The sequence below is a fragment of the Epinephelus fuscoguttatus genome, linkage group LG6 (genome assembly GCF_011397635.1).
Source record: "Epinephelus fuscoguttatus linkage group LG6, E.fuscoguttatus.final_Chr_v1".
Classification (NCBI taxonomy): Eukaryota; Metazoa; Chordata; class Actinopteri; order Perciformes; family Serranidae; genus Epinephelus; species Epinephelus fuscoguttatus.
In genome coordinates this window covers 4,990,906-5,051,853 of record NC_064757.1, presented here as the reverse complement: position 1 = coordinate 5,051,853, position 60,948 = coordinate 4,990,906, and the positions used below count along the sequence as shown (strand labels likewise).

The window sequence follows — 60,948 nt, the reverse complement described above, 5'->3', positions numbered from 1 at the left end:
AGCCAACTTTTCATTATTTTACATGGTAACAGTCTAGTTCCCCCGCTTGTCTTGTGCTGTTTGTTTTCATGTCAGAAATGTTACTTATCAGTTGATTAGTTGTATTGCACTATTTGTTGGTCACTTGTTCTGTGCTATGTGTTTCAATCTCACTCACTAAAAAAGCACTCAAAAAGTAGGCCTATGCCTACACCGTCCCGTCTGAACTGTTATTACTTGTGGTGCCTGTAGGCGGCGCATGTCGCCGGCTCCACTCCGACACCTCTCAGTTCTTATGACCAATGAACAGTGGCCCTGCCGTGACGTCTACAGTCATCTGTGTTGGGGTGATTACGTGTAGCTCTCCAACTAGCAGCAGCTAGCCTGTCAGAGACAGCATTAGGAAGTCCATATCGACAGCAACAGCAATATTACTATTCTTTGAGGATATACGGAAAAAGGCGAACCTACAGCCACTGAGCATTTGGAGACGCCATGGACCGATACTTAATCGAAGTTAATATGGTAAGAGAAAGACGACTTCAGTGAACGAGCAAGCTAATGGCAGCTAACATCGCCCGGTGGTGGTAACGTTAACTCTCATTGTTATGGCTAGAAGAGCTAGCTGACTAGCTATCTGTCAAAACATAGTCTCACAGTGTAATTGCAGATTTCCTGATGGGATTTACACTGATAAGACACAACAGACAGAGCATTACTTTGTAGCAATTTGTGAAAGTATTTATCCACACATTAGTAACAAGGTTGAGCTAGTTAGAATACATTTGTAGCTTAGCCACGGAAACAAATTTAGTTACAAAGTCAAAATCTGGTTACTCTACATTGCAGTCATTTATGATGAGTTGCATACTTAGAATTAGATTTCTTGTCTTGGCAGTAACTAATATTTATTTATTTTATATTTAGAGGTTTGGTGCAGTTTGCATTGCAAAAAAAAGTACTCAGAAGGTTGTCATCTGCTTTGAGTAACACAATTATCAACAAAATATAAGACAGCTGTGAGAGACATTTTGTCTAAAATCACGTAGGAAAGAAGCAAGCACTCTCAAAATAAATCCCCTCGAAAGGTGCACGGCCAAAAACAGCGAAAAAGAGAAAAATGCCAGCACTCACAAATGTTCTTTTGATAAATTTAATAAACCAACTTGGGTGGCAGTACCAGAAACACAGACGTTTCGACAGAAAGTCTTCTTCAGTGTGACAGTTGGTCTCCCAAGTAAGTCACATATCAGTTTAACATTATTGTTAGATTCTCTGCTCTCTTAGTGACCTGCTAAGAAGACAGACTAAACAGCCACAACCAAAATGTTGCAGCATTTGTCAGTTATTAACATAACAAAATAGCCCATATGTTATATGACGTTAATAATAAATACTACCATGTCAAAAAGACCTTGATCTTGTCGTTGGGCTCATTACAGAAATGTGACATGTTGCAAACAAGTAGCCCGTGCTTTCACTTTTGCTATTGTCATAATGGTCTGTTTTCTCTTTCCAGCTGTAGCAGAATGGAGTTACCAGACCAAACTTGTTTTGAGGGGAACTGCATAAGGACACGGCTCTGTTTCAGCCCTCACAACAAGGAGCCATAAACTTCATGCATCGTGTGAAGTCACTTACTCTCCAGAAAGTGCAAATTGCCCTCAGAAAGAGACACTTAAAGGACAGGCATGTTTGCCAAGTTGAAGAAGAAGATCGCAGAGGAGGCTGCCACAGCACCTCGCAGTGGTGTTCGAATACCGCGAACCATCAGCAAGGAATCCATCACCTCAGTGGGGGCAGACTCGGGGGATGACTTTGTAAGTACTTTGTGAAATCATCACCAGTCACTAGCCTAATGCTTTGAATTTTTGGTGGTTTGTGGTTTTCCAGATGGTTTGCTACACCTCTGGGGCAAAATTTACCATTGTTTGGAGGTTTTCTTGCATTTGGTTTTGTTTTACGTACTATGTAGTGCAAAACTGTGTCACACCTTTGTGGTCCAGTCCACAGTGGGGAATAGGGACAACTTTAAAAAATAATAAAACAGGACAAGCCTTATTGATGAAAATCAGTACAAGTTGGTCAGTTAAATTTAAAATAGTTATTAACTGTTAATCTAAAAATAAAGAGGTAATGTTCAGACTCATTCTTGCCCATCAAAGAGACAAATCTAACTTATTATTGTTCTTTCAGGACAATATCTGTGTATTACACTGCTTCTCTTAGTGTAGTGTTAAATTGGTTACTGGAATGTGTTCATTCATAACTGAAAAAAAGACAAGTCATTTTATTTATTGATTTTACAGCATAATTGATAGTTGTGCATAAAAAATCTGAGTGGAAAAGTTGACTTTTGAGAAGAAAGATGGATTGTGGTCTGTGTTCTTCTTCTGCAGGGTTCAGATCACTAATGAACACACTGCTCGCTATCATCTGTCTCTGTCCTATCTTCTTGGGGCAGTTTTCTTTAGTTGATCAGGATTATATTGCCTTGAATTAGCATTAAGAACTAATTCTATGGGTTTTAAAGGGGCACCCCAGTGGAGACTTGCAAGAAACACATTTTTCAAAAAATCAATATTGTCAAAATCAGTGCAGAAGTGGGTGAGATATCCTGACTCTTAGTTCCCAGCGTAGGTCAAGCTAATGTGAATCGGTTGCATCTTTGTTATGTCCACATCTTTTAAACTCCATTCCCCTGTTTGTAATGTGGTTTTTCTGTCATAAATGTGCAGTCTCCCTGATGGCATCATCAGGATTATTTTTTCAGACTTTAACAAGCTTCTGCAGAGGTGCACCGATCTTTGAACCCATCTGCTGTTACTCTGTGAGCGATAAGATGTTTGGAGACCACGGCAAATATTGTTGGGGGTTCCGGTGTAGCCAGTGGATATTTGGGCCACTTCTGTGCTCCGCTCATTTTGGCTAATATCTATAAACAAAACACTCAAAAGTGGCTACACATGATGACCCCGCATATACAGCATGGCTGTCATACTATTCAAATGATGGGTATTGAATGAAGTATAAAAAAAAAAAAGGTACTCTATTGGTAATGGTGTCACTCTAAGGGGCTGTACACATAACGCATTTTTTGTGTCCTCAAATTCATTGTTTTTGATGTAGACGTGTGGCAGGCCCACTCAAACGCCAGACTTTTGGAATGCATCAGTGTGCATCGCATGTCATGTGACAAGGACCAAACAATCACAGCCAACAGACATCTTTCTCCTTCATCTGTAAATATCTGTCTGTGAAAAATATGGGGAAAAAGTTGATCATGTTAGTGCAGAGTTGCCAGAGCTTTACATCTGTCCCATGGACAATAGGCCTACAGACAAACAGTGCCTGGAAGAAGATCAACTCTGCACTCAGGATTTCAGGTAAATAGGTTATGATATGGTGCTTATTCAGGTTGCTTAGCAACCTCAGATGCAACCTGCTGCCACACTGGCAGAAACAAGGCAAAAGAGTAGCACCCGGTGTCTGACCTTGTGTATTCCAGGCGGCTAAAGATACGGCATGTGTACTGCCCCTAATGGTACTAGTATTGGTACTCATATTGTAATTTTTTTAAACGATACCTGGCCCTTTCATCGCCAGAAGATACCTGATGGGTTTCGAGATTGTGTTTTGGCCAATGTGTTGTGCCTTATTTGCTCTGCACACGGACTGTTTACCTCGTGCAAATGTAGTTGGCCAATACTGTTAGGACTACATACCGACTACAAACGGAGTTTTTAAAATCTCCTGTTGCCTATAGATTCCGCATACATAAGCATACATTTGTTCAGAGAGATCCGAGCTACACAAAAAAATATACAAATCCTTCCACCAGTTGGGTTGTACGAACCATGAAGAGTAAACTAAACTTAATGTGTAAAATTGGTGGAATGACTTTAAAAGTTTTCAGGACATTTCCTCCTTGCTCTCTAAGATAGTTAGTATGCAGCTATAATCATCACACCTGTCAGTGTAACCAATGATCAACTTTGATTGGTGTTGTCTTCAGTCCCAGAGCTTTGTAAAGTGAAACAAACATCTCCATATTCCATACATACTGCACAGTGAGGGGATGTTTTTCGCTCTGTCTGGGTTCTCACAGGTGGAACAGGAGTTTCGGTCATCTGCAGAGGCTGAAGCCAGTTAATGCAACCTGCCTCTATTTCAGCAGTTAAACTGTTGAATGAGGCAGTGAACACAGCAGCCTCTATGACAAATCAACCCCATGTTATGTTGAATAACCTAGCTCACTCTCAACTCAAGGAATGTGTTCATTATATATAATAAATACCAGTTTTTACTAGTTCTAATCTGTTATATGCCAACAGGTTCTTTCGTGAATTTCACTACATTGAGTTCTTTTTTGGGAAGATAACAGAGCACGCTCATTGTGAAAATAGCACCTTGAATGTTTGTAGATGCTTTGTTTGTCCACACCACACACAGCTGGTATTTAGGGCGGGTGTCTAAATGTTAGAGATACTCTGGCAGCTCCTGTCGATGCTGATGGCTTTGAACCAGCTACATTAGTAATCCCCTTTGTGGCACGTCCCAATGTGCAATATCACTGCCAAATGTATAGATATCAACAGAATCACATCTCTCCTTTCAGTGATGTTCTCAGAAGAATAAACAGCTCTGTGATAGAATAAATGATTTAAACTGCAGTTCTTAAAATGCAGTAAGACATCAGGAGTTTAAAAACACAAGATAAATGTCCCCAGTTATTTTATTTGTAAGTACTCATGGTGAAAATAGAAAGGAAATTTCATTCATTCATTCATTCATCTTCTAACCACTTCATCCTCTTGAGGGTCGCGGGGGGGCTGGAGCCTATCCCAGCTACATCGGGCGAGAGGCAAGGTACACCCTGGACAGGTCGCCAGACTATCGCAGGGCTGACACATAGAGATAGACAACCACTCACGCTCACATTCACACCTACGGACAATTTAGAGTCACCAATTAACCTAGTCCCCAATCTGCATGTTTTTGGACTGTGGGAGGAAGCAGTGCTGTGAGAATAAACCCACGCTGACAGGAGAACATTCTTAAAATGCACAGAAGACTCAGGAGTTTGACACAACCCTCTTGCTGTGAGGCAAGTTATTTTAGTACCACACCATGGTGAAAATAGAACGGAAATTTGATACCTTTTTTTTTTTTTTTTTTGAGGATGTCATTGAATGGGTCAGGGAACGGGAGATAGTAGGTTTTATTTTTTAACATTGTTCACACTGATTGCATTCCACTGTTTCCAACCCAGCCATAATGGAAAATAGATTGAAATAGATCGAGGATCGACTGATGTCATTTCTCACATGTCATTTGTCACTCTGAATTAGTTGTGGAAAGTCTAAATAAAATTTAAGGTATTTGGGTTCAGTTCTATGACAGGAGTCCTGGCTGGCTTTTCGAATAGTCACCAGTCAGGGCAGTTCTACGTAACAGGGCTTGGGTGTGACTAACATTGTGTTGTATTGATTACTCAGTCTTAAGACCAGCCAGTCTAACATGAAACCCTGTTGATTCATTTCCCGTGTCACAGCAGAACACACTCACAGCTGACTTTATCAGTTTTATTCCTGAGTGTTTCTTCTTTTTGGTTGTGGCTGCTAATTTCACCTGTTCCTTTGGGTTCTGCAGAGCACACTGTGATTTTTTTTTTATATATTGTTTTCAAGAGAAATGTTTTTGTCATCGCTTTGTAAAGGAAATCCATGTCTGTGGTATAGCTTTGTTCATTGGAGCTAACAGGGAATGAAATCCCTCACAGGGAAGCTAGACTCCTGAGGCTGTTGTGCTGTCTCAGTTGCACTTGGCTGAATTATTTAGTGCAGTCGCTGAGTAGCAATACTGCCAGCTAACATGTGGCATTGTGTTTCTGGAACAAAGTGGGTGCCACAGTTTAGCCAACTTCAGGGTTCCTACGCAAGTATGGAAAGTATGGAAAAGTATGGAAATTAATTTGATCAATTTCCAGGTATTAAAAAGTATGGAAAATGAAAAATAAAGTATGGAAAAGTATGGAAATAAATTTGATCAATTTCAAGGTATTAAAAAGTATGGAAAATGAAAAATAAAGTGTGGAAAAATATTTATGTTTCCAGATTATTACCACTGTTGTAAAATACTGTTTTCTAAAATAGAAAATTACATATTTCCAAAAATAATTTAATCAATCTGGATGGTGTTTTATGCCGGGCCAAGCACAGTTTATGTGAGAGCAAATGAGAAAACATCCTGCCCCTTTTACCTGATTGACAAGTGATATTGTCAGTCGCTGCCCCATGACCCTCCTCCAGCCCCCCAGGTATCAAGTTTCACTCCAACACTGCACCTTCGACAAGAAGACGAGTTTCACGTGGTTCACAATGGGTAGATGCAAGTTTTTGGATGGATGGCTTGACAATACCGTATATAAATACTGGTTGGCCAAGGATTCCCAATTCACACACAGAGCTAGATGCAAGCTTTGTGTGAAATCGTTTGACATCGCCAACATGGAGGAGAAGGCGATTCTGAGCCACATGAAAGGAAAAAACACAGATGTCTCATTACTGCATCGCCTGCACCCAGAGTCCCAACCTTTTTGCCTCAGCCCAGACAGTTTTTATTTCCATGCCATTATGGTACTTGGCTACAGTCACCTATTAAGAATAATTAAATATGATGTGAAATATGATACACTGATGTATTTACTCAGATGGTAAATATTCTCTGAAAAAAAACAACAAAAAAAATAGGGTATGGAAAAGTATGGAATTTTGAAATTCCAAATGTGTAGGAACCCTGCAACTTGTTTGCATGACAGGGACAGGTGCCATCTTTCCTTTCTGCATTCATTTCATATATTTTTATTATTCCTGTAGTACAACAGCAATGGAGTTTGAAAATAAAATGACATTCTGTGATGTCAAACATCAGTTTTTATGTCCAGGAATTCCTGAAAATTTTGGACTAGTCACCAGATTATAGAGAGTAGCCAGTAGAGCAGTGCTACCTGCAGAGAAAATAACAAGTTATCACTGAAATGCATTGGACATGCTTGATGATTTCTTACTGTGAAAGAGCAACTGAAGATGGATATTTGCTTGTGTGTGTGTGTGTGTGTGTCTTCAGGCATCAGATGGCAGCAGCTCCAGGGATGACCTTCCCGCACAGCTTCTCAGAAGGAATGATCAGATCCGGAAGCTGGAGGCCAAGCTATCAGGTAAGACATGTCAGACTGGAGTGATTCAGCCCGTAGCTCACAGTAGCCAGGATCAGAGAAATTGAAACCCAGGTGTACCTTGTGATGCACAGGACTGTAAATAATAGATCCTATCATAACTGTGTGATGATGAAATAACATCAAAATCATGTGGCCAACTCCTAATGACAAAGGCTGAAGCATTAACTAAAAATGTCATTGCAGTGTTGATCCATATTTTACCAGCAAATGATGATCAACGTACTATGTATCCATGTAGGGCGGCTTATTCCATGTGTGATATATAAAATGACTGTGTCACAAACGTAGAGTATAAATTGTCACAGCACTTTTTGTACACCACTGGTATGATACTCGCTTTGGTGTTTTGATTCTCTTGCTCTCTCCTATGGCTCTCTCCCTCTTACAGACACACATACATAAACACAGATTTACAAACATGATACCTTAAGACACTCCTCCCATTCAGATCAGTCTCCTCTGTGTGGGCAGGCAAAGCGAGGCATGTTTTTGTATCACAGCTCCAGACCATGACTACTTTGCGACATATATTAATATATGAACTGGAGAACTGTTGGTTTGTTTCTAGTTTCCAGTGAATAAATCATCCACGTTTAACTGTGCCGCTGTAACATTTTAACTAAATGGGTTTACTATAGTGTGAGAAGGTGTGGTGTGTGTTTTTGTACCTGTGGAGCTCCGTGACCCGCAGTCGCATTTTGCAGCCACGGAGCACCAGTGCAATATGCAAATACTATTGATATATGAGAGCTGTTAGTTTCTTATCAGTTTACAGTGAATAAATCCTCATGTTTAAATGCCCTGTGGCAACGGTTTAACTTTCTGGCAACGGTTTAACTTTCTGCCAACTGCTCACAACAACTGTTGACTGGAAGCTCTAAGTTCACAGCAAAGACACCAACTCTTCCAGGCCAGGGCGAGCCGGGTGCTTCAGAATAAAAGCACCAGTTGTTCTGCTTTGGGTTTTTTTTTTTTTTTTTTTAAATAACAATACTATTTATCTTTATTATAACAGTACTTTATTTAACTTTATTATATGGCAGTAGCCATTTAATTAACTTTTTGTAATTGTAGTTCATTTAATAATTTGATATTTTAGTTGTCTACAGTGGAGGAGATTTCAAACTATCACAATATTTTTTTAAAGCCATATTGCCCAGCTCTAATCTGAGGCAACCATCTAAACAAACACAACCATCTAGAAAAAACATTGCACTCATAACTGAAACTTCAATGCCTCTGGTCTGTGAGACTGGCACCAGCAGCTCAAACAAATTGTCTTTGTCAAAGGAATGTGACTAGATCCTGTCAGGAACTGGTTTGAAAAAACTGTAATTTGTAAATGCTGGATTAAGTCTTGTGGTTCAAAGCAAATTAAATTTAATTAGTTCCACTTGTGTTATTACCTTGTTAATTTTCAGTGCTTTAATCTTTACATAGCATGACTACAAACACTTCATGAGCGAATCACTTTTAGTTCAGTTTAGTTAAGTTCACCCATGAAATGACCATTTTTACATTAATTACTCACTGCGCATTACCTTGAATTTGTGAAGAAAACTTTGTTTTTCTTGCATGCCTCCATGGTGAACAGCAAATCCAAAACAGGGCCTGTGTTTAACAACAGCAAAACTGTATCAAACCATCCTTTGTAAAACTCTCACACAACTCATGCAGTATAATCCAAGTCTCATTTATCCAGTCAGATGCTCAGCACTTCCCAAACACATGCATTTTCACTAAAACATTACAATTTAAAACATGTTAGTATGATCAGTCTCATGCACAGCTGAGTAGCGTACCCTATGCGCATGTGTTTGAACTCTGTTCATGCAGAGCTCATACACGTGCCTTACAAGTGTTCATGGCGCGCTACCAGGACCCCAGGTAGTAAAACGAGTAAAGAGATGTTTGTATATCACTCGCTACTTTTTTTTTAAGCATCACAAAAACTGAAAAATGACTTGTTTCACTATCAGGATTTGATCCATTTGCTCGTGAGTTGCGTGATTAAAGCAGCTGTGCGGAGCTTTGGTTTTTGTTGATTATAGCGCCCCCTTTGGTCGAATTGGTATGACACCCACAGCCTGTTGCTGTAAAATTTCAACTGCAGCTGGCATTCGGCTTCATTGGTAAAATCTCGACTGCAACTGGCAATTACCACATGCATTTGTTTTGGAGAGCGAGAGGAAAATCATAAATGTTCTGGTGTAGCTCTGAATTTCTTATAAACTGAAGACAACTGCCTGCTGTATATTTGTGTTCATGGTCATAGTCACACATAATTTTGTGGCGTTTGTTGTACTAGACAAAAGCGGTTCACATCAGCTAACATTACATTTAGCTTGCTTATAGCTTCCATGTCGTCATATATTGAAGTGAAACAACGTCTAACAAGTTGCAGTATATTCTCTAAATAAAAACAAAAATTACATACCTGTCGATTAGGAAAAGGGCCAACTTGTGATCAGTTTTAAAACCTTTCAAATCTCTCAGCTCTCTCCACTTGGTGAATGCCCGACCAAGGTTTACACGTGTTTGGGCTCGAGCCCTATCACTGTCCCGTTTAGCCTTCTTCTGTTCTTTTTCCTTTAGATGGTGCTCCGTCTTTATCTGCCATGACATCGAAAGTAGAACCAAGTCCTTATAGATGCATCTGGTAAAACTCAGGCTCCTTCTTCTTCTGTGGTTTAATGGCTGTGGGCCGCTGCAGGCGTGCAGACTTACTTCCGCATCCGGGTGCCGTATTCTGGTTTGCTGACTTCCGCTGTGTCCGACCCAACCGAGGCTACGCTAAATAGCCATATAGAGAAAGGCTTTTTTGTCGCAGTTGGGTTCAGATAAATATGCGGATCTTCAAGGGGGGCGGGTGATACAAACTAGGGACAGTTTGATAAATGGTAAAAAGTTCCGCACAGCTGCTTTAAATCATTTTATCCCCATTTAAGTTAGCGGAGCACTAAACCAGAAGTTAGCCATTTAGGTGGTGGAGATAAGACGCTCAGCCACACTTGGTCGTGCTCTGCTGCTGTTAGTCTCTAGTGCGTCTGCTGTATGGGCTTCATGGTGCAGAAGTAGTGCTGATAATCCCCAGATCATTCGGGCAATGTTATGCGTGGCAGCTGAACCATTTTGGCTTCATGTGCCACTGACCAACTTTCATAGGAATGAACAGGGCCCCGCTTTCATTGCTGTATCCAGTCCTCCTAATACATCAATGCGCGCTACTAACGGGTGGAAGTGTTTTATATAGTAACATTTTAGTGAAAATGCATGCGTTTGGAAGGTCCTGAGCATACGACTGGATACACTGCAAGAGTTGTGTGAGAGTTTGTAAATGGATGTTATGATGTATTTTTTCTGTTCTGAAACGTGGTCCCCAGTGACTTCAATTCATGAAGAATGTTCCCCTTTTTTGCATTCTCCATTTACCATGTAGATGTGTGAGAAAATCAAGAGTTTTAATTAAAAAAGCAACGTAACACGCAGTGAGTAAGTGATATACAAATGGTCATTTTGAGAGTAAAGTATTCTTTTAACTTAGTGTGTTTTTTCCAGAAATCCAGATTCAAATCTTGAGTGAGTAAATTTGGCAGTAAGATGGTGGCAGCTAGTTAATAGTGATAGTGTCAAAAATTATTTTTGCCCTTCACTTCCTCAGCAATCTAAATGTACCACAAAGTTTGACAGAAGTTGTGTTTGCCTTGGAACAACAGTCCCCTCCCTGTTTCTTATTTAAACTGGATTTCTCAAACCCTACCCATGCTGCACAGAAGGTGTTAGCTGTGCTTGCAATATCCGCCTTGTTAATAGTGATTCAGTTGTCTCAGAATGAATACTTTTACTTGCTGTTTAAATGTTTGCTTGGTGTATATTCAGTGGAACACAGTCCTGTCATTAATGAAGTTTTAGGCTGTTTTTTTCTCCTCCTCTTAGTAAAATAGCTCATCTGTCCTTTGAGTGGTTTATGTGACTTTGCACCCTTAAGTTAAGGGTCGCACATTTTCATGTAGCCTTTTAACCAGTATGGTTTTCTCAGATAAGAAAATCATTAATAGTTTTACCTTCCATTATTTCTCAGTCATGTTTTCCCTTTTGCTTTCTCCCTCTTATGTTCACTTTCTCTCCTTCCTCTCTCTTTATCGTCATCTGCCTGTTCCTCTTCCTTGTTTGTGTTTTGTGTGTGTGGTTGTGTGTTGGTGTACATGTGTGTGTGCGTGTATGTGCTGTTGATACCCCATCCCACTACCCTACTTCCCAACACTAGATTACGCTGAGCAGCTACGAATTATGCAGAAGACGAAGGAGAAGCTTGAAATTGCATTAGAAAAGCATCAGGATTGTACGTACCTCTACTCTCCTCCCAATTAGCTTCTTTTCTCTCATCTGTCTGTCGGCCGTAATAAACCATCACCTAGTGTGCCATCACTTCCTCCCTCAAAGACTTTTTTTTTTCCCCCAGAAGCTAATATCATGGGTGTTAGAGGTTTGCTTTGGGAGTGCTGAATGCTCTGTCCTTTAAATCTAAAAATCCACCCTCAGATCTTTTACACTGGTGTTCTTTAAGTGTATTGATTTCAGAGTTATGTATGCATTGTCACTTTCTTTGTTGGTGTACTCACTTTCTCTTAGTTTGAGTCAGTTGGACATATGTGTATAAAAAACGCAAACTGTATCATATAAATAGAGCTCACTAGCTACCCTACCTGTGCATACAAACCTTAATACCTTTATTGCAGCCACATCTTTTATTTAATTATCACCATGTCTTGTGGCTGCATTCTGGTCTGTTGGGCTTCCTGCCAGTGGAGAAACTGGGATATCCGCCTTTGTCAATGTGCTTTTGATTGTTTTTGTGACATCAGCTGTCCAACGCTGTGGATATTTGTGGTCCTGAGTGTGAATTCTAATGTTTTTGGGGACCTTTGCACCTGGCTGACATTTGGATTTGTGCAAAAGAAATATCACACTCTAACCCCCAATGTCCACTGAACGAGGCTGTGTCATGTTCCAGCTCTGTTACGGCTGCTGGGGAAGATGAAATAGCATTCCTTTAGATGCGTGAGCCAAGGTTCTCAATCGCAGGTCTTTTGTCTGTTTCACTCATAGACTCTCTATAAAGATGGACGACACAGCAGCTCCCAAAAGTGAAACCAAAACATCTTGACTGCAAGTATAGGTCATAAATCCCGCCCCCTCCATATTAATGAATGGGACATGGGCCAAACTAAAAACGTCAAGTACATGTCAAACATTTTGGGTTGTTCTTATCATGCTGATGTTCCAGCATGATGTTCCAGTGTTGTTTTAAGTTTGGTTATAACTAGTAATTTGATGTTAAAAAAGAGAGATAGAGTTCATGGTTGACAGCTGTGTGTGCCAGTCGGTGTGCTCCCAATCAAAGGCGCTGCTTGTGATTAGTTGGACGGGTGTGTGAATGGGAACTTTATACCAGTGGAGACTGCGAATGCTCCAGATGACACACCAGTGCAAGGCGGCAGCGGCCGTATCCAGGATATTTTGGCTCCATTTTTCTACAGTAGGGGGAAGTGGAGACGTGACGTCCATCTTTATATACAGTCTGTGGTTTGACTAACATCTCACTCTAGGTTTATTTTGGCCAGCTCGCGTCTCTAAAGTAGGCAATTCACTTGTGAGCCAAAAGATTAAAACCACCAGCAGATGAAGAAAGTAACATTGATTGTCTTGTTACAATGTAATGTTCTGCTGGGAAACCTTTGGTCCTGGCATTTATGTGGACACCACTTGATGCGTTCCACACACCAAAACATGTTCAACAGCAGACTAGGCGCACCACCACCATATGGTGCCATTTTTGAGGGCCAGTGCCATGAGGGGGGTACTTGGTCTGCAACGGTGTTTGGAAGGGCGGAGCATGTCAGTTAGCATCCACATGAATGCCAGGAGTAAAGAATACTCTCTGGAACACTGTAACAAGGAGATCAGCGTTAATCAGTTGGTCTGTCAGTGGTTTCAGTGCCGTTGCTGATCGGTGTATATCAACTGATCACCAAGTGACATTAAATTAATATCTTAAGTAATCTCATCATCAATTTTTCAATAAGCAGTGTTGACAAGTAGACTGTAAACTTCATTGAAGAGGTGGCTGCTGAAGAACAGCCTGCTTGAAGATGCTCTATTTCTGAAACCCTTCCAGCGCACACTGGACTTAGAGAGATGTAGCACAATAATAGAGTGACAAAGCTAGAGTGATTTGAATGACTGCCCAGCTCTTTCCCCAGCACCCTCTCAGAGCTGACTTTTAAGTTACAGTGTGTGGTAAAGAACCACTAATTACTGAGATTTACTCTCAAGTAAAAAGTATTACGAGTCCAAGAATAGTAAAATCTTCAGTTTGTTGTTGGTTCTAACTGGCACTGAAATATTGTGAGTTGTAACGAACAGTGAAGGACAGTCAAGGAGATGTAGACTTTGGGGTGGATTTTTTTTTCTTAGTTCACACAGATAACACGCAGTGTAAGCTTCAATAAACTGCTTTAGTTTTTATCAGTTGCCATGCATCGCTTGTCTTTGCCTGTCTTTGCTTTTGGGATGAACACACTTCTTAATCTGACTTTAACCTTTCACAGCTACTAACGGTGCCACTGTCTGTGCTATTTAATATTTCTGTTCTCCTTGGTTGCATACAAACCTCTTTCTATGGTTTCCACCTTTCCCTTTCTTTTTCTCTTTCTCACTTTCACTGCCCAGCATCTATAAAGAAACTTCAAGAGCAGAATGAGTCTCACCAGGCCAGCCGAGCGAAAATGGCTGAGGGGATGGCTTTAGCACTGGAAAAGAAGGATCAGGTAAAAGCAACTCCATCTTACCGACTGTACAGTCCTGATTTGTGGCTTGTGTACTAATCTCTGTCCATTCTTTACCTGCAGGAATGGATGGAGAAGATGACTGATATAGAAAAGGTAAGTCTTTAAATATATCTTTTGGACTTTCTAATAATACACAATTTATGATGATATTATCTTTAAATGTGACTGTTTTCCACATCTAAAATAGAAGGATCAAGGACTTGTAAAACAGTGCAAGACTTAAATTTGTTGCTTTCACACCTAATGTGTTTGATGTGGTTCAGTTGAACTTGGAGCTGGGGCTGGTCAATATATTGATACTCTGGCAATATTATGATTTGAGACTGTATATTGTCTTAGATTTTGAATATCATAATTAGGGCAGGGTATCAACAGAAATAACTTGGTACCAAGTGTATCGAAACATCTCTAATCAAGCGATATCTGCATTCAGTCCTTCTTGTGCCGGTGGTCTGATCTGGGACCGTCCTGTCTCCTCGCCAGATCAGCAGACGTCCTGTTACAGCCATCTCCAGAGCTGCTATCCCCGTCAGTTTAACATCCGCCCATTAAGTATGAGCTCCACAGCTGCAGCTGCAGCGATCATCCAACACCATGCCGTTTAATGGTCGCAACAAACTCGCACCGACACAAAATGGCTCCACTTTGTCATTAAACCCGTCAATGAAAATCCGTGTGATACTAACAGTTAGTCCTGTGAGTGAGTGAGTGAGTGAGTGAGTGAGTGAGTGTGTGTGTGTGTGTGTGTGTGTGTGTGTGTAGCCGGGCGGACTCTCACAACTTTTCCTGTTGTGAAGCTCACACTCAGCAGCAGGAGCAGCTTCAGTTTCTTTGGTCACCAGACGTCACATTCAACAAAACATCAGTGTTTTACAACACTGTTGGCCAGCTGGGTTGTATTTGAAAGGACAAAGAGAGGTGTTGTATCAGTATACCGAGTGCCATAATCCTCGGGTGCCATTAAACGAGTGTCATTACTCTATCTTTCTCTCTCTCTCGCCCAGCCCTACTTGCAGTTGGTGTGTTTGCCCATTTAGTCCTGCTTTCTTGGGTTGGTAGGAAAGATGTCTATTGAAGTCTGGTGCAGACTAAACAACTGGCTTGAAGTCCCCTGCAAGAGCCCCCGAGGGTCTCAGTGTGGCTCCAGTCAAACTTGTGCAGTGTGTTTTGGTTTTAGTGAGAAAGCAAAGCTGACCAACCCCAGGTTTTAATGTGATTTTAGGATAGTTTAAAAATCTTTCTGCTGATTGTGAAGTTTGGTAAGTAATCCCCTCATCTAGGTTTTAAACAACATATACTGTAGCCTATGTCTGCAAGATTATTTGACAACCATGGTGTCACGTATGTGCGTCATCATATGATTTCAGAAAGTGGAAAGGGGTTAAAACAAAAGTTTGCTGAGCTTGTGTCTTATTCCATTCCATTCGAAGTACATGAAACAAGTGATAAAAGCTAAAGGGAAACAATGTATAATATTTTCCTTGGTCGGGACCAAACAAACCGAATCACAAGTGTGAAAGTACACTTAAACTTGGTTTCTTGAAGCCTGCTCATGCCCGTGTCCGCTGGTATAACTGTTGTATTTGTTTAGGAGAGGGATTCCCTGTCAGCTCGGCTAGAGGAGATGATGGAGCAAAGCTTAGCACTCTTCCAGAAAAGGGATGACCTGGATGAACTGGAGGGCTTTCAGCAGCAGGAGCTGGCTAAAGTTAAACACATGGTGCGTACATGTGGAGTTGGAGGGTGGATCTGCAGCATTACTTAAAAACAATGATGCAGTTTGCTACCATCTTTTTTTTTTTTTTTTTCATTTTGTGTTTAAATTGAAAATTGAAGAAGGAAAGGATATGCTGTCATTTAAATAACTATGCTTTGGAGTAAGTGCAGTCTGCAAGCCTCAGTGCAGGATAGGAGAGACTGTGCATTGGTATGCTCTTTGATTGTAATTAATTTTCCATTTATGTCTGTCAGTTGCTGAAGAGGGAGGAGCAGCTGGGCCAGCGCGATCAGGAGCTCCAGCAAAAGGAGGCTGAAGTTCAGTCGGCAAAGCAAGGGCTGTCTGAGGCTCGAGGGAAATTCCATATTCTGAAACAGCAGCATGAGGAGAGCTGCAGACTCAACTCTGAGCTGGAAATAGAGCGGTAAGAAGGAATGCAACGGGCAGCAGGATGTTATTTTTATGCTTTTTTTTTTTCTTGCTTTTTTTTTTTTCTTTTTCTTTTTCCCAAAACAATTATTTTGGTATTTTGGTCAAGCTTCTGAATTAGCTGTGTTGTCAGACAGCTGAGCTTTCCTAGACAATTGGACAGTCAGTTAAAAATGCAAACCTTATCCCCCAGGTGTATCCCCATCAGTTACATTGGTAACTTGCCTGTCATTCTCGGAACCCATTGGCTGTATTCGGCGTCTGACTTCCGGCAGACGGCGATACAGCCTCTGGGGGCAGACCCCTGATTTTTTGGCATTCCGGTTTGATTTGGGCGGAGGAGGCAAATTTCCGTTTTTGACTTCCGTTTATATATAAGTAAATCTGCTGAAACATTGCGATGGATTCAGAGTTTGCAGTGACGGCAATTATGTTCCGCCTTGTTAGTTCACCGCATGGAGCGTTTAACCTGGCAACAACTGCAGCCGGCTCAAACGTGATTGATCAATATCACGCGGACTACAAACAGCCTACAACTGGAAACCAGGGCTCTTCCGCTCTTCTTCCGGAGGCAAGATCTCCAGGGTTTGCCTACAGACTCTACATTCACTGAATGTAGAGTCTGTATATAGAGACTACTTGCCTGTTAACTTTAAAGTTAACGAATCCAAAAAAAAAGTTTTATTTGTGCCCTAACCTATAAATTATAAGTTTACCTTTGTTGTTGAACCATGGATTTTGTGAAAGAACAGCAGAAGACAAAGTGTATGTCATTGAATTTGCACAGAGAGGAGCTGCTGTTGCTCAGAGAGGAGGCAGACAAGAAGATCAGTGAGCTGGATGGACGATGCCAGGAGCTGCAGTCAGTTATCCAGCAGGTCTCTGAAGATTTCCAGAAGGTCAGTTCTGAACACAAGTTGCATAAGCTACACTCGATGACTGTACTTCTTTAATGAAGTTACGATCATTTTTCAAGGCAGCTGTCTGTGAATTGAGTGAGTTTGTGAATTGTTTGTATTTCAGTCACAGAGTATGGTGTCGACCTTAGAGAGGTCCCTCCAGGAATTACAGACTGAACATGACGCCCTGAAATTACAACAACAAAAGGTCAGAACAGCCTCAAATTGACAGTCATATTTTGAATGACTTATTTTCTCCCTCAGGCAACAGGACAAGTTAAGGCTGTCACTTTGAATGACTGTAAAAACACATAGCATCATCCTAAAATTAGTTATAGTTTGACAGTGTTCCACTTTGCTTAACCATTTTCCATAATTTTTGGCAAAAGCCAAAATTATACTTCCCTCTTGCTTTACACATGCCTAGTGTTGTGATCATCTATCTTGCATTCACAAGGTGAGCATCACAATCAGAGGTTACTGGGCAATAGATCAAGGTCACACTGCATTTTATCAGTGACCCCTGATGGAGAACAATAGGAACCCAATTCAAATAGTCTGGTGTGCTTTTAGACTGAGTTTAAATTTTTTTAAACATGTTCCCATGTTTGAATTATTGCTGAAATTTGCCTAACATAGTACATGATATCCTTAATATTTCAGTATACAGTAAGCAGTCAACATCTTATCAGGTTTTCATGGAACTCCTCAAGCATTAATTAATCAGAATGACAGTGTTTTTAAGGCAGGCAGATTCAGGGAGTTTCCTACTATCTCTGGAGCAGACAGGAAATACAAGTTTCCAATATCTTATAAGGCTTTTAGAATAGCAGTATTAACAATTTAGGCTTTGTGAGTTAGTCATATACTTCTTTGACTTTATCAGGCTGCTGTAACAGAGGAGGACAAGGAGCGCTTGTTAGTGGACCTTCAGAAGAAAGTGACATCTCTGGAGAGATGGTTGCAGAGTAACCTGAGCCAGGATGAACATCTGCAGGAGCTCCTCCACGAGGTAAAGAACATCTGGAGCAATGCTTAGTTTAAGCTACTGTTGGCTGTGACTGTGTAGATAATTTGTCAATTATCATGTGTTAAAATGAAATTGATTAAAGGCAGGATTAAGTCAAAGGCTTGATTTGTAATTTTTTGACTGTAAATTACAGGTGTGTTTACGTAATGATGAAAAATTAGCATTATGTAAATTATCTTTGGTTAATTGATAGTAATATAAATTACTGGAACATTTTACTGCTGTGTTTACAAACAGTCACCATCATCTGAAATAGGTTTAGTTGTTGCCCGCTGTTGGTCTTTTTATTAAAAGAATAGTCAGTCTTTTTATAGAAGCTTACACTGCTTTAATCATCTGACGATTTTGTCGAACATGTTGTGTATTAAAATTAATATATATAATGTGGAGCCTACCTTATATGTATTAAGGAATGAAACAGAAGCCAAACAAGCTATTTATCAGTCCACTTGTTGCCTTTTCAGAAGTCTAGCCTGGAGCAAAATTTGGAGGAGACCAGAGCAGAGCTGCTGCTGGTTAGGACAAACCATGCGGATACTGTCAGCTCTCTGGAGACACAGGTAAACCACTGCATCTCTTCACTAAAGAACCTGAATCCATTAAATCTTCAAACCTGTGATTTTAAATATGTTTTTGTGAATTAAGTAGAATAATAACTGCTGTAATATTTCATCATTGGGCTAAATTAGGATGCATAGGTCACTAACATTTGATTGTGTGTATCTTTCAGGGGAACAAAAAGAGGGCTCCTTTATTTATTCCTGTTGTCACTAACATGACTTAAGTCATTTCAGATTTCCTCATTTTAATTTCAGTCCATGCCCAATCCAAAGGATAGGATGATTTTGACAAAGTTTCTGCAGGAAAACAATATGTGGCTTTCCCAACTTTGATATTTAGTACAAGTGTTGTCAAGTTGTCTTAGCAAAGGTAAAATCAGTGTGACAGAATGCCCCTCCAGTTTCGTGTTTTCTGTCTGATCTAGGTATCCAGAATGAGCTGCAGCATTACTGAGCTGCAGACCCTTCTACGACACAAAGACGACTCCTCCAGAGCCTACAGAGAGAGAACAGACTCACAAGTAAGCATACAGATACAGTACTGCAAGAATAACTGATCACGACATTATTAAATTACCTTAAGCAACTTCTTTATCAAATTAACAGAATATAAACAGATTTCTTTTGAATGGCTGATAATGTTGCTCACAGTGTGGAAGTCAGTTGACTGCGATTATAAAGTGCTTTAGCAGTCTTAGCGACCCCTGAGAGCGCTTTAAAACAGGTACCATTTACACACCTGTGGCTGAGTCTACCATGCACCGTACCATGGTGCCATCTGATAAACCCAAACACCAATTAGGTGTTCAGTATGTTGCCCAAGGACACTATGACATACAGGCTGCAGAGGCCAGGGATCGAACCACTCTATGACTGCTCTACCTCCTGAGCCACAGCTGCCCTGCTGAGCCAGAGCCACACCAGTCACAATCAATCATTGTTCTACTTTCTGTTTCAGATAGCTAATTTGGAGCAGCAAATCCTTGAGAGTAGTGAGAGACTGAAGAGTGCAGAGCATCAGATCATAGAGAAACAGCATCACATGGATAAACTGGTGAGTACCACAACAGTCAAGAGCACAAAATGAGTCTTATTTATTTATTTATTTATTTATTTATTTATTTTTTTCCGGATAGAAATTGCTCGTCATTTTCCAAAGTGGCTGAGAGAGTATACAGACTTATCACTGAGCCTGTACATTTGTGGCTGCAGGATGCTCTCTGAGCCCTTGTCAGGTATAATTCTCAGCAAATTGAGAAAAATGGTTGGGAAAAGTAAACAAGCAGAATAGAACCAAAAATAGAATATAAGAGGGATCTATGGTGATAACGTTTTAGCACTTGCCTCAATGAATGATTGGACAGGTGGCACGGTGGTGCAGTGGTTAGCATTGTCACCTCACAGCAAGAGGGTTCCTGGGTCGAACCACGGGTTGGGGGTGCCCTTCTATGAGGCGTTTGCATGTTCTCCCAGTGTCAGCGTGGTTTTTCTCCATTTACTCTGGCTTCCTCCCACAGTCCAAAGACATGCAGGTTAATTGGTGACTCTAAATTGTCCGTAGGTGTGAATGTGAGCATGAATGGTTGTCTGTCTCTGTGTGTCAGCCCTGTGATAGTCTGGTGACCTGTCCAGGGTCTATCCTGCCTCTAGCCCAATGTCAGCTGGGATAGGCTCCAGCCCCCCCACGACCCTTATCAGGATAAGTGGCTACAAAAATGAATGAATGAATTATTGGAAAGGGATTCATAGGTAGTTAATCATTAAAAGCATATTAAATGTGATCCATATGGAAGGCCTACGATATTAACTTGTCAGCAAGGAAAACATCTCCCTGAAAATCTGGAAACCGTTTCTCGACAAATGGTCTACAACCCAGCAGAAGTGAACTGATTCATAGCTTATGTTCTTTACATTAGGTGACTAGGGCCTATCCATGGTGCATCACATCCTCATTTATGTGACATTTTGGTTGCCAAGGGGTGTGTGTGTGTGTGTGTGTGTGTGTGTGTGTGTGTGTGTCCCCACTTTTTTTTTTAAATCGTTTGTTACTGTCTTGTTCTCTATATTTGTCTCAACTGGACACTACCTCATCTTGCCTTTGTGTGGCATTCATATTGCTGCTTTAGTAATGTACACATTATCTGTCCTTAAAAACCCCAATAAAGAGACTTGGGGGGGAAGCATATTAAAAATAAAATTCACATGTTCATTGACAAATTCACACAATTAAAGGATTGAATTAAAAATGAAATGAAAGTAAAAATTGCCACTCCTGCTCAACATGTCATTACTCATCAAATCCCAGCAAAATGAAAGTGAAAATATTACAACTAAAGTGAAGGATTTAAAAATTCTTTACTTTGATGTCTTATGGTGGTAATATCAAGGACAACACTGTTGCAGACAGCAATGTACACTCCTTAATGTTCCTAATTTCTGTTAGCTACTCAGACAGTCAAGTCAGGTTTTTGAAAGTCATCCAGGGCACTATTTCAGAAAGCAGGCTCAATAAAGTCTGAGTGAAATCCCGATCTCGTAGTTAACTGAGCCTGAGCTGGGAAACTCTTAGGTGTTGGTTCCAGAACAGCTGATCAGAATTAGTTCAATCAACTCTGAGTATGTTCAGCCTGAGGGAAGCGCGTTTGCAGTGAACACCAAAAGCCATCATCAATGGAGCACAGAAAACATGATTTTCATGTGGAAATTTTTATTTGAAAAGTATTCATAAATCATTACATAATGTATCCACATAGATTAATTTCTTATTAACACTGACAACCCTGCAGTCCTGTGGAATTCTTTGATGATCCTTTCTGATTTATGCCCAGGGGAAACAACAAAAATGGGCAAAAGTCTTTTCAGAGCCAGAGTCACTTTTCTTACAGCCTGACAGACTGTTGCCTTGCTGATGTGTTTAGTGTCTCTGATGTTATAAAGAAAACTGACGTTGCCTTAGAATCAAAGGGCAATGCATACAATTTGCTGTGATGATAATGCAAATCAACGATGTGTAATATTTGATATATCTGGGTGAAACAGATAAATGATAGAGAGTGAGGTGAAATTGTATCTTTCATATAGACGTGAAGATGGGGTCTAATCACCATCTCCTGTCGCAACAGCCCCTGAATAAATTGTGCCTCAACGTCCACGACTTTATTCACAAAAGGACATGCCTTGTCTCTCCTACCTGCTACATGCTCAGCAGGCGATCAGCCTCTAGATGAAGCAAACCTGCAAGCCAGCAGGTCTGTTAACAGAAACCTTAGAGGAGCACTGTGTAGGATTTAATGGCATGTTGTGGTGAGGAGTGCAAAGTGCAACCAGCTGAATGAGATCGACCACAAACTTTAAACCTGCACCATCTAATCTGCAGCATTTCATTTACTCACTGTCATTCAGTGTTTGGAGAATATTTCTCCTACCTCTTGTCTTTCTGCCATTTTCTCCTCTGCTAAAAATACTCTTAATCCTCTTTAAAGTCCTCCTCCCTGTTCCTAACATTTTTTAACCCTGAGGAGCTCTCTTATGGACGAAAAGGCTTTGTTAACACCTTTTATCTTTGCCTGGACCTTGTCTTAACTTTAAGGGGAAATTCTAAGAAAACGTCATAATTCTAAGAAAACTAGGAAGCTTTGTGAATATGGCCCAAGGTGATTTTAACTGGTAAAAACTGGTTGAATAAAGCAGTTTCATGTTTAAAAAAAACACAACTCAAAAAAACACATAAGGCACTCTCTAGAGCCAGTGTTTGGTTTGTCTGTTCTGGGCTACTGTAGAAACATGATGGTACAACATGGCGATCTCTGTAGATGAGGACCTGCTCCCTATGTAGATATTAATGGCTTATTCTAAGATAACAAAAATGCAGTTATTCTTATTTTCAGGTGATTATTCACTAAAGAAAACATACTTATTATATTCTATTTCTGCCAATATATTCCCCTAAATCTGACGTACTGGACCTTCAATTACTGGTTTACTATTTCCATAACATCCAATTTTGTACCTCTATTAATTAAAGTTGAGTAGAACAACCATATTCACTTTTGAGTGTAGTTGATTGAACTAAATGAAAAAATGTCAGTTCTAGTGTGCAGTCACAATATATGAATTAATACACTTAGCCATTGATTCACAACCTGAACCCATTTGTAACATATATAACAAAAAAAAGGATATGTTGCTACTCTGAAAACTGAAATTGAAAGTTGTTCTTTGAAAATTGTTTATGTGCACTCATGTCCTTTTTAAGTGAAAGTAATGGATTTCAATCTGTTTGAAATTTAGTTAAAGTGGGTTTTGTACGCATATCTTTACAATGCATTTGTTTGTGTGTTTTGATCAGCAAGGAGAGTGGAGTGCAGAAAAGGCCTTTCTGGATCAGCAAGTGTGTTTGTTACAGCAGCAGAATCAGGAGAAGGTCAGCTGCCTGGAGGAAACCATTACCTCTTTACAGACAGAAAAACGGACACTGCAGGATGCAGTGGTATGCTCTGCTTCTTATTTTCAACTTGATTTTGATTTTAAAGACTTACTGTAATGTTTAATACTATGCTGTTACACTGAGGGACGTGGGTTAACGGATCAGTAGTTAATATAAATGTATGTGTTACAGTGTAGAGAGAGCACAGATACTTTCTCTTTCCTGTTCCTTGTGTACTAGGCTGATCTGGACAGGCAGAGGCGCGAGGTAAACTCCACTCTGAGCCAGTGGACAGAGGAGCTGGAACAGTGCAGGGTAAGATCAACTACAGAGTGTTAATATTCTCCTCTGATATTCAGTGTTTTTATCGAGGAACATGTAATGGAAAAAAAATCCATCTGTTCCAACTATTCAGGATCAGTCTGTCAGTGTATTGAGAAATAAAAAAATTGTTGCTCAGATACTAAACACATGCTCTCCCATATTTTATATACTTGTAGTCTTCACATTATATGGCACAGCTTCACTGACAGCAATATTGCAAAGCCAAAAGCTACATATTTAGTACTGAAGCTACCAGTACTGAACCAAAATTGTCAGATCCACTAGAAATATAGAGGTCTGAAGATTCAAAGGAGGCCATATTAATATAGGAAAGCAGAGTGTATTTGTAGTCTTCTTGTCTTGGTGTATTCCCTCAGGCAGAACTGAACAGTCGGCAGACAGTGAGCACGGAAATTGCCAAAGCTCTAGAAGAAACCAGACGACAGAAGGAGGAGCTGCAAACACAGGTCTGTAGGAAAAGACACAGCACACAATATTCACAACAATAGGAGGATAACAGCTAGAGATGTAATGGTATGAAAATTTCATATCACTGTTATAGTGACCAAAATTATCACGGTTATCATTATTATCGTTGTATTGTTGAAATGTGCTGATAATGTTCAGAAAGTACTTATACACATACTGAAATCATTTAACCAAGTTTTATTTCGAAAAACAAATAAAATAAAAAACACTATGTAGTTTCTATCTAACAGAAAGTCTAGCATGTTTGATTTTCTTTTTGTCGTTCATGATTACTCCCATCACAGCCGTCACTTTGACCAATAGAAACACAGAAGGGCAACAACACCCCAGCCTTTTTAATATTTCCTCTAGGAATGTTACCACACAGAGTGTCAACCTGCTGAGTACTGCCATTAGCATCAAGCTAGCAAACAATGTTATTTCTTCATAATGGAGATGGACATAAAGTAAGAAAATTAAAAAATAGTGGTGGGGCTTTTACTCACCACAACTGCAATTTTTATATTTATTAATCCCTCTGTGTTTTTATATTTTTACTCTTTATCCGCCCCCCTTGCCTTGATAAAGTTAATGCATCGCACTGTCATTTCAAACACAACACTTCCTGAATTTGTTTCAAATTAAAAGCCCCCTTATAACCTCAGCTGAGAGAATCCCTCCATTTTCTAAATAGGCCTTTATTGTGAAACATTTGTAGGAACTTGGTTGCGGAGGATTCAGTGACTTGTATGTTTGCGTATGGTACTTCAAATGTAGCTCCTGCTGTCTGCTGGTGCTTTTTATGTTACTACAACAACATTTCGGCTGGCACGTGAACAGACACAGTGACTGATAGTAAAAGTAATAAAAATGGGACAAGAATAACCCGATGACATCACACACATCGTGAAAGACGACCAGGGATAATTGGTGTGTACCATCGTGTAGTGTGCCATGTCTGTCAGCCAAGTCATGGCACAATTTTATGACTCCACAATCGTGTAATGTGACATAGTAACTTTCAGAACAGGCAGAAAAGTCGTGAAGTGTGAACCAGGCACAGGTACACTCGCTGTATAGTTGTGGGTGTTGGTCACGGAGATGGCTCATCAAATTTCAAGTGTTACGCCCCTTCGCAGAGACTTTTTTTCTGCAGACAGGGTGACTATCTTCAATTAGTTTCCCCTCAGCATCCTTATAAAACCCAAAATACGTCCAGAATTCTGACTTTGTCCTTTTGGGGGGGGGGGGGATCTCCAGAACACTGTCCATGCGGGTGCCTTCCACCATGTTTTCAGAGGCCAAACATTGCAAACTGTGCGTGCGCGCCTGTGTCTTAGGGACTGCTGCTGCTTTTCCAGGCAATAAGCAGTATCACAGTGAGTTTTTCGAAAGTGCGGTAATCAAACACGGTTTTAATGATAATTAAAATTTGAAACAGTAATACTAACCGTTGGGAATTTTACCGCGGTTTATCATTTTACCGGTAATCGTTATAACAGCAAAGGGTCCCCCTTAAATGATGTAGCAGTCTCCCTCTGGACCAGATGCAAACACTTGTACTCCCATGGAGGGACAGGAGAGTCATTAAGCAGCAGACTGTACCTTCATTTGATCACCCACAGATTATAAGACAATGTCAAAGAAATTCAGAGCTGGTTGTCCTCCTGCATATGAAATCTTGTACTGTGTAATGAAAAGTGTTTGCCTTTGCTTGTTGTCAGGTTGGAGAGCTGACCACATCTCTACAGACCTCACAGCAGGAGCTGTCCAATGTCACTGAAAAGTTAGCACGGAAAGAAGAAGACATCAAAACACTCCAGAATGGTATGCACACACACATTTCAAATCCTTTAAACAAATAGGTCCCTGTGCTTCAATTTTTTAATGATGAGTTCAAGTATTTCCTCCCCGTGTAACAGTTTTTCATTTCTTAAAATGGTAAACCAGGGTTGGACCAAATATCTGCTTACCATTTTATTACAAATCAGATGTGGTCCATACAGTGTGTGGTTCACCACCATGACGAGAAATGTGATGTGATTAGTTTCTGATGGAGGCCTTGGTGAAGAGATTCCAAGTAAATACGCATTTTATTCTAAAGGTAAAATGACAGAAAAGAACAGAACATGTGGAGAGATTTAATATGAAGGTTACATGACAGTCTTACTTTGCGGGCTGTTAACATCTTTGATCTAAAAGAGTGGTAGTGGCATTTGAGCCTTAACTGCAGTTACAAGCATTGCTAAAATCATGAGCTGTATTATTTAATATTTTGTATTTGGAATTTTTGAAATAAATACAAAGGTTGCAAATTTTCTTCAAAATTGTTGATTTTGTTCACCTACACTGCGTGATTTTTGGCAGGAAAAAAACGTGTGTTTGTGTGTGTTGCAGAGGTGCAGCAACGGCAGGCATCGCTGGTCCAGCTGCAGGAGGAGGTACAGCAACAGCAAGCCCAACTCGAACAGATGGAACTGGACAAAGACTCCCAGCTGAGCAGCCTGAGGGAGGAGCTGCTCAACCAAACACAGCAGCTGGATAGCTGCCAGGCACGGGTCAGTCAGAAAAACCTACATACATATATGCTCTTGTTTGATACTTAGAATACTGATGCAGCAAGCACTATTAGTAAGCTTTTAGGGATTAAAGTCCAATCAATGTTTCTCCTGTAATTGTTGTTTTATTCAACTACTACCCAGAAGTCAACAAGTCACCAAACTTTCATCTCTATTGCATTTTCCATGACAACAACTATATCCAGGGAAGACCAGTATTTCATATTTTACACTCATTCTTGAGAATTGGGACAAAACCTTACTCGGGAGGGGGGGGGGGGGGGGATTTTTACTCTGCAATTAGGCAGGAAAATATATTTTAAAAGATCAGAGTCTTGACTATTAAACCTTGTACTGGGCCATGCTCCCAGTGACTTAATTTTTTCTTGAATAGCACATGATGGATGTCAGAGGCAAGATCTGACAGAGTTGGCGACAGAGTTGACAAAACGTTATATATTCATTTGTCAAAGTTGCTAAGAGTTCTCTTAATTCTAATCAAAATACTAATTTTTAAACCATGATTCTTATTTAGTTTGGATATAGAAGGGCCACAGAGTTGAGCTGTTATGGTTGAGACACACCTGTTAGCAATATTATTTAATGAATTTATCATAAAATAAAAGGCTTACCAGCACTCGGAAACCAGAAAGTGAGACAGGAGTCCTTGTGATGGAGCTGACTCCTTTTATACCTGATTTTCTGATGGAGTCTGATGAGTTCTGGGACACATCTTAAAAGGGCCAACATTTTTACAAAAAGATATATTTTAAAACAAAGAGAATTATAGCAAAACATTTTTACAATGGTGTCAGTACATACTGTTAGGTTTAGATTTTGAAGGCTTTGAACACATTTTTTAGGTATTTAAGTTGTAAATTCTTGTCTGGGGCAAGGCTGTTTTCTGACGGTGGGAAAGTTAAGAAGTTGAAAAAATAAAAGCAGATTGAAATATTTTATGAATCATAATTTTTTTCTTACATATAAATACAAGAAACAATATAAGTGTGTTGATAAGTTGTAGTTTTAAGGGTTTTTTGGCAGGACATGATTTATCCCAGTGGATATTTAACTAAAGTTTGACCTTAAAGAATTAAATAATTGTTTATAATGTCTTGTGTGTTGTACTTAGGGGTGGGCGATACGGCTGAAAAGTATATCACGATGTAGCTGGTTCATATTGATTGATAACGATAATTATCCATTTTTTTTTTAATAACCGATTTGAAATAAGGACCAGGAGAAAATAAATAAATTTTAACACATTTATTTTAAACTCAATATCTTTCTTTTGATTTCGATCACAGTCATCAGTCAGGGCACACGGAGGTAAATGTAATGTCAACACAACCATTAGAAAACACTCATATAAATGAACATACACAAGATGGTATTAAAACTACTACTCGACTATTTCCTCGCTATATGCACTCATTCTTGCTACTCACTCCACGCTGTGTTGTGTTCAGTGTTGCCAGATCTTGGGAGCGAAACAAGCAACCAGGACCAGCAACCAAAATTACTTTACAAATACATTATATTTACTGCCCTTGAACTCTACCAAACCAACTAGCCGACCAAAAAAGTGGAAAGAATAAATGAATGAATGAAAATGAAAGTAAAGAAGTTGGATATAACAAGCCATTTTACTTTCACTGTAACAGTGCTGGTATGCTGGACAATATCTGAATGATATCACACAAAATCTGAATCTGCACACTGCTTTTGTATCGTACCCCTCTTGAAGTCTAATCTTTTAATCCTCTCTCTTTCTACAAATCTTTATTGTATTTTTCCATATTTCGCCCACTTGTTAGTGAAATAGTTAGTCACGCAATTTAAATGTGAAAAGTCTCATTGACTGACCGTCACCTGTGTGTATGCGGAGAAGGAGAGGGGCGGAGGGAGCGGAGCTGTGGAAACATCCTGCAGTCTGACGTACTATCATGCGTTTAAATAACTTATTAGACGGATATATATAGAAAAAGGCAACGTTTAGAGAGCAAGCCCAAATAAGCAACTCCACTTTAGAAACAAGCCCAAAAAAAACGCAACCTGCAACTACCAGTATTTGAAAGCGACTTTACAAAAGAGCAAGCCCAAAGTCGCGGCTAATAAGCGGACCTTGTGTTCACACATGAGGATGGCGCGACCAAACCTGACGTTGTTAGCTGTTTGCTTGACACCGTTGCTAGGTTACCAGGGAGCGAGTGTGTTCCTGCAACCAACCAACTCCGAGGGTAACTTGCATGGCTTTCCTCGTGTTTTTCCCCAACACAATACAGTAATATCGACAGTGCAGAAGTGTTTATCGCGAGATGATATGTTATCGTTTTATCGCCCACCACTAGGCCAATGTTTTGCACACCTTCAGTGCTGTAATTATTTTTTGTTTTTTATGCATGTAATTATTCTTTTTTCTCTTTGTATGTGCCACCACCAGTTTGCTCTGATCTTATTTTTATATTGATTTACCATAGGACTTCAAATAAAAGTCGAGCCCCAATTAAACGCTGAGCCATTCTTACTAGGCGGGTGCTTATTTACTTGTTTTTTGTTTTTTGTTTTTTTACATAATTTTTTGGTGCTAAATGTAGTCTTTTTGTTGTTGGTAAATGTAGGTTATCAATAAAAATCAAAACTTTTAAATTGCATTGTTAAAAATGTGAAAATATAGTATTGCCTACCAACTGAGCTTGTGTGCACAGTACGCTTGAGCGCATCCATCCAAGGCTGTGGATCAATGCCAAGTTTTACCACTTTATCACTATTCCCTCTGACTTGTAGCTTAGTGTTACGGGTCGACTCACGCATCACTACTCAGCTCAGTCTATAAATGCTGTACACAACAGTAGACATTAAGTTCTATTCAGGCCGGCAGAACCAGCAGCGCATAGGCTTTACAGTGCACGGCACTGCTGCTGCTAACCATTTTATTGCAGCACAGAGTGTCTGCCAGCAACCAATTACTTGCACAGGCTTCCTACAACTTGTTTCAACGGTACCGATTTAATCAGAAGACAAATTAAACAGGATGACTTGCCAATGTGAAAATCAAAAGAAAGCATAGAATAATGTACTGAAGGAGACTGTTGTGCCATCACATTTTTTTGTGGTTTGAGGGCAAAGATCTGGTCGCCGCTGTGCAACACTCCGCAATACAATTAGGTCCGAAAAGAAACCTCGGAGGAACGCTTTGCAAGGAGTCTTTGAAAGGAGCCGAGCCTGGCGTAAAACCGGAGAGAGCAGGCAGCACAGCCACAGCACCCCCGCCCAAAAATATCACATCACGATATAGATCATTTCATATCCCGATAACGATACATATCACGATATAGCACATTTTAATCCAATGAATAAAAAGTTCCCCAAATGACGAAAAATATTGCCGTAAAAAGTGTAATTTGTGTCACAACGATATAAATGATAGAGCAAAATATGAAATGATAGACATTTTTATCTCTCGTCACTAGGGCTGTAGTCTTGTGGTCAACTAATCGATTATTTGGTCGCTGTGCTCTCATCCGACCAAATTCTCATAAGTCGAAGAATCGCCGTGTTGCTTTCATAAGGAGAAAATTGCTATCAATAGCTTTCAAGGATTAATCCATTATTTCCTGCGGTGGGGGGACAGGCTAAGTTTCCTCTGAAAATGGGGGTGTTTTCAAAACACCCCTGTTGTTGACAGAAAGTTGGACTCGCCCACCATCACGCTCAGCGTCGCGGTGACGCAGACCTCCTGCGTGTTTCTGTATACTACTCCGCTCGTCGCTAGGCTAATGTATACCATGTAAAATGCCATAGGCTGGCACTAATAACGTTAGCATGTTGTATTTGCTTTGAAAACATGTTTAGTATAAGACAGTTGTGTTGTTGGTGAATGTTGTGAGTTGTAATGGAGCCACATTGAGTGTTACCTGTTAGATGCTGCTGTTGTCCCTGGTTTTATATGAGAAGAGGAAAAGATCGCTAGACGCTAGGCTAGTTTATACAATTGGGAACTGCCCATTGGTTTGACAGCCCATTGGTTCGACATCCCATTGTTCTGACCATTTTAAACTCATTGTTCCGAAGTCCGTTCCGAAATCATCATGATTCCCTGTGGTTATGGTCTGGTTAGGTTTAGGCACAAAAACCACTTGGTTAGGGTCAGGAAAAGATCATGGTGTGGGTTAAAATGAAAAAGAAAGTGACAAACACATAAGCCGTGAGCCTGCTCCGCCTCAAGCCGGTCGCAACCATATGCCCGCTGCGAGCCGTTCAGCACCGCGGACAGTTGGACTAATGGGATGTCGAACCAATGACATGGAGCCATACAATGTAAAATGCCATAGGCTTGTGCTAATAACGTTAGCATGTTGTATTGGTGGGGGAAATGTGTTCAGATAAAGACAAGTGTTTATCTGTCAGTTCTGCGATTTATAGTGAAGCCAATTTGTATGCTTGTGTTTGAAATAGTCCCTATTAAGCCATGTTTAATGTGTGTTTAATATGAGTTTTGAATCAACTATATAAATAAAGTTTGATTTGAACTAAACTTTACAGAACTTAACACAGTCCTCCACCGCTGACTAGTGTTTTGGAGGTGTAACTGCAGAGTGACAGAAACAACACTGCAGAAATAAAAATAATGTGCAGATTTTTTTCCCCACAACTAATCGATTAGTTGAAGATTATGTGCGACTATGGTCGACCAAGATTTTCTTTGGTTGACTACAGCCCTACTCGTCACCCGATATATACCGTCATATCGCACAGCCCTAGCTACACATGATTAGCTTGGATAGATTCTCCACAATTTAATCACACCATAGTATATTTAATTTAGATGTATTAACATGGTAAAAATAAATAAAATAAAAAGAGGTGACTCCCTACCTTTGAAGTAGCCATTAATTCTAAATATGCATCTGTTCCTTAATTATTTATAATTCTTTAGTCTGTAAGGATCTGCTGATCAAAAGAATCAAAAGAGTTTATTATGAAAATTAATCCAAGTCGTGAATATTGTCGAGTGAAATCAATTGTTTACTGTATGCTAACTTTGTTCGTCAAACAGTATTTTTCTCTTCTTACTGCACTGTGTTGTTGGGTATGCTTTATACTTGTTTAAATAAACATGTTGATAATATATTTCCATTTGCTCACCCACAGTTTTGTGCTAAAGGAACTAAACACCCGTCTCAAATTTAGACTGGTTGAGTTCAGTGATTGAAGTAAATTTAGACTGGTTGAGTTCAGTGATTGAAGTAAATAGAAGCCTGGGCTTTTAATTTTAAGTTTAATGGTATTCTGATAGTCTCATCTCTTATAATCTTTTTTCTGCTACTGCTTCTCCAAAGAGGCAACTGTCACTAATGTAACATGGATTAATGATCAGTGTGGTCTGATGTGTGCTGCCCAGATCTCATACCTGGAGGTTGAGGTGGAAACCTTGACAGAGCAGCTTCACAGCCCTGAAGTGTGTGAGGAGGATCAGAACGGCAGTGTGACAGTGGATGATCTGGATCACATTCAGAAGGTCAACAGAGAGCTGGAGCAGCAGCTCAGTGACAAGAACAGGGTCAGATACCTTTATCCTCCCATCCTTTTCCTCTAGCTTTAAATAAAACATTAATTTCTGCTGAAAGCAGATGCATTCTGCAGATACATACATAGCAGCAGTTACACCCATCAACACACATAAAACACACTGACATTGTTTTGCAGACCATCAAGCAGCTGCAGCAGAGACTGGCAGAACTAAAGAGGACTCTGCAGAAGGAACTGGTGAGACACACTCTTTTTTTTCCGACAATATGTCTGCAAACTAAACATTTGTTGGTAAAGGAGCTACTCCACCCTGTTCGTCTCACTTAAGCAAAACATCATGAAGCTGTGGGATCCGGGGTACAGCTGTTAATTACATGTACCAAAGAATCTTTATCAACATATTTTCAAAGTGAAGTCACTATACTGAATCATCATTGTCACTGATCAGATCAGCAGCTTTTAGACTTGCCGACTTGCTGATGGTAGACGTCTCTAGGACAGAAATCTGCAACTCACACCAAAACCATTTAGATTGATAAAAAGCACCGCAGGTGAGAGAAAAAATGTGTATTGTAAATATTGGGCTGAAATGTCCCTTTAAACCAGATGACGAAGAAGTATGGATGCCATTCTCCAGATTACACTCGGCAACTCACAACAACTATCTTGATTGATATTAATAGCACTAACTACAGGTAAGAGGAGAAATATGTATTTTTGATTTTGGGCTCAACTGCCCCTTTAAGCGTAATGTCAAGCAAAAGCTGCTATGAATGCAAATTCTCAGCAAATGCAGTGACACCAGCTGAAGTAATTCCAGCATAAATACAATGTAAATGTTGCATTTGACTCACTGACATTGAAAAATAGGTCTGACAGGTAGAAACTTCAAATAAAGAACTTTGTCATGGGTGCCTCAATGAAGTACTGAGTTAAGGGCCGGAATACTTCAGTTTTTCTTTCGAATCATTGTTCAGGAAATATTAGAATTTAGGGTAGATTATTGAGGGAAACAATGCATTTAAATGATTTAAGCTCAAGGCTCCTTTCTTAATGCAGTGAGTGTTTATTAGTTAGTTATTAACGTTTCATTCTTTGTGCTCTGTAGAAGCTAAAGTCTGAGCCAGAAGCTGAAGGGAAGGAGAAGGTTCCAGAAAACCGAACAGAAAAACAAGAGAAGGTTTGTCCGGACCCCCCACCTGCATCCATGCAGAGCCCCCCCACTTCCAACACCACAGTAACCAACACCTCAGACCTCAACGACTCAAGAGAAATCAACTTTGAGTATCTCAAACACGTTGTGCTCAAATTTATGTCATCCAGAGATGCTGAGGTAAGTCCTCCATGCTAATTATAGCAATTAATTCAACAGGCTAAAATAAGGTTTGCCTAGTATTGAGTGACTAAATTATTAGCCCTAGTTCTGTTACAAACCCAGTCTGAACGTGTGTGTCTCACTCTGTCAGGCATACCAGCTAATACGAGCTGTATCTGTGCTGCTGAATTTCACTCGTGAGGAAGAGGACATGTTGAAACAAACTCTGGAGTACAAGGTTGGTATTCAGTGTTGAACTTCAAAAAGACCACTGCTCTAATACCCCTTTTTGACAGTCATGGGCTGTTTTGGGTTGGTTTGGTTTGATTTGGGTCATCAGCCCAGCTCGGCAGTGATTTGCATTTCCATTACAACAGGGCTACCTGCTTGAAGGTGTGTCTTCAATTGATGGCGTTTAAAAGCATTGGGCTGATCTATGGTTATTTTTGCTGGATGTGTTCTTCCACAGCAGGGCAGGTTAAAGAAGTTTACCTGTTAGACATGAGCTGTTTGCAGAGGTGCAGTGAGAGCCTGTTGTCTGCAGCTCTTTATCTAACATCTCACTGTGGCTGTTTCTGCTTTTACTCCCTGCGGTATCATTAGACTTGCCTTTATTGAAGAAAAGCTGCCAAACAAAGTTCCACAAATTCAGTGATAAAGACATTTCATTACCTATAGATTCTTCACGATAAAAGTCCCATTATTTTGTAATATAAAAACTTTTATTGTGAAGCAGCAAAATAAGGAAATGTTGAGTTTTCGAGCAGCAACTTCACACAACTTCTATTACAGCTGATAGCTGAACATGAAACAGTAAAGTAAAGCAGATATCTAAAGTAAAAACAGGATACAGGAAAGAAACTAAACTCCAAACAGTAGAGATTCAGTTAGAAGCTGCAAAATCACTGAGAGCTGACTTTTAAAAACACCTTTCTCTCTGGTCTCCTGCAGACAGGTGAGTAGAATCTTGCAACACACAGGCTTGTTTGAGGGGGAAAAACAGGGTTGTTGGAGGTTGGCTGTGGTTGGTGAGCCATCATCGCTACCCACTTGAAGGAGGGTGGTCGGCTTTTGGACCTACTCCGGAGAAGGTCCATCTCTGGTGCAGCTTCCCGTGGCTAGGCATCTCTAAATTGATAATGGAAATGCAAATCGGCATGGCTTGGCTTGACTCAGCACGGCCAAAAGTGGCAGTGGAAAAGGTCCATAAGACATCCTGAATATTTCAGTAGAGATTTGAAAGACCACCATGGCTTTGTGCCTGAAACCTATCAGGGTGGAAAAGTCTCAAACATCTACTATGTGACACTTTGAATTAGTGGTGCAATTATCGAACCTGAGAGGAATGATTGGTCAAGATTGAGATATTTTCATCTTAACACCATTGCTCATAATGGGCATTAAGATTTGTTCTTAAGGGGTACACACACACATGTAATGCACAGGTAAAAAACAATACCAGCCGTCACAACGACATTGCAGCTCGTAAAAAATACACTGCGATGGTTTGGCGCAGCACCTGCATCAGTGCAGACAATGTGCCACACTGTAGTGGTGAAGAGAGAGCTGAGCCAGAAGGCATAGATTTCGATTAGGGATAGACCGATACGGATTTTTTTTAGGGCCGATGCCGATACCGATTTTTTTCCATCACCCTTAGCCGATGACCGATTATGGACTGCCGATTTTCTTGAGCCGATATTTGGGGCCGATACTGCTTTTGCTCCCTCAATTTACATCAAAAAAAATGACATAATGAAACATTTATTGAACAGTAAAAAATACTAAAACAAGATGGAAAGTTGAGGTAGAACAGGTAGATTATTACTATCATTATTATTATTATTATACATTCAAAAAAAAAAAAGAGTTCAGTGCTCTTAAATCTTCCAGTAATGTCTTTATAAAATAAACAAATATTTAAGCTGAAGCATAAATAAAACAACAACTACTGTACACAGTAGGATTTGCTGCATGTGCGCTGCAGGGTCTTCCGGCAACACAGAGCTGCCCGTGGATGCCTGTCTGTAAATCATGCCAGGGAAAAATAAATCCGCGAACCCACGCGCGTATCGGCCAATGCCGATACAAGTAAAAAACTCAAATATCGGCCCGATATATCGGCTGGCCGATGTATCGGTCTATCCTTACTTTCGATTTACCAGCCTGTGCACAAGGAGGTCTTATAAGATAGTTTAGGGATGGCGATTATGCTAATGATCACATTTCACAAACATGCACGTTTTTATGAACAGGTGACATGCATCAAATTAAAACACAGGGCAGTTAAAATAGTTTGGTTAATCCAACTAGGATCCCTCATATGAGCAAACCTAGCTTCTTGTATTCTGCCCAAAGTTTCTTTGGAATACGACATTATGTTAATTCTTTGGACAACGATACAGTATTTGTGGATATTACAAAGTGCGCCACGATATGATTTTGTTTTGATTCAATGCAGGGGCCTGTGTTTGATATGAGACATGTTAAGCTATTTTTATCGTAACTTAGTCTGATTCGGTCTATACAAAATGAAATAAAAAAATGAAGGAGAGAAAAAAAGTGACCTCTCAGCTCATCCCCTCAAACTGTTATTTTCAAGTGGCCATTAAGCTCTAAAACTCTGTGATCAAACGTCACACTAGCCTAAGCTTTGCTAAGTCAGTCAGTCTGCTGACTGACTGCTGTGTCTTGTGTTCTAGATGTCCTGGTTTGGATCCAAGCCTTCTCCAAAGGGTGCCATCCGCCCTTCAATCTCAGGCACCTCGACTCACTGGAGTTGATGAGCAGCAGAAAGAGTTAAAGCAATGGAACCAATGGACCACCTCCAGGAGGAAGAAGTCCTTCCGCTGTGGCTCCCATCATTGAGGAGAACTCTAGCTTTAAACCTTGAACAGCCTTCCACAGTTTTCTCTGGCTCTGTGTGGGAAGGACTGTAGTTTTCTGCTCTGTTGGGACAGAGCAGGGCTGCACAGTATGTTCATAATCAGCTGCTGATTTTTAAATGACATTATTTCCTTGTCAGCAGGCAGATGGTAGGCAGACCATATGTTATACAGGGCAAACTGAAACACATCATCACACTTGAGGTAATGTCTCATTTTTCCTTCCTGACACAACACAGATTTGATGTTTTCTATTTTGTGAAAACAGTAGGAGGTGAGTGAACATGTCAGAAAATGAGACACATCAGAGAGAAATAACAGACTGACCTGACTGTTGTCTTAGGAGCTGCCTCATCTCTACCCAAATTCAAACCACACAAGTCCTATTTGTTTTTGTGGGAACAAAAACAATGTAACTTGGTGTGCCTGTCTTAACTGGACAGATGGTGCAACCTTTGTTTGCTGAAGGACCTTTTAGCCTGTCACTTGGATAATCTTTTATTTGAAAACTCAGATGTCATTTAATGATCACTACAGGTTACCAAAGCTGAACTGGCTTCACTATCAGTATCAGCGAGAGTTTAGCTAACAGTACCTACCAGATGGACATAAATTGTTGATATTTGTGTCAGAGGATCTAAGTTTGTCTACATGTACAGTTTGAGGCCCTTTTTCTGAGTTTGTCCTTAAAAAAGTCATCACCCATTTTCTTTAATGGTACAGCAGTAAATGAGTTTCCTCTGTGTTCTAATGGCCAAAGAATGCACATAGTATAAGACTACTTTATAAAGCTCCTTGAACGATCAGGGAATCCAGGCTGGATTTCTGTCCCCCAAAATCCAAAATGTCCTTAAGAAATGAGAATACTGACATTTTATCCTTTGTGATGGGTGATTTTTGATTAGTCATGATGAACGGTGTTGCATTTTAAATCCAAATTAAGTTCAGTGTGGATCTTTTATTGGAACTTCCTTGCTCTCATTTCTTGTTAAAATGACATTTTCATCACATTTCTTTACACACCATCACTGAAATCCTAACCATGATGGTCTGAGCTAAAGCCCAACTGGTACTAATTTTTAAGGTCAATACTAGTGTTACAGTATAGTAAATACATAAAAAAATATCTGTTAACAATATGTCGGCCTATATATATATATATATATATATATATATATATATATATATATATAGTCACATACAAATAAACATTTTTGATAAAAGCTTACTTGACCCACAAAATGATAATTTGTTTATCAGTTACTCACTGTGCGTTACCTTGGATTTGCGGAAATGACTTTATTTTTCTCATTAGCCTCCACGGTGAACAGAGAATCCAAAAAAGAACATTCTTCATAAACTGAAGTCATTGGGGACCATATTTAACAATAACCAAACTATATCAAAACATCAGTTTACAAATTCACACAACTCATGCAGTATAAGTCTCATTTTTCAGTTGTGTGCCCAGTACTTCTTAAACACGGGTGTTTTCACAAAAAATGTTAAAATAAAAAATGCTTTCTGCCTGTGAGGAACGTGCCCTGAGCGTGCCTGGGCACACTCACGCATATTGAGCTTTTCTTGAGCAGGGTTCGAATGCATGCATGTGCCCAGGCATGTTTACCGGCCTGCATGAGACTGTACTGACGTGTTTTAAATCATTTGAGCAAAGATGCATGTGTTTGAGCGTACGAGTGGATAAATGAGACTGTTAGAGATTATACTGAACGAGTAGTGTGAGAGTTTGTGAACAGATGTTTGATACTGTTTTGTTGTTAAAGCATTTGCTTCAATTCATAAAGAATGTTCCCCTTTGGATTCTCTGTCTACCATGAAGGCATGCAAGACGAATTTTTCTTTCAAATTTAGGGAAGCACGGGGTGAGTAACTGATATACAAATGGTCATTTTGCAAGTAAAGTTTTCTTCTAGTAAGGATCCTTTAAATTTGGTTAATAAAGAATTGGGACCAAGGAACATATTAGGGACATACTGTATATCAGTACTCTCTGTATGTAATGGTGGCCTGTCCGCTAACATACAATATATACTGAAATCGGCCGGACAGTAGTTCAACAGCTCAGTTAAATGGGTATCAAAGCCTAACTGCTTGGCCATTGGACTGTTATTACTATGGGTTGAGCCTCCTAGCAGACCTTGCTCTTTAATCCTTCTGTCACCTGGATAGGTAGACCCAAATGTAACCATGTCCCTAACCTAAACCACCTATAAGTTAAAAAACATTTGACAAGTAGAGTCTGCTGTGGGATCGTATATACAAAGCTGTGAAGTGCTGCATTGGAGGCTCAGGTCAGGGTAAAAAACAAAAAGTCTCTTTTCTCAATTGCTGCTACTGGAGGAACAAAAATGGCTACCACAGCTGATGCAATCTGTATGCACAGATGGTGCTTAAGCACCAATCTGAATGATTTAGCCTGCAGTTGTCCATTTGGATAATATATGTGATAAAATAAGTGAATGCTATGTAAATGATAACTGGAGGACATGCTCTACCTTTATCTGCCTTTGCTAATGTAAATGAAAGTACATTCCACGTGTCTATTTATATATAGAAATCTGTACATACTGTATGCATTGAGAACTTTACAAATCAGTTGATATAAATGGTTTGATGTGAACAGTTTGCAGTATTTATCATCATCATCATCATCATCATAGAACAGAACCCGTATGCCCATCACTATCCCTCTTCCTCAGTGCGATGTCACTCACTGACTGAACATGATGAGATTTATTTTTTACATCAGATGGAAGCCCAGGGAAATTGCATGTTTGCTGTTAAACCGCATTGTTGAGTCCCTAAAGCAGCCTGGTCGGTCTTTTACAGTTCTCTTCATTTCTAAAGGCATTTGTATTCATTCATTCCACTAATATGAATAGAAATCCATGGGGCTGCTGTCTGCATAAGATTATAAATCACAGGAAACTGTATTTAAGGTGTGATTGTTGTTTTACTGACATTTGAAGTTGTAACTGCTGAGTACATTATCTGTATATAGGGATGCAGGAGTACATCTTTAAATGCAGAGCTGTCATCATGTGTTACGAATGACAGGTAGCAGACTGATGTAGTCACCCACATTCTGCTGGGTAATATATCTATCTCCATGAGAATCAAAAGAAACAATGAACGCACTTTTTAACCTGATTAATTTTGCTGTGTTAAACCCTGACATACAGCTGTACAATCACTACAGCTTTTCTGTCTTTTGCTTTTTATGATTTAACAACTGCTGCCACTACACAGATTTCCTTTTCCCACATTTATTAACAATAAATCTGAAATGGTTAAATCATGCCCTCTGAATCCAAATCCTGTGTTTTGCTGGGAAAGCAAATGTTTCCATGTTCTGTTATACACAGTCCATCCATTCAGTAGCTATACCTGCTTGTGCTTTAGAGGGTCGCAGGGGAGCTGGAGCTGATCCCAGATGATGTTGGGTGAGATGCAGGGTACACCCCGGACAGACAATGACAGGGCTGATTTTATTTATTCTAATAACACATTTGTTCATGTTTTATCAAGACATATTTTTCTCAATACAGTATCAGACCATTTCAGTTTTTGTGTTTATTGCTGATAATGTTGCCTAAATCCTGTTTGGTTTTCAATTTGGGTAAAAAACTTAAATTGCAAAATATAGAGAATAAACTATGAACATGCATTTTCTCATGTTGTAAGGCTCAGAGCATTTAGACCACTTTACTTTCTTACTGTTGAATTGCAGCCTGATGCTGAAAACATGTATATTTATTCTTCCACTCAGTAGTCTTCTCTCAGTAATGTGTAATCACAAAGCAAAAACAGAACCGTAGATTGTTTTTGCAAATTCATTTAAAAGATTATTCCGAAATATCCTATCAACATAAAGTATCCAGACCCTTGACTCAGAAGCTGTTTAGTAGTAGCAAATGTGGCAGCGATCACAGGCTGGAGTCTTTGAAGCGACAAGCTTTTAACACCTGGATTTGATTTTCTGCCATGCTTCTCTGCAGATCCTCCCAAGCTCAGTCAGGTTGGATGGGGACTGGTAGTGTATGGCCATTTTCAGTTCTCTTACCCACTCCTGCGTTGTCTTGGCTGCATGCATAGGGTCGTTGTCCTGTTGGAAGTTGAGCCTTGGGCCCAGGCTTTCCCCCAGCCCTGACCAGACCCCCAGTCCCTGCTGCTGAAGAACACACTCATAGCATGATACTGCCACCACCATGCTTTACCGTTGGGATGGTACTGGGCAGCTGCTGAGCGGTGCCTGGTTTCCTCCAGACGTGACGCTTAGAACTGAGGCTTAATAAATCTTGTTTGTTGAGAATCTTGTTTAGTCTCAAAGCGGATTCTCATGCCTCTTTCTGGAGAGGCCTCTGCCTGGCCACTCTGCTGTAAAGCTAAGTTTGGTGGAATGTTGCATTTATGGTTGTCCTTCTGGTTTCTTCCATCTTCACACAGGATCTCTGGAACTCAGCCAGTGTAACCATTTGGTTCTTGGGCACATCCCTTACCAGTTAAAGCCTCGAAGCTTTGACTGTGCAGATGGAGTAGAGGAGGCCTTTCCTCTGCTGTTTCTTGGACCATAGACACTCTTTGAGCTTGTTGAGATGGCGGTGCAGAGCTCTAGTCTTTTTGGGTCTCAGATCCAGGGGCTTGTACTTCTTACCCTGAAAAAAATTAAACTAATTTTCAGTAGAAGTTTATTTACTTTATTAATCCCCCTGAGGGGAAATTCAATGTTTTCACTCTTGCTTGTCAATTACACACAGGCCCGAAAGACACACACATGCACAAACAGGACCTATATATGCACAAATTGGAGAGATGTCAGAGTGAGGGGGCTGCCCTTGGTCAGGCTCCCCGAGCGGTTGGGGGGTTCGGTGCCTTGCTCAAGGGCACCTCGGCAGTGCCCAGGAGGTGAATTGGCACCTCTCCAGCCATCAGTCCACGCTCCATATTTTGGTCCGGCAACCCTCCGGTTCCTGACCCAAGTCCCTATGGACTGAGCTACTGCCTCCCCTAATAGAACTGAAATAATGTAGCCAATTTTGTCAGAATGTTAACTGACAAAAGTGAAGGAGAGGAAAAGGTTAATCTGCAACTGCTATCAAGATAGAGAAAGGTTTGACATTCATATTATACATCAGTTTTAGTATAATATACTGAAGACATTTAAAAAGAACAATGAGGTCAGTGACTTTCATGTATTTTGTTTTCCAAAGCAGAGAGCACAGAGCAAGGCTTTACATGTTAAGATTTCAATAACTGCTGTCGCTACATTAAATGTTGGAAAAGAACGCTTAACGTGTGATCAACACAGTCACACTGTCATATTCACTACATTTACACAGACTACAGTCTTCCTATGTAAGACATCTGAAGAAAAATGTTGCAGCTGTCAGATGTCTGAACCTTTATCTGGCCAGGGTCAGAGTTGTTATTCACATTACTGGCTTTTTAGGTATGTAAACATCAGTAATGTCATTTATCAAATAAAAACAGCATCTGCTTAACATAACAGATAACAGATGTTTAGGGAGATTCACTGTGGACTGTAATTTCCTTTTTTTAATTTAAAGTGCCATAATCAGTGCTTTTAAGTACACGTATTTTCCCTTGTGGTAATATTCTAATATTCTGAATGGTAAATTTTCTGATTGGTAAGGTATTAAATAAGTATTCTGATTCTGATTGAAAAAAAAACATCTTTATGCACCATCTGTCATCGAAATTTACTCATGCATCAAGATAATATTTTCAAACCAAAAAAAAAGTAAATAATCAAGTACAAAGGGTAGCTATACAGTACAGGCCAAAAGTTTGGACACACCTTCTCATTCAATGCGTTTTCTTTATTTTCATGACTATTTACATTGTAGATTCTCACTGAAGGCATCAAAACTATGAATGAACACATGTGGAGTTATGTACTTAACAAAAAAAGGTGAAATAACTGAAAACATGTTTCATATTCTGGTTTCTTCAAAATAGCCACCCTTTGCTCTGATTACTGCTTTGCACACTCTTGGCATTCTCTCCGTGAGCTTCAAGAGGTAGTCACCTGAAATGGTTTCCACTTCACAGGTGTGCCTTATCAGGGTTAATTAGTGGAATTTCTTGCTTTATCAATGGGGTTGGGACCATCAGTTGTGTTGTGCAGAAGTCAGGTTAATACACAGCCGACAGCCCTATTGGACAACTGTTAAAATTCATATTATGGCAAGAACCAATCAGCTAACTAAAGAAAAACGAGTGGCCATCATTACTTTAAGAAATAAAGGTCAGTCAGTCCGGAAAATTGCAAAAACTTTAAATGTGTCCCCAAGTGGAGTCGCAAAAACCATCAAGCGCTACAACGAAACTGGCACACGTGAGGACCGACCCAGGAAAGGAAGACCAAGAGTCACCTCTGCTTCTGAGGATAAGTTCATCCGAGTCACCAGCCTCAGAAATCGCAAGTTAACAGCAGCTCAGATCAGAGACCAGATGAATGCCACACAGAGTTCTAGCAGCAGACCCATCTCTAGAACAACTGTTAAGAGGAGACTGCGCGAATCAGGCCTTCATGGTCAAATAGCTGCTAGGAAACCACTGCTAAGGAGAGGCAACAAGCAGAAGAGATTTGTTTGGGCCAAGAAACACAAGGAATGGACATTATTAAACCAGTGGAAATCTGTGCTTTGGTCTGATGAGTCCAAATTTGAGATCTTTGGTTCCAACCGCCGTGTCTTTGTGAGACGCAGAAAAGGTGAACGGATGGATTCCACATGCCTGGTTCCCACTGTGAAGCATGGAGGAGGAGGTGTGATGGTGTGGGGGTGTTTTGCTGGTGATACTGTTGGGGATTTATTCAAAATTGAAGGCACACTGAACCAGCATGGCTACCACAGCATCCTGCAGCGACATGCCATCCCATCCGCTTTGCGTTTAGTTGGACGATCATTTATTTTTCAACAGGACAATGACCCCAAACACACCTCCAGGCTGTGTAAGGGCTATTTGACCAAGAAGGAGAGTGATGGAGTGCTGCGGCAGATGACCTGGCCTCCACAGTCACCGGACCTGAACCCAATCGAGATGGTTTGGGGTGAGCTGGACCGCAGAGTGAAGGCAAAGGGGCCAACAAGTGCTAAACACCTCTGGGAACTCCTTCAAGACTGTTGGAAAACCATTTCAGGTGACTACCTCTTGAAGTTCATCGAGAGAATGCCAAGAGTGTGCAAAGCAGTAATCAGAGCAAAGGGTGGCTATTTTGAAGAAACTAGAATATAAAACATGTTTTCAGTTATTTCACCTTTTTTTGTTAAGTACATAACTCCACATGTGTTCATTCATAGTTTTGATGCCTTCAGTGAGAATCTACAATGTAAATAGTCATGAAAATAAAGAAAACGCATTGAATGAGAAGGTGTGTCCAAACTTTTGGCCTGTACTGTATGTCAGGTATGCTTTATGTTGCAGAGAAACTGATTTGAAGAGCCATCATGTCATTAATTGAACCTTTTTTCCGCCTGTTGGTGGCGCTGTTTGTATGGTGTCAAAGTAAGGTAAAACCAGCGAAGAAGAAATTCTCCGGAAGCTACTTTTTGTGAGCACGCGGTGCGTCCGGCCTTTCCAACAGGGCAGCGAGAGAGAACATGGTGAGGAGCGCAACACTCGTTCATTAACTAAGATTTTATAAGGTTTATCTCAAATAACCCCCATCAAATTTGTGTTATATGTACACATAAGCTTCTTATGTAGTTATTCTTCCATGTGTTTATAAGTAGGCTGCTACCGGAATGGAATAAGATGTTATATTGTGGAGCGTAGGAACTGACCGACGGCGCTAACCAAAGTTGCTAGCCATATGCTAAAGGGAACGTGACTGGCTGTTGACAGCCTGTTGTCTGAAATTGCAGTCTATATTATATTAATAAATAACGTACAGCCAATGTGTCTTTATTACGACTGGGAGCAGGAGGTTTGAACTAGCTGTGTTTAGGCAAATGGACGAATAACGTTAAGGTTAATGTTAGCTGCTTGCTAATTTGAATCATAGCGAGCTGCTATAGCTAGGCTGACTCGTGTCGATGAGAGGAGCTCTCTGAGGTGGCGTAAGACCAGTAGGGCGCTGTTACTAACCGATGTTTTTCTGTCATGATCCAGGCCAAGATCAAGGCAAGAGATCTGCGGGGCAAGAAGAAGGAAGAGCTGCTCAAGCAGCTGGACGACCTGAAAAATGAACTGTCCCAGCTCCGTGTGGCCAAGGTTACCGGCGGAGCCGCTTCCAAGCTCTCAAAGATGTACGTACTATATAAAATAATCAGTGTTCAGGCAGACTTTACTACCAATTGCCCCGACTGGTTCAGATCTGACATCACTGTCCTTGGCTATAAGGATGTGGTATACACGGGTGCTGTATTTGATGTCAGTACCACGGCCCGGCTTAGGTAGTGTTGGAGTCAGCAGGCCGGTGTAAGGGCATCATTCATTTTCTGTCTGCCCACGGTATGGACATCCTGCGCAGTGATCGGCCAGGTCAAAAACGAAAATGTATAAATGTTATGCTTACAGAACTGTAGAGAGTTACTGCTTTTACACCTGTCAGATTCAATCAACCATTGTAGCTTCTGGGTTTGGATTCACTGAACTCCACACAGATTGAGTAAGAAAATGGTACAAATGGCAGTATTTTAAAATGGTTCAGTGTAGTTGAGTCGGTGACGCATGTGCAGACTAACCTCTCATTTCATTTCTACTTATGAGTGTATGGTTGGGTTGCACAACATTGGAATTTTTTTTGCCAATATCTGATATGTAACAACTCATTTGACGAACAGCCACCAATACTGATGTCAGTATATCCACTTTTCCCCCACCTTATTTTAGTGATCTTTAAGTCTCTTCTGTAGTGGAATTAACATCATATTATGCATTCATACTCTTATTGTGATGGCATGTTCAAAATAAGAAAAAGCATGTTGGCTGATTCTGATTCATTTCAAAACCAATAATGGCTGATACTGCTGACGTGCTGATATTATCGTGTATGACTATATTTACAGAAGCTAATTTACTTGTTAACTAAAATCTGTTGTGTCAAAACTGCATCTGACACTCCCTAAATATGTAGGCATGAGGACATAACTGCATGGGACCTTTTTTATCTTTGATTCTCTGGTCTAAAATGATATCTGTGAGCTGATGTTTTACAGATGCATTCACAACTGCTTGCCAAAAGACAGACTTGAGATGACCTGAATGTTTGTCATAATCCATGACTATTCACATGGACAGAAATAATTCAGATTAAGACATTTTGATTTGGCTGTTCACTGGGGTTGCCGTAACCTTCACACTATAGAAAGAAGGCCCAATTTGTGATTTATGAAAACAAAATATATGAAAAGCCTCAAACCTATTGTTCTGAATGTTATAAGTACTGACGTATAATACACTTAAGCCAACCCCTTAATAGGTCTTGACAACAGTTGCAGATTAACCTTTTCCTGTCTAATACTTTTTCAGAACTGCACAAGGTTACTACGTTTACACCTGCCAGATTAAATAAATCATTTTACAAACTGCCACCACAGATTGAACAAGAAAACAGCATAAATGGCATTATTTTAAAATGGGCAAGTCCTTTGAATCAGTGACAAATGTCCAGACAAACAACTTAATGTAGAACAGTTTTTTTCATGATGACTTAACTTAATTATTAGAGTACAGTAGTGCTGCACGAATAATCTACTCACGATCGCAGTGTCAGGCTGTGCGATTACATAACTGCATAAAAGGCTGCGATTTGCGATTTAATGTAAATAAATGTTAACGTGTGTGCCTGTGAACATGACTACCTCTCCTGTAGTGTGTGGAGTTTGACATTACGCCCACAAGCTATCCTGGTGCGTGCCACACATATAGTCAGGTGACCACCCGGCGTGCGGCAGTGACCAATATAGACGCTGAAGAAGAGCATGAGCACAACCATGAACAGGCTGAGTTGATGGCGAAAAAAAAAAAACGCAACGTCTATTACATGGCGATACTTTGGATTCAGGTATGGTAATGTTCAACAGTAAGAGGTGCTGTGTAAAAGTTTAAACGTTAGTCATTACGTTCCGCAGCAACATGACCAATCTATATCAGCACTTGAGATGGCACAGAGAAGAGTACAAAGCATGCATGCGAGAGAAAGCCAAGCTGAGTAACTTTAAAGACAAAGAGACAACTGAAAGCCGCCAGAGCCTCATAAAACAACATCTAATCACAGATATGCAGTGCCACGAGGAAATCACTGACTCCATAACAAACTATATAATAACACATGAAAAATTGAGCAGTTTTGCTCGGTTTCAGCCCACTTGACATGCTGCTGTGTTGTGCTATGGCGTGCTGGAATTTGTCATTTACTAGACAACGCCTGAATGCAACACAAGCTCGCTCCGCTGCAGGTACAGTGCCGTGCTGCACTGCTGCGTGAGCAGCGTGTTTGACTGTGCTTAGTCTGTTGATGGCCATTTACACATGGTCTGTCCATTAACAATAACTGTCAGGTCAGCCCCCCCTAATATAATGTAGGGGAAACACTGAATCAAGCAAGAAGACTAATGATACCATTTTTTTCTAATTATACTGTAATCGCAATTGCAAATCGCGATATTGTCCACTCAAATCGCAATCGCACATTTTAATCAAAATGTGTACAGAGTACAGCTTTATTTCCTGAAGCCAATTTACCTGCAAAGCAAAATCTGTTGTACTAAAACAGCATCTGACTTTGGTGTTTGTTTATTGCAGCCGTGTTGTCCGCAAATCCATCGCCAGAGTCCTGACTGTAATCAACCAGACACAGAAGGAGAACCTGAGGAAGTTCTACAAGGTGAGAGCAAGTAACTAACTTGGGTTGTACTAATACAGCCCCTCACTGATCACACATGAAGACATGCCTGCATGTGACTTCTCCTTTTTGCTTCTCTTGTCTAAGATGATATCTGTGAGCTGATGTTTTGCTGATGCATTCACAACTGCTTACCAAAAGACTGAGACTTGAGATGACCTAAATGTTTGTCATAATCCACAGCTGTTCACATTGACTGAAACAAATCTGATGAAGACATTTTGATTTGGCTGTTAACTGTTTAAACAGTTTAAAAATAAGGCCCAATTAGTGACTTGCGATGGCTCCTTAAGATGTAACTATAGTTTCCTGCAACATGAAGCACAGCTGTCATGGAACTGCTGTTTTAAACATTTACATGCTTTTTTTCCCCAGAGGAGTTTGAAAATATTCTCTTGATGCATGAATAGATTAAGGTGACTGATGATGCCTAAAGACCTTTCAGAAAATGGTCACAAGAAATTTATGTACCTAATGCTAGTTATACACTTGGAGATGAAACAAAATGGAAGTGATGGATAGTACTGAATCCACCTTAATAGCTTTCGTGTTTTGCCAAACAGATGTTTTTTTTTTTTAATTTGATTAAAGTCGTAACTGATGTGTACATATCTAAAAAGCCTGTAATGTGAATACCTGCTCTGACCACAGTCAGATAAAGAAAGTTCGCCAAACAGGAAGTTAGTCATTTGGCAGGTGAAAGTAAGACACTTGATCGCTTTCTCTTGCGCCTGACTGCCATAAGTTTCTAGTGCGCCTGCTGTGTGAGCCGTACAGAGCAGAAGTAGTGCTGATCATCCCCGGATCATCTTGGTAATTTTATATGTGGCACTTGAACCTTCTTGGCTTCATGCGCCACTGAGCTTCTCTCATAGGAATGAATGGGGCCCTGTGTTCATCACTGTGTCCAGTTCTCTTAATACATCCATGCAGGCCACCTACAAAGTCAGGTGTTCTTTTCCAACGTACCTGTAGCGACAGCAGATATTGAAATCTAACATGTAAATCCTTGCTCTGTGCTCTTTGCCTGGGAAACAAAATGCATGAAAACCCTTGACCTCATTGTTCTTTTTGCAAGTCTTCAGTATATTATACTTACACAGAAGTATGATATACTTCACTTGTCGTTTTTCATCTTTACTGTAAGTTTATATCACTTTCTTACAGGGTAAGAAGTACAAGCCCCTGGATCTGAGACCCAAGAAGACCAGAGCTCTGCGCCGCCGTCTCAACAAGCATGAAGAGAGTCTGCGGACCAAAAAACAGCAGAGGAAAGACCTCCTCTACTCCATCCGCAAATTTGCTGTCAAAGCTTAGAGGCTTTTTCTATTGACAAAATAAAATCTGTGTAAAAGACAAGAATGGTCTGTTGGGTGGCTTTTCTTCCCCACAAACATCATCACGCTTATGCTTCCATCAAGCTTGAACCAACATTAATTTTCATTGACGCAAACAATGATCAGTTACGATGCATACAGGTATCTCCAGATACAGGTTTGACAGGAGAAATGTAGACAATGGCCTCTTGGGTGCAGGTAGGCATCACCCCAAATCATGGATGTGTTGTTGCAGCTTAAGTCTTTTATAATACGCTCGTTGCACAGATTCGAGCACCGATTGCTGCACAGTGTATGCTGGTTAGTTTTGTGTCAGACTTGGTAATGGACCTGCATTTGTATAGTGCCTTTCTAGTCATCTTAACACTCAAAGTGCTTTTTACACTATGAGTCACATTCACACACATTCATACACTGGTGGCTGAGACTACCATACAAGGTGCCATCTGCTACTCAGTTTTTAACACACACCGATGGAAGCATCATTGGGAGCAATTTGGGGTTCAGCATCTTGCTCAAGGATACTTCGACATGCAGATTGGAGGAGTGGGAGATCGACCTGCTGATCTTCTGATTGGTGGACGACCCGATATCACCCTGACTTGCTCATATGAAAGTGGACAGGGATAATCTTGCGGGAGCGAGGTGCTGCAATTACTCCACTAAGACCCAGGGCATACGAAGAAACGCCTGGCTCTGGCCCGATCTAACAGTCTGTTGGTTTTGATGTTGACTCAATATGTTTTAGAGATGTAAGTTCTGTTACTGATTTGAAAGTTAATTCAGTTAACAGAATACATGTGTACTGATGGTGAAGTTTATAGGTCAGAGACTGAACACATTCATCATAAACTACATAGTGTTTTGTATATTAACATTGGACTAGTATTTAGCATCACTAAGACTGGTGATCAGAGAGATGTGAGAATTCTTAAAATAACATCTGTACAGATGTGAAACCCCGACTTTAATGAAAGCTGTCTTGTATATTTCTTCCTTTGAAAATATTAACCTTATAGTCAGACACAAAGTCTATGTAGTTGAGGGTGCAGGGCTTTGTTTCAGAAAGCAGGTTTAGTGAAAACAATGAGTATGTCTACCTAAGATGAGAGAAATTCTGACTTTTCAGTTTCACAAAGCCAGTTCAGTTTAACCCTGAGTCAATTACTATGGCAACATACTCCGTTGAACCTGCTGGCTCGCAGGTTTGCGTCATCTAGAGGCTGATCACTCGCTGAGCATGTAGCAGGAATGAGAGACATTGCGTGTCCTTTTGTGAATTAAGTCGTGTTGTGCGGTAAAGATTTACAGCAACAGATATCGAGTGTAACGTCGAGCTGCTTTAATGCTGAACCACAGTAGTATTATTATTAGGCTCGTCAGAGATGAACTGCGCCTCGCCTGAAAAGTAGACGAGAGCAGGCGGCCGCAGCGGGGGGCGGTGACAAAAAGCTGCGGTGAAGTCAGACAGTTTCCCGACAGTTTCCAGCAGCCTTCAGTCCGTACAGAAAGTCACAGACACACTAACATCCTGTCTGGAATGATGTCAATTCATTAAAAAGTGATCAGACCCATATATCAGTTTGTTTTCAGTCTCCAGTTGTTTTAATTATGATAGATTAATTTATTAAAATGCTTTACAGGTGATCTGTAGTTTATGTTCATGGTTTATCCTCCATTTGACATGAATTCTCCTGTAAATCAGCGTCATATCAGTTTGACCTGTCCCCTCAACTACACAGGCTGAATAAACTGTGTTTGACTGTAAGGTTAATAAAAAAGAAAAAAAAAAAATACAGACAACAGCTTTCATTAAGGCTCAGTCAGATACAGTCAGGGCTTCACATCTGATGTTATTTTAAGAATCCTCACATCCCACTGACCACAAGTCTCTGTGTTGCTAAATACTTCAGTAATTTAAACCGTCCAATATTAATATAGTATAGTAGATTCTGTATGATGTGTTTATGATGAATGTATTCAGTCTCTGACAACTAAACTTCACCATCAGTCACACAACATGTTTTCTGTTCACAGAAAAAACCTTCAAATCAGACAAAAACAACCTTAATCTCTAAAATTGTGAAATAGATAAGAAATTAGCTCTCTAGCGCCCCCATTTTGTTTGTTCGGTCAATAATGGAGGGGTCCCCTCAGATTATGTGTGGTCATATGCCTACAAAGTTGCGTGGTGATGGGTGAAACCCTTGAGATGTTATACCCCTTTATGTGATGAGCCACGCCCTCCGCAATATTCATTGCCTTATAGAAGCTCAGTTTTAGAAAGTTTTCCAACTTTTGCCAAGAGGGAACTTTAGACTTTAAGTGGCAGTAGCTCAGTCCATAGGGACTTGGGTTGGGTTGGGTCGCCTGTTCGAGTCCCCATCCGGACCAAAATATGGAGCCTGGACTGGTAGCTGGAGAGGTGCCAGTTCACCTCCTGGGCACTGCCGAGGTGCCCCTGAGCAAGGCACTGAACCCCCAACCGCTCGGAGCACCTGTCATGGGCAGCCCACTCTGACATCTCTCCACTTAGTGCATGTATAGGTCCTGTTTGTGCATGTATGTGTTGGGACCTGTATGTAATTGACAGAGTGAAAAATTGAATTTCCCCTCGGAGATTAATAAAGTATATAAAAAAACCAAAAATAAATAAAAATTGGTCCCTAGATTATGTTCACCGAGTTTCATGCAAATTGGTCAAACTTCCTAGGAAGAGATCGATTGTTCCTTTAATGTTTTATTTTAATGTATTTCTCTTGTAAAGCACATTGAATTGCCTTGTGTATGAATGGTGCTATATAAATAAAATTGCCTTGCCTTGCCTTTAAGTGTTTTTCAAAAAATTGAAAAAGGCGGAAAATCTATATAACCGGAAGTTATGGGTTCTTGAGGCAAATTTTTCGCATCCTTTCGCATCCTCCCATGACCCTCTACCACTGTGCCAAATTTCACATGGATTGACCAAGTCAGTGAGGAGAAAAACGTGGAACAGACACACCCACAGACAGGCAGAGTTTTCGTCATTATATAGTAAGAGAAGTAAAACTTTTACCAGTCTGTACAATATTTTTGTGTTTGATTTTGAGTTGCTGCCCAGTGCGTTTGGGCCCCATCACTTTACAGCTGAATAAGATGATATAGCAAATTATATTAAAATACATGAACACTGTCAATATAGAAAAACGTTGATATATTTTTTCTGTATATTAGACATTAACACATCACATTACATAGCATCACTTCACATTACCTATTAACATGCTCTGCAATCTTTTCCCATCACACCTCATGCTGTAGCATTAGATTTTTTTTTTTTTTTTGAAGACATGTTTGAAGTCTTCAGTTGGGATGAATAAGTGGCTCAGCTTTTAATTCTGCTTTCTTCCACTGAAAACCATGTCATCTGCACTCCATTGATGATGGATGTTTTGATTTTATTTGTCCAGGTGTTAAGCTATTTGCATCTCTCCCAGTGCAATGGTGCTGTGTTTAGTAGCACTCTGACTGTAGCTAGATCTCAAGACTTAGTTTTGTTGTCTGTTCCCAGTGCACGGACTGAGCTGGGAAAAAAAGCTTTTATGTGCTTTGCTCCTCTCACTTGGAATAACTACATGAATTGGCCTCTCTGATGGATTTTAAAGCTAAATGTGTTGTTTGGGCTGTAACTGCTGTAACTTTTGTATGCTGCTGTATTGGCCAGGTCTTCCTTGTAAGAGAAATCTCAGTGGGACTTATCTGGTCAAAAGTGGGTTAAATAAATGAATAAAAACATTTGCAAAAATCAAGTGCAGTATGTGTTTTCAGGAATAGTATCCTGGTTACTCTTGACAGTCCACAGTCCTTACCCTCTGTAATGTCTCCTACTATTGTTGCACTCCCGTGTTTTGCTGTTTTTGGAAAGACATCTGAACACTATGGGCCTTAGGAATGCCTGGAATGGCAATCACCTTTATTCTAATTACTTTCCTCGCATCACCACACTGTCAGCTGCTTTTTAGTTAATTAACAACACACACAGTGTCACTGTCCTGTGCACTGGTGCACACTGTCACCATGAGCCTTCCAACTGTCTTCATCATGCTCTCAGTTTGTTTCAACATGTTTTCCTCATCTCTGTCCTCTCATCCCAACTCAGCTAAGAAGTCAGGCTGTTTCAAAGTCAACAGCTGCAAATGCATCATGAAGGATGGCAGTGGGGTGATAAACCTGAAAGCCATGGGAGATGCAAAGGGTTTCCTGGGGCAGTTGACGCCTGTGTCAGCAGAGAGCATGGCAGTCAGTGCAGAAATTCTCCTGTCCTTCAGCCCCTGCCAGCCCTTCTCACAGCAAGAGGACCTGACAGGAGCTGACTGTACCTATGTTGCTGCATGCCTCATTTTCAGGTAGAGTGGACACTTCACAGTATATGTTCATGTAGTTATGTTGACTTTTTCAGCCTTTTCAATGCAGGTTTTTTGGATGCAAATGTGGGCTACCTTTGCAGAACCTTTGCATACAGCTGCTTACAGCCACACCTTTCCTGGACATTTGCAAGTCTTCATATCCCCGTCTCTGCAATAAGAGATGAAGGTTATCCAGCTACCTCAGCTGCTGTACAAAGCTTTGGACAAATGTGGGGCACTGGCCAAATCAAAGCTAAATCTCAACACTCAGTTCTCAGATTGAGAGGAATAAGATATGTCAGGCTTTGATACACACATATTTGATACACATAGGCGAGGTGCCTGCTAAGCTACAGACCACTGCAAATAAACAAGAAAACCAGCAGCTGCTTTAGCAACATGTCACTGTTTTTTCCAGTGAGTTTTGAGGTATAAAAAGCAGTTGTTACAGAGACATTGCTGCTTGTCCAGCATGGGTTGTGCCCCCGAAACTAGGTATTTTAAGACAAAACATGATCTGATGAAGAGGTCTTTGTGGATAAACCTAACCACATGTTAGCCACAGCGTTGTTAAAATGTAAAGTTTTAACATATACATTATAACATGCAAAAGTAACATAACCATTGTATGCAGAAATGTACAATGCCAACATTTTTTCTGGTGATTAGGTTGATTAATAATCTAAAATTGTTTTTTGTATCTGTACCGAACTACTGTTTTTGACCCTGTTCTGCATGTTTCAATGTTTTGTTGATCTCATGGTAAAGAAATGATTTTTGAAAGCATGCATCAGAACATTGACTGGCTGGTGGTCATGCTTGTAAACTTCAATCAGCGGTTTGTCTGCTCTGACTCTGTATATGCTGCTGAAGTCAAGATTCATCCTCTGTGGGTTTGGGGAAAGCTGGTTTCTTTTCTTTCCTCTTTCTTCTTCTTTTTTTAATAATGAAGCTTAACTTTGGGTGAAGGCAAAAGCAGAATGTCTACACTCTTTCATCCTCTCAAAATAACTCAAATGACCAATTGCTGCAATTTTCTACTTCAAAGCAAAGTTATGTTCAGGGTTTAGAGATGATTGTTTTTCATCAGATTGATGTGACTTCTATCAATGCCTCTGGTTTTTGACAGTGGTGGACATATTCAGATCAAATACCTAATTAGATGTCCCAATACCACATGTATAATACTATGATACAAGTAAAAGTCCTGCATTCAAAAATAAGTAATGTACAAAAGCAGAAGAAGAAAATATTGACAACTGGTTTAATCTTTATCGATGCACTGTATTTTATAAGATGATTATATTTTTTGCATCCTAAAAGTAACTAAAAAGGTAACTACAGCTCTCTAATAAAAGCCATAGAGAAAAAAAGTACAATGTTTCTTTTATGTTGCTGTGGAGTCGAACAATGGCACCACATTTCTGGAAGTAATGTGGATAAAGTTTGACAATACGTTCTGAGATGTGATGTTGTTTGGTGCAGCTCTGATCTTTGTTGATTTTTTCCATTTCACTCCTCTTTAAAACAAAGCAGCTGTTGAGGGGGACCATGGCCACCAGGGAGCACTCAAACACACAAGCTGAAAATATAAAGCCTTCTGTGTCTTTGTCATATAACACTTTCCATAATAATGAAAACAAACTGTAATATATACTGATGTATAAACAGTTGTTTCCTTCAATAAATGTGCTTGATTCAGGTGCACATATGGCGCACTGAAAAGTTGATTTTAAGACAGTCTGTGAATTATTTGTAAAATGTTTCTTTACACTATATGTGTCTGCCTGAGTGACGTTGGGATGGGACAGGAAGGCTGAATTTCTGCATAGGGCCCCAAAAGGATCTGACCCCTAGCCCTCACATACAACCTTATTTCTGAAAAAGTTGGAACGCTCTGTACAATGTCAATAAAAATATAACACAATGTTTTTCAAATCCTTTTTGACCTATCTTTAATTGAATACAGTATAAACATAAGATATTTGATATTCAAAATGATAAACTTTATTGTTTTTTTGTAAATAATCAATCAATCAATCATTTTTACTTATAAAGCTCAGTATCACAAATCACAATTTGCCTCACAGGGCTTTACAGCATACGACATCCCTCTGTCCTTATGACCCTCGCAGCGGATAAGGAAAAACTCCCCAGAAAAACCCCTTTAACACATATTCTAAAATTAATGCCTGCAAGAAGTCCCAAAAAAGTTGGGACAGGAGCATGTTTACCACTGTGTGACATCACCTTTCCTTTAACGACATTCAATAAGTGTTTGGGAAGTGAGGACACTAATTGATGAAGATTTGAAAGTGAAATTCTTTCTTATTCTTGCTTGGTATACCACTTCAGTTGTTTAACAGTCTGGGGTCTCTGTTGTCATATTTTGTACTTCATTATGCTCCACACATGTTCAGTGGGAGACAGGTCTGGACTGCAGGCAGGTCAGTCTAGTACCTGCACTCTTTTGCTATGAAACCACGCTGTTGGAACACTTGCAGAATGTGTCTCATTGTTTTGCTGGAATAAGCAGGGACATGATGCCATGGGCACCAACACGCCTCCATACCATCACAGGTGCTGGCTTTGAACTTTGAGCTGGGAACAATCTGAATGGTCCTTTTCCTCTTTAGACCAGATGACACCACGCCCATGATTTCCTGAAGCAGTCTGAAATGTGGACTCGTCAGACCACTTCACACTTTTCCACTTTGTGTCAGTCCATCTCAGATGAGCTCGGGTCCAGAGAAGTTGGAAGCATCTCTGGATGTTGTTGATATATGGCTTTGGCTTTGCATGGTAGAGACTTAACTTGCATTTGTAGATGCAGCGACAAACTGTGTTTACTGACAGTGGTTTTCCAAAGTGTTCCTGAGCCCATCTGGTAACATGCTTTATACAGTCATGCTAGTTTTTGATACAGTGCTGCCTGAGGGATCAAAGGTCACAGCCAGTTAGTGATGTTTTCAGCCTTGCCCCTTGCATGCAGAGATTTCTCCTGATTCTCTACATTTTTTGGTGTTGTTATGTACTGTAGATGATAAAATCCCTAAATTCTTTGCAACTGTGCGTTGAAAAACGTTGTTCTTTGACTGTTGAACTATTTGCCTACACGGTTTTTGTGGTGAACCTTGCACTGTCCTTGCTTGTGAACAAGTGAGCCTTTCAAGATGCTCCTTTATACCTATTGATGATACTATAATTTGTTCCCAATTAACCTGATTACCTGTAGAATTATCCTGGTTTTTTTTAGTATTTCACAACTTTCCCAGTTTTCTGTTGTCTTTGTTCACCTTTTTTGGAACATGTTGCAGGCATCAAATTCAGAGTAAGTCTATACTTACAAAAACAATAAAGTTTATCAGTTTGAACATTTAATATATATTAATTATTGCATTCAATGTGAAAACGGGTCAAAAATGTTTGCACATCATTGCATCCTGTTTTCATTTATGTTTTACACAGTGTCTCAACTTTTTTGGAATCGGGGTTGTACATGGTTGGGAGTATTGCAATGGCAGTTAGTGGATTGAATTCATCCTTAGGTTGAATCTTTTTTTTTTTTTTTTTTTTTAAATCCTGTCTTTCTGCTCCACTCATCTGTCAGGTGAATCCCTCACCATTTTGTGATATTTGACTATGTAAACAGGTATCACAGGCTCAACCAATACATTAGCCGTTATATCAGCTATGGAAGACATGAAGGGAATGAATTCCACTACAATGACACCCTGAAGATGCTGTCTGTCTCATACTTTGGTGAGCTAAAAAACCAACATTACATATGATTGATGTATGTCACTGATCATTGTCACTGTAGGGTGCTAACCTGATAGCTAATCTTCTTCTCCTTTTGTCCCAGTTCATGACCAGCAGCCGCTGACAGTAGTGCATTACCACTGTAATCCAAATCTGTCCACTTCTTTCATCCGGGACCAGAGCCTGAGCACTGAGGGGCCCCTGCAGATCTGGGTGGAAAGCCCCTGTGCTTGTCCAAATGCCTGTACCACGGGAGATCTGGGTCTAGGCACCATCTTCCTCATCATCCTCTCCCTCAGTGCTGCTGCATACTTCATCCTTGGTAAATATTTGTATTATGTTCGATTTAGACACTGCAAATTAAGTGTAAGAATTAAGGGGAATATTCCTGTTAAGTGGACATAAATACAGACTTTGGAAGAATAAAAAAAATACTGGTCTTCAGGATGTTGTTACAGAATAGGTAATCTCCAAATTAAAGTTTCCCTCCTCATAAATGAGCATGTGATCATTTGGGTTTAAGAGCGGGGTTAGAGGAAAGACTACAGGATGATTAAAAATAAATTAATTTGTGCTCAACAAATTTAAGCCTCAACTGCAGTTAAACTTGCAGAGCAGGCCCCAGTAGAGTCTGATGATACAGCATATTCAAATGGAAATCTAATGGATCCCATGGCATGAGAGGAAAGATCATGGGAACAACAGAATTACTGGAACCTATCCTCTGGGGACAGTAGTGGAGTAGGAGAGAGCGGGCACAAGCTAACACATTTTGTTTTTTGCTAAATGATATTTAAACTGTTTGAGGTTAATTATTAATTTGTTTTATTCTAATAACATGCACATCTCTGCTACAGATGAACAGTTGTTGTGGAAGTGAAATGTTACAACGTACCCCATGGATGGGATTCGTTGTTAGTTATAACACATAGTTACTGAATTCTGCTGAAACACGTCAAATCTCACTGCAATTTCTTAGGTCACTGTATGGTTATGGATCTTATGGTTATCTGGCTGGAAGCATGAAAGAATCAACCCTTTGTAACCATTTAAAAATCCCATGTTTACAGTGCCTTAGGAGATTCCCCGTGCTCCTCTACAGTTTGATTCACTTGGATGGAAAACTTACCATCATAATTTTAACTCATCTTATAATATTGATTTTGTATAATTTTTTAGAATTCATCATCAGAGGTGTGGACTTGAGTCACAAATTTGATGACTTTAGACTCAAATTGAAAAAATCAAATAAAATTTGCAATTCGACTTGGATTTAAACACCAATGACTTGTGATTTCACTTGGACTTGAGCCTTGTGACTTGAAACACTTGATACCTTCCCCGAAGCCCAAAGATTAAAAAGTATGTTCAGGGCATTTACATTTACATGATGTAACAAGACAGGATAGGAAAATACAAATATTATTCTGTTGTGGTACTGGTATAATACACAGTGCACAATAGTGCTATGCTATGAGAGGAGTATTACTATTTTTTTAAGTTGAAGGTCAGTCACTCTTGTTTTAAGAAACTTGTTTAGGAAATAAATACACATTTTAAAAAGCATTCGTGATTCTTGGAGATTTCATATATTATTACTCTATTGTTAGAATGGCATTACATTTGCTCAAGAGCGCATAATGACTTGCTTAGCACTTAAAACCTAAAGTTTATGACTCAGAACCTACCTGTCTTGACTTGGGACTTGACTCCAGACTTGAGACTTAGCCTAGCTTTGACTTGTGTAACAATGACTTGGTCCCACCTCTGTTCATTTTGATTTAGCATCTCAAAACTTATAAAGTCTAATTTTTCACTTTGTATCTCAAAAAATGTCTGACTGTCTGTATTGACTTATTATTACTTTCATACTGCATTTATTCTGAGACTTATAGGAATGGCCGTTAGAATGAACCTAACACACTAAGTTTCAGTGAGTATACATTTCTCTGTGACTTCTATCTGCCCTGCATTGTGTCAACAGGTTCCTGTGCTCTGAGGCCTTTCCGGAGCAGCAGTGGAATCCAGATCTCTCCAGAGCACAGTGTGTGGTGTATGATCTGCTACCTCTGTACTGAGAGCCGGCCAGCAAGAGGACATTATACAGACATGACACACTAAATGATAAGCAGCTGCACACCTCAGGAACACTGCAACATGTCTCAGTGTGCCGTGTGTTTTGACCTAAAAGTGTCATGTCCCATAGAGGGCATGTTTTGCATAACAAATTTGGTCAATATATTTCTAAGAATTCAAGGTATTTGTTACATTGTTCAATATAGGCCTTTGAAGGACAATAATAACCACCAACCAGAATTACTGCCTTGTGGTTGTATGCTTCCTTGAGCCAGTCAAGTTACAGTTACAGTTTACGTTGTCTGTCAAGACTCACATGTCACTGTGACAGTAGACAATGCTTCAAATTATGGATGTTAATTTAACATCATTGACCACCAAAATATAATCAGTTCATTGTTGAGTCCAAGGGGACGTTTGTGCCAAATTTGAGGAATTGCGTTTATGAGAGTGGAATGGACCAGGTTACAGTGACCTTGATCCTTGACTTTGGACTACCAAACTCTAATTATTTCATCCATCTCCAGCAAGGTCACAAGGAATGCTTACCAGGTAAGGGACCGGAGCCTTTCACAGGACAGCTGCTGCCACAGCTGTAGGGGTAGCCACATTGACACGGTAATAGCGAGCGAAGGTACAGTGTGACGGTTTTATTTCCTTTAGTCAGAGAGCCTTTATTTATTTGATTTTATTATTTTTTTTTCTATTTTTTTCTGGGGTGCCAGTCAGGTTTTGCCTGACAAAAGTTGGTTTTTTTTGAGTCAAGTCACATGTTTTCTCTCACTTCAAAACCCACACAAAGGATGATTAAGCATAAAACTTAACAACCACTCAAAAACAAGAAGAATGAAACCCAACACGTTTGCTTTTTAAATCAGAGGAAATGTGTATTAAACAAGAAACAGTCTAGAAATCACTTTCAGTCTCTTTCCCACACAAAAAAACTCTTCAGTGTTCCAGGATAGAAGACAAAAAAAACAATGTCCCCACAAGTCAACAAAAAATCCTCTTCCAGCAACACACCAATCAAAGGAAATGTTCCGTTTCTTTTTTTAAAAAAAAAAAAGGAAAAGAAAAAAAAAAGTACTCACAGTCACAGTGGAAATGGCACGTGTCTGCTCTGTCAATCAGTCAGTCAGTTAGTCTGTCAGTCAGTCAGTCAGTCAGTGGTGGCGATCATCCCCGGAGTTTGACAGCTGCTCCGCCGGTTTAGTAGACGGGATCCGGTAAGAAGAGCCAGGAGCCGAGTCCGCTGAAGGAAGCAGGTGCGAGGGACTACAGACTTGATTCGGATCTGATCCGCGGGATGCGGAGCTATAGCGGACACCAGACACTTCTTCTGTCTCTCCTGCCGACAAGGTAAGCTCTGAACCAGCTTGTGCTCCCGCAGGTGTGCTGCTTGATGAGTGTGTCATGTCACTTGACTTTTTGTCCGACATGTGTCAGTGTGACTCCCAAAAATAACCAAATAATCAAAATGAGGACAGAGTGGATCATTACACCGCTTTCTCCCTGAAGAAAGCCTGACCAGGCAGTAAGTTAAGTAAAACTTAATCAGTAACGGAAAATCCAAGGAATTCTTCATCCTCAGACTCCTTCAAAGATGCTAATTACCTGTTGGCGCTGTTTCTTGTCCCATGCAGCTACAGTAGGGTAACAGGGCTTGAGCTGTGCCATATTCACCACACGCAGGTCCTCACCAGAGTCTTCCAGCACAATTTCATAGTTTAACGGGTTCAACTTCCGCATGACTCTGTACAGGCCCTCCCATCGAGGAGCAATTTTTGACGAGAAGGATTTCTCCCGCTTGGAGTACGGGTGAGTTTTCAGCCACACTCTGTCCTTTTCCTCATAAGATTGCTCTCTTCTTTAGTGATCATAGTTGAGTTTTTGACAAGTTTTTGCTTTGTGGATATTCTTTGCCACAAACTGTTTTAGGTCTGACAGTTCAGCTGCTTTTTGATATGCTGGACTATCCGGCGTGCACAGTTCTGGGCTCAAGTCCATGTCAACGGGTCCTTTAAGTGGGCGGCTAACATTAAGCTCAGCCGGGGTCACTCCAGTGGACTCATGTACAGAGCTGTGGAGCGCAAAACGAAACTCAGGCAGATACTTGTCCCATGTTTTGTGGTTTCCTTCCACATAGGCAGCAATCATGGCCTTGAGATTTCGGTTGACACGTTCTGTTAGGTTGGTTTGTGGATGATATGGGGTGGTCTTCCTTTGACTGAGATTCCACTTCTTGCAGGTCTGTCCGAACACAGATGACACAAACTGTGAT

At 40.2% G+C, this 60,948-nt stretch overlaps 2 protein-coding genes across 3 annotated transcripts; both read left to right on the top strand.

Annotated features, from left to right (window-relative positions):
• The first annotated feature begins 315 nt into the window (after nucleotides 1–315).
• Nucleotides 316–39,534, top strand: golga1 (golgin A1). 2 transcript variants are annotated; one of them, XM_049578775.1, is made up of 24 exons: nucleotides 316–504; nucleotides 1,499–1,799; nucleotides 7,108–7,198; nucleotides 11,487–11,561; nucleotides 13,952–14,049; nucleotides 14,131–14,163; nucleotides 15,662–15,790; nucleotides 16,042–16,211; nucleotides 17,004–17,115; nucleotides 17,240–17,323; nucleotides 18,002–18,127; nucleotides 18,610–18,705; nucleotides 19,131–19,226; nucleotides 19,664–19,759; nucleotides 23,054–23,194; nucleotides 23,372–23,446; nucleotides 23,833–23,922; nucleotides 25,648–25,750; nucleotides 26,321–26,481; nucleotides 31,886–32,044; nucleotides 32,191–32,250; nucleotides 33,122–33,346; nucleotides 33,480–33,566; nucleotides 36,031–39,534. In XM_049578775.1, exons 2-24 carry the CDS (start codon nucleotides 1,671–1,673, stop codon nucleotides 36,109–36,111), a joined length of 2,517 nt encoding a protein of 838 aa, XP_049434732.1. In that variant the 5' UTR covers nucleotides 316–504; nucleotides 1,499–1,670; the 3' UTR covers nucleotides 36,112–39,534. The 2 variants fall into 2 exon arrangements, with proteins under 2 accessions (XP_049434732.1, XP_049434733.1); XM_049578776.1 differs by lacking the exon at nucleotides 11,487–11,561.
• A 4,218-nt stretch (nucleotides 39,535–43,752) lies between these two features.
• rpl35 (ribosomal protein L35) lies at nucleotides 43,753–48,469 on the top strand. The gene is made up of 4 exons (XM_049578860.1): nucleotides 43,753–43,862; nucleotides 44,371–44,507; nucleotides 47,008–47,089; nucleotides 48,275–48,469. The coding sequence occupies exons 1-4, from the start codon at nucleotides 43,860–43,862 to the stop codon at nucleotides 48,422–48,424; spliced, it is 372 nt and encodes a 123-aa protein (XP_049434817.1). The 5' UTR covers nucleotides 43,753–43,859; the 3' UTR covers nucleotides 48,425–48,469.
• The last annotated feature ends 12,479 nt before the right edge of the window (nucleotides 48,470–60,948 follow it).

Excerpts from the sequence above, each read along its gene's own strand:
- golga1 (XM_049578775.1), top strand. The coding sequence starts at position 1,671 with ATGTTTGCCAAGTTGAAGAAGAAGATCGCAGAGGAGGCTGCCACAGCA. Across the intron at positions 11,562-13,951 it reads ATTAGAAAAGCATCAGGATT|CATCTATAAAGAAACTTCAA; the intron begins GTACGTACCTCT and ends TTCACTGCCCAG. Across the intron at positions 14,164-15,661 it reads AGATGACTGATATAGAAAAG|GAGAGGGATTCCCTGTCAGC; the intron begins GTAAGTCTTTAA and ends GTATTTGTTTAG.
- rpl35 (XM_049578860.1), top strand. Across the intron at positions 44,508-47,007 it reads GCTTCCAAGCTCTCAAAGAT|CCGTGTTGTCCGCAAATCCA; the intron begins GTACGTACTATA and ends TGTTTATTGCAG. Across the intron at positions 47,090-48,274 it reads ACCTGAGGAAGTTCTACAAG|GGTAAGAAGTACAAGCCCCT; the intron begins GTGAGAGCAAGT and ends ACTTTCTTACAG.